General features: G+C 33.7%; 6 protein-coding genes, 1 non-coding gene and 1 pseudogene across 12 annotated transcripts in view; 6 read left to right on the forward strand and 2 right to left on the reverse strand.

Moving 5' to 3' along the window:
• Positions 1 to 8808: 8808 nt before the first annotated feature.
• Positions 8809 to 11431, forward strand: LOC132037233 (cytochrome b561 and DOMON domain-containing protein At5g35735-like). The gene is made up of 3 exons (XM_059427726.1): positions 8809 to 9082; positions 9802 to 10059; positions 11077 to 11431. Exons 1-3 carry the CDS (start codon positions 8831 to 8833, stop codon positions 11338 to 11340), a joined length of 774 nt encoding a protein of 257 aa, XP_059283709.1. The 5' UTR covers positions 8809 to 8830; the 3' UTR covers positions 11341 to 11431.
• Positions 11432 to 16034: 4603 nt separating this feature from the next.
• Positions 16035 to 19613, forward strand: LOC132036522 (peroxidase 27-like). Its single transcript, XM_059426875.1, has 4 exons — positions 16035 to 16305; positions 17121 to 17306; positions 18320 to 18485; positions 19077 to 19613. The coding sequence occupies exons 1-4, from the start codon at positions 16075 to 16077 to the stop codon at positions 19484 to 19486; spliced, it is 993 nt and encodes a 330-aa protein (XP_059282858.1). The 5' UTR covers positions 16035 to 16074; the 3' UTR covers positions 19487 to 19613.
• A 624-nt stretch (positions 19614 to 20237) lies between these two features.
• On the forward strand, positions 20238 to 20309 carry TRNAH-GUG (transfer RNA histidin (anticodon GUG)). Its single transcript has one exon. It is a non-coding gene; the product is annotated as a tRNA-His (tRNA).
• A 440-nt stretch (positions 20310 to 20749) lies between these two features.
• On the reverse strand, positions 20750 to 27907 carry LOC132037527 (cysteine-rich receptor-like protein kinase 10; annotated as a pseudogene).
• Positions 27908 to 48224: 20317 nt separating this feature from the next.
• Positions 48225 to 49253, forward strand: LOC132038200 (putative serine/threonine-protein kinase-like protein CCR3). The gene has a single exon (XM_059428910.1). It carries the CDS (start codon positions 48225 to 48227, stop codon positions 49251 to 49253), a length of 1029 nt encoding a protein of 342 aa, XP_059284893.1.
• A 4915-nt stretch (positions 49254 to 54168) lies between these two features.
• Positions 54169 to 54690, forward strand: LOC132038201 (uncharacterized mitochondrial protein AtMg00810-like). Its single transcript, XM_059428911.1, has one exon. It carries the CDS (start codon positions 54169 to 54171, stop codon positions 54688 to 54690), a length of 522 nt encoding a protein of 173 aa, XP_059284894.1.
• A 9065-nt stretch (positions 54691 to 63755) lies between these two features.
• The window catches only part of LOC132037348 (probable UDP-3-O-acylglucosamine N-acyltransferase 2, mitochondrial), a 10460-nt gene continuing 2126 nt past the window's right edge, over positions 63756 to 72089 (reverse strand). Inside the window, exons 2-11 of one of the 6 annotated variants that reach the window (XM_059427848.1) lie at positions 71775 to 72024; positions 70982 to 71058; positions 70763 to 70812; positions 69571 to 69635; positions 69397 to 69448; positions 69248 to 69318; positions 69017 to 69083; positions 67950 to 68021; positions 67798 to 67850; positions 63756 to 64038 (exon numbers count right to left, since the gene is read on the reverse strand). In XM_059427848.1, the coding sequence (XP_059283831.1) occupies positions 64017 to 64038; positions 67798 to 67850; positions 67950 to 68021; positions 69017 to 69083; positions 69248 to 69318; positions 69397 to 69448; positions 69571 to 69635; positions 70763 to 70812; positions 70982 to 71058; positions 71775 to 72024 (779 nt within the window). In that variant the 3' untranslated portion in view covers positions 63756 to 64016. Of the gene's footprint in view, positions 64039 to 67513; positions 67851 to 67949; positions 68022 to 68767; positions 68902 to 69016; positions 69084 to 69206; positions 69319 to 69396; positions 69449 to 69570; positions 69636 to 70762; positions 70813 to 70981; positions 71069 to 71706; positions 72025 to 72089 lie in introns of those variants that run through there. The other 5 variants (XR_009409850.1, XR_009409853.1, XM_059427846.1 and 2 more) reach the window with 5 other exon arrangements.
• Positions 63765 to 64490, forward strand: LOC132037349 (NDR1/HIN1-like protein 26). The gene has a single exon (XM_059427849.1). The coding sequence runs from the start codon at positions 63765 to 63767 to the stop codon at positions 64446 to 64448; it is 684 nt and encodes a 227-aa protein (XP_059283832.1). The 3' UTR covers positions 64449 to 64490.

Genomic DNA, 72089 nt, shown 5'->3' on the forward strand with positions numbered 1-72089 from the left:
GAGAAATTGCATTCGAAACTAACTCATTAATGGAGATATAACCCATGCTTGCATCTTTCTAGAATGTTTAAAAAATCTTATTTTCAAACTCAACCTAATACCTACTTTTTTCTTTACGGTAGTACCATATAGCATATCACTTTTTTTTTTTTTGTGGTTATTGAAAATTAAAATGAGATTCTCTTTTCCATTTTTAAGTAGTGTCACACGTGTATTATGTAAATAAGCTATTAACGTGATTTTATTTACATGACAATAATCCTTATTATAAATGGAAGAGAAAAGACATCATTTAACTCCTGAACTTGCCACGAAAACTCACTTTAGCAACTAAACTTAAGTAATATTTATATAGCCCCCTTAACAACTTTCATCTTAATTAAATACAACCACAAATGCTGACGTGGCAAAAAAAAACAAAAAAAATAATTAAGAGAGTGAAAAACAAAAAAGGTGGACCCGCTCATATATATATATATATATATATATATATATTAAAAAATAAATAAAAATTATACAATGAAAAAATAAAATAAAAATAAAAGCCATCTTCTTCACAATTCCCCTCCCACTCCACAGCCCCACCCACCATCTTCTTCCCACTCCCCAGCCCCGCCCACCATCTTCTTCACAACCCCCCCCCCCCCCTCACGCGCCCCCGCCCCTTCTTCTTCTTTTTCTTCTTCACCCCACACCCCGCCCCCACCACCTTCGTATATCTATATATTATAAATTCTTCTTCTTCACCCCACCCCCCCGCTCCCACCACCTTCTTCTTCTTCACAACCCCCAACCCCACCCCGCCCCCACCACATTCCTCCTTCTTCTTCTTCTTCTTCACAAATCCCTCTTTCTCTCTATATTCTCATCATTCTTTTCTTTTCATTTTCACCATTTTTTGGTTTCTTGATTTTGATTTTTGTTTTCTTTCAAAAATAAAGTTATGGAATAATGGTTATGGAAGAAATGGGTTTGCTAATAATAATACTAATAATGGCCAACAATAACAACCAAAACAACCAATTTGGACGAATTTAAGTGTAAGTGGGACTAATTTGAGAAGGAGTTGGATGAAATTTGTTGGGTGAGATGATGGTGGTGGTTGTGGGTGTGGGTTAAAGATGGTGGTGGTGATTTTTTTTTTCTTTTAAGGGCAGTTCGTCCAAACTAATAATGGCCAACAATAACAACCAAAACAATCAATTTGGACGAATTTGAGTGTAAGTGGGACTAATTTGAGAAGGAATTGGATGAAATTTGGTGGGGAGATGATGGTAGTGGTGGTGGGTGTGGGTTAAAGATGATGGTGATGATTTTTTTTTTTTTGAAGGGCAGTTCGTCCAATTTGGACTGATAATAATAATGATTTTTTTTTTGCGGTGGTGGCAGTTGCGGCGGCGGTGGCGGTAGCAGCGGTGTAGTGGTTGCTAAAAGTATAGTGAGGATGAGGAGAAAGAAGAAGAAAGACAAAAGGGAGAAGAAGAAGAAAGAGAAAGAGAAAAAATAATAAAAGAAAAGAAAAATGAAGTGTTGGTAATTTTTGACATGGCAATGACGTGGCAATGATGTGGCATTGACGTGGCAATGACGTGGCGCGAGTGTAATACACCTCACATTGTGAGAGTGGTATTATTTTTTTAGGGTGGAAAATAATTGAAATGAAAGTTGTTAAGGGGGTATATAAATACAACTTAAGTTTAGTTGCTAAAGTGAGTTTTTGTGCCAAGTTCAGGGGTTAAATGATGTCTTTTCTCTAAATGGAAGCCTGCATACACTTTTTCGAGAGCAGACGATTTTGCATTGTCCGTAGTGTAGTGTGTGATGATTGTTTTTCATGGACCAAGCACGTGCATTATTATTTTTAATTGGATGGTGGCGAGACTCGAATCTATGACTACTTTTGTCTGCTCTGATATCATGTTGAAGTATATAATCATCTCATCTAAAAGCTTAAGTTGTTCAAGAGTGCACATTTTTTTTTTTCTTAAACATGTGTTCAACAGTTCGCTCTTTCTTATTTAGCCGTATTAGGGACTTTTAATTTTGCATGATTGTTGCGATATAACTAAAATTGTGTCTCCTCCAAATTATGACAAAGTGAATACCGGGGGAAACGAATATGGGTTTAAAACATAATAACAAAATAAAATATTGAGAAATCGATTTACAACCAATATATAAATTTCTAAGTTAACATATGTACTGTCCAAAACAGTGTTAATTACTTAAGAATTTTCATTTTAGGTATGACGTGTTTAATTTGGACTTTATAAAAATAGGTGCCGAAGCACTGAAGGTCTATCGTACTTCTACGCCTTTGACTTGCAACATAATTAGTACAGTAGTTGACCAGTTGTCTATATGTTTTGCTTTTTAAAATTTTTATTATAGGAGAAGAAAAATGGTAAATGAAGAATTATAAGCCGAGGAATCGAACTCCCACCAATAAAGTGAAAGTTCAAATAACTAACCAATTGAATTACTAAGTAGGCGTTTGGCCATGAAAACCAAGTATTTTCACTTTATTTGGAATTTTGAAGTTGGAACTGAAGATGGAGTTGTGTTTGGTTATAGGTTTTGCAAAGAATATTTGGTTGTTTGAATGTACTGAAAGTGAAAAAAGTGAAAACAGGGTTTTAGGTGTTTGCAAAATTCCAAATACGACTTCAAATCGTATTTGAAATTTTATGACCAAACGCTGATTTTCAAATAAAGTGAAAAAAAATTCTGAAAAAAAGTGAAAAATTCTCATCGCCAAACGGGTCCTAAGATTCTCCATTGCCTATACAGTCAAACCTCTCTATAATGGCAGCGTTTGTTCGGAAATTTCATGGCTGCTATAGTAAGGTGTTGTTATGTATGTATATTGGCATTTGATATTTAGATCTCATTTAGCTGTTATAAACAAATGAACACAAACAATTATTTTTTTGTACTTTTTATGTTATAAACGAAATACTCGTTAATTTTAAAATCTCAACTAGTATTCATAGCTCATTAATTAAAAATTAAAAAGATTAATAAATTACTAATAAATTCATAATTAGTTGTACCATACTGATAAATAATTAAAATTCTAAGGAACATATGCATTTAAAATTAATTGATAATTTAAATATTTCAAGTTTGACGTAAGAATTCTACAATTGTAGGTGTTCGTAAAGTCTCTTAGAGATAATATAACACTTGAATTGAAACTTTCGGCAAAAGGGAATTCAATAGCTTTCTCTTGAGGGCTATCTAAGAGCTTAACAATTGACTCTTCTATCTCACCAATAGCAGTAGGTTGAGCTCTTCATCCACTTTCGTTGTCGCTTGAAATTTACTATGTGCATGACATTAATGATGATTACCATAAATATTTTAATATTTTATTTTTATACATAATATATCTCTTACAAAATATTATTACATAATATTTGAGTAGGGTTGTTATAGAAAGGTAATTTTACAAAGAGTGTACTGCTATAATGAATGTCACTGCTGTTATAGGTAGAATGTTGTTATAGAGAAGTAAAATATAATATGAAAAATTGATAACGGAGAAAATCAGACCGTTATAGTGAAATGTTGTTATAATGAATGGAAATTATAGATAGGTTTGACTGTATGTCTTGTTTTGGACTTTATAGAAAATTTTCATCAAGAAAAAAGCATGTCATGACCCAAAATCGCTTAGTCGTGCGGGCACCTACCATTTCCCACCTTGGTAGGCGAACCCTTCCCTTACCCAACATGCAATCTATCAATGCAGAAGAATAATGTAATAATAATAAATCTCAATATAAATTAAAAGAGAATAAGTGCGGAATACATCTTCTACCCAAGGCATCTGGTCTAAGTCAGCACAAGAGCTACTAATAAACACATAGGTCTGAACATATAACAAGAACGATCTAAATGTACAAGGCTCATAAGATCAAAAGGAATACTGTCTAGAAATAGATGACAAGTATACGAAGAATGGAATCTCGGGCTGCAGATCTGCAGTAGCTCACCCTAAGTCTCCAACAACACCGTCTCGGGAAACACTCTCGAGGATCAGAAATAGAACCTGTAACAGAAAATCAACAAGATAAACAGATAGACACATAACACCCAAATCAAGGTCACAGAATATCCCATAACCGAATCACAACCTAAGATCACAAGCCTGTCGAGTTTCAATAATCTCAAACGATAATCACAAAATCAAGTTCTGAACCTAGGCACTCCGCAATCTGACCCAGTCCATAATATAATCTATGCCACCACAATGATATGAACAGACCATACCAAATCAGACGTGAAGAACCATATGATGATGCAGAATAAAATACAATGTTGTGCAATGTTATGCAATGCACTGACCAAATACCTCAAACCTGTACACACATGCTAAAGGCATTGTTCGCTCAATAGTCATGACCCATGGGGGATCCGCGAAGTCCATGTACCCCTCGCTCCCGAATATACCTCGGATCACGAGTCCACTCGCTCGGAACAGACCTCGGATCACGAGTTCACAAATAGGCCACGTCCCCACCCCCCGTCAAATGTGCCATATATATATATATATATATATATATATATATATATATATATATATATATCACAAGACAGGCCACATTCTCACCCCCCCCCCGTCGTATGTGCCTTATATACATATATTATATGCAAGATGAGTATTCAAAATAAGGTTCAAGCCTAGAACCCCAATATAAACACCAACTCAAAAGTAAGCATGATAAATCAATGAAATCAAATGGCAATAAAAGTACAAGTCACAATGCCATAAGCCACATCAGGACTTAGATAAATCAACTCAGCTATAGAATGAATCATACAAACCATCTCAATCAACATAAAGAGCCTATGACGCCCTTTACTTCCAAATTAATATAGCAAGTACACCTCACAACTAAGTCTTGTGTCACCAAGTGCTCCATTTTCTCATGTATCATCATCAGTATCGAGTCATAATTCCATATCGATATACATGTGAAATGAGAATGTATGCCATGCATGATATCATCATAATTATACAACATGATTCAGGTCTAATCTCATCATCCTTACTTTCTCCGATAATAAATGACACAACAAGAGAGAAATGAGTGCAACACGTATCACAACACAACAATTAAGGCAACAAGCCTAATTACAATAACGGGACAACAAGCCACAATCAACCAACCTAATAGAATACCATCCCAAATCACCACAATACGAATACAAATATACCATCACAATGCGTAAATAACGACGACAAGCCCACATAGTCAGAAGTCATACCAACCTAGGTAATATCCAACCAGACATCATGTCCGAAGACCTAATCATGCTTTCTCCCGTCAATTCTACACATTATAGATGTTTCGCTAATTAAAGTCTAACTAAGGTAAGCCTTAACCTACCTCGAATGTAGAATAGGAGCCACGAACTACTCCACACGAGTCTCTTATTTCCGAAGCACCTCAGAATGATGTTAGTCTAGTAAATAACATCGCAAGTAAGTAAATGACCACGACAACCAACTAATCGAACGAGAAATCAATTCGGGAAAGGTTACTCAAAATACCCAAAATACTCCTAACGAGTCACGAGGGAAAAGAGGAATTTAAGGGTGAAAATTACCTTACCCATAGTCCTAGCAATCATAATCCTTAAATTCATGAGTTTCTAATCACATTAGACCCTTTAATTTCATCAATTAGTCAAACCCCCAAATTTAGGTGAAACCCTAAGTCTCATAATTAGATTCTTGAACTATCAAGTAATTCAATCTTAGAATGTGTTAATCTAAACTTCTAGATGATATAAACTGTAAGTTAATCAATAATAATCAATTTATACTAAGGGTTTCATGATTAGGAGCCTAGATCTCATCAACCACCACTCTAGGACCTTAAACCACCATGGAAACTCAAATAAGAAAGGTAAATAAGCAAGATAATGAGTTGGAACTTACCCCCAAAGATGATACCACCAAGTTTCTTTAATATTCGTCTCCCCAAGCTCATAGAATTAGATTTTAGAAGTGTTGGACTAATAGTTCGAACTTAGTAATATAAAATGAGTTTCTGGTCTCGTCAATCCGCTACAGCGGTCACCAGGATCGCCATGACAATCCTGCCGTAGCCGTCAGGCCTTCCGCTATAGCGAAAATTATTAAAGGCCATCCCTCGCTGTGGGGCCCAGGACTAAGCCATAGCGGTCAGACCATCCGCCTTGGCGGAATCAAAGAAAGTCCATGCCACTGTTATGGCGGTCAAAATCCCTCTATATGGCGGTCCCGCTATAGCTGCACCAAGCCCATTGTGGCGGTCACACCAGAACCAGCAAAAATCTAGTTTTTTTTGCAAGTCTTTTCCGAAATCCCGACATCAATTCGAGGCCCCCCGTACACAAACTAGATATGCACACACACATAAAAATACGCTACGAATTCACCAGTGGCCTCAAATTTTCCAACGGAAGTATAATTTACCAAGTCAACCCCCAAACGGATAAAATCAAGTTTCCAACCAAGTAGCCAAAACGCAACCAAATGCCTAGGGAACCAAACCATCCATCCCTCCAAGTCATAATCGGCCTTCCGGACCTCACGAAATCGACGAAAATTCGAAAAAGCTCCGTTTGCCCAAAAGTCAATCATTGGTCAAACGCTTTCTCTTAAGGATTCTAAATCCTTCAGTTTTCACTAGAAACGCTTTATAATCTCGAGAATTGATCAACAGGGGCAAAATGATCAAAAGGCACATAACAACCTAATGGGTCGTTACAAAACAAATCTACCCGCCAGCCATTTGACTGCCTCCATTTGTTTTACAATGTTTAAATTCGTTCATGTAATACTACTCAAAATTGTTTGATTTTTTCCGTAGTTGCATTTTTGGTACATGAATATGATTACCTTTAGCAAATTGTCTTGTATTTAACTTGCCATTAATATAGTTCCAACATGAATTGAGTGGACTTTACGTGTCCAAAATTCTTCTAAAAAGATGTTCAAGTTTACCCCTCAATTTCTTACTATGGTTTAAAATTATCCTATGGTAGGAGTTTTTAGGAGTGTCAATGTTATGGTTCGGGCAGTTATTTCAAAAAGTTTATACCATACCGATTTTTTTGTTATGTTGTTTTGTATATCCAACATTAAACTTTTCGAAACCGTCCCATCATTTCAGTTTCCCTTCCATATCGGTACGGTTTGGTTAATTTTTGGTATTAAAAAAATGTTATGTAAAAGCCACAAATAGAAGTTAGAACACGATACCATGCATACTTCTATAGGACTTTGACAAAAACTCTCTAGACATTTTATTGTTTAAAAGGTGATGAATCAGGAAACCATGACACCCGACAAGAATATTAGAGATCCATCCCACTATTTTATAGTAGTGTAAAACAATATTAAATAAAGACAAAAAATTTAGATCACATGAGCGAAAAGTAATCAATTAAGATCAGACACAAGAACCGAGTCTGTTAAAATTAGGTATCCAATAAAAGAAATTCAAATCGTACAAGAGGAAAGATATTTAATATCTTGTAGCTTGCTACTCAAGATCATTGGAATATCTTGTAATAACTTAGCAGTCACTTTTCGAGGTGCTAGAACTAATTTAGTTTTAATAGGAATAGTATAATAGGTTGCGGAATTGGGACTTTGGATGTTAATAACCTGTTGCCGAGTCATTTCCATCACCCTAGGCCTAAGACAAAATTTTTAATGTTTCATTATTTTTAAATTTAATATATATATATATTTTACACATATAAATTTATTCGGTACGGTTCGGTATATTTTCGATTTATTTTTATAAAATTAAAAACCTGCCCAATTATTCGGTATGATTAGAAATTTATATAAAAATCATCGATTTTATTAAAATAAACTTAATAATTGGTTCGATACGATTCGATTCGATCGGTTAAGTACGTTTTTATAAAATCATTGACACCTCTGGGAGTTTCATTGGGGGCCAAGGATAATAAAACCAGACTAATGAAGGATAAAGTTGCTTAGTTATTTTGAAATTACAAGCACAAATGTAGGGTTGACAGCTCTTAAAAGTGGGGTAGAAAAGGACAGAAAAGATGCTGAAGATTGGAATAAAATCTGGTCTAAAGTTTTTGGACAGGTTTAACTATACTGTCACAAGTAAAGCATATATTCTGACAAAAAAAGAGCCGTCCAGTGGTAAACAAATTCCAAAGACCATAATTTTAACGCGCATTCTTAAACTAAAATCACGAAAATATGAAGCTACCCAAAGTCAATTAGATTTGTGGAAGTTATAAACAGAAATTCTTTGTTGTCATGTCCTCGACTTCACTTTCTTTTTTTTTTTTAATTTTTTTAACAATTCCATCAGTACAATAATACTAAAGTCACTAAATTATGTGTTAATTGCCTAAAAAATATAAATCATCGGAAAATCAAATCACTGGCATCGAAAAATGACAGGTCATCATCACATCATCATTAATTCAAGAAAGAATGATATATGTTGATATTTAGAAACAATTTAATTTTAAAACTTCTCATTTGACCCTAATTAATAAGATTTATAGTTACACAAATGTTTATGACTTGTTTTAATCACAACTTTCAGAAGTCTTTCTTTCTTTCCTAAATTCTGTAATGCTAATTAAATAGTGTCAAATAAAATGCGACAAAGAAAGTACCAATTTCCACAATTTTAACCTGCATTATATATTTAAACGAAAATCATAAAGTATGAAGATACCAAAAATTAGATGTGTCTAAGGTATAAATAGAAGTTGTTGTTTTCATGTCCTGGACTCTACTTTTTGTACAATTCCATCTGCAATAATAATTAGCATGACTTCAATAATTGGTCCCACAATTCTTGGTATGATTTTTTTGTTAGACTTAACAAATGCCAATTCTAATTCTTCTTCATGCAAAGAGGATTTGTATGTTGCCAATATGAGAAGAAAGGCTATTATTGTTCAAGAAGAACTTCAGTCACACCATAGGCATCACAAATCTCATAATACAGGAGTGACTACAGATTTCAAGTCATGGAACTTTAGACGTGCACATGACCGCCATCATCGCCGCCTTCGAGTTGTAAGAACCTTTTTTTTTTCTTTTTTCTTTTACCCCATTTTTCCATTATAAAGAAATACTTCTTCACAAATGAATTCAGGATTTTAAGTTGGTGGATTCAATCGGTATAATTTTACCACAAAACCAATTGCACTTCCAAAATTATACAATTCTTTTTCTTAGTTATGCCACCTTTGGGTGGCGGGGAGTAGAACCTTAAAATGGCAGTCTGGCGTACAAAACATCCCGCGTTAGTAAGGTTTAGAAAAAGCCGCACCCCAGGGGGTGCATGATGTAGATAGTCTACCCTAATGCAAGCATTAATGACTGCTTTACCGGTCGAACCCCTGGCCTATAGATCACACGGAGACAACTTTACCGTTGTTCCAAGGCTCCCTTCAATGGGAGATAGAACCCTACCTCCACAAAATCTCAGACTGAATTGGGCATTCCCAAGCCAATACAAAATTGATGCAAATGCTTATAATTGTGTTGTTTGTACTACAATTGTGCTTCAATCATATGGTAGGGAGGACTCCTCTCTAAAACATGTGATCACAGGTATAAAACAAAAAATATATTATGAATTCAAATTTCAAAATATAAGATGGATAGTAAAATTTTGGTGATATTTTTTAGACAACCTTCATTTTCTTTCAGAAAGTCCCATTTCTTGCAGTTTAATTAGCTAAAACGTCTTTTGTGTCACCAAAAATCTCATTTCTTATATTCCATGGCAGGTTCATGGGGTTGTAAGCATTTTTGGATGGGGAATCCTCTTGCCTATAGGGGTATTAATTGCAAGATATTACAAAAGATCCCCTTTGAAATGTGACGAATGGTACCCTCTTCATGTTCGTTCTAAAGTAGCAGGGTTCATTTTGGGCTCAGTTGGATGGGGTATTGGCATTTCAATCAGAAATTCAGCCAAAGAACACACCATGATGAGCAGCCATGGAATTCTTGGCACTATAATCTTCACTTTCACTACTATCCAAGTAAGATCTAATTTTTCTTGAATTATGTGTGTGACTATTTCATCTAAAAGTTTAAACTGTTAGAGGGGACACACTTTATTTAATTAATTATAGTCTCAAATTCTTTTTTCATGGGCCAAGCACGTGAAAATTTCTTTTGATAGTGAGTGGCGGTGAGATTCAATCCCAGAACCTCTGCCTGTTTTGATACCATGTTGAAGTGTGTGGATAGCTCATTTAAAAGCTTAAGCTGTTAGAACGAACAAACTTTATGTAGTTAATTATATTCTCAACAAATTCGTTCTAGAGAGGTGGAGGCGGATCCAAGACATAAAACTAGTTCATGCATCTGTTATAATGGATTCGGTTTAATATATATTTTTTTCTTAAAAAATTAGGTGTCATGTTATGAAAAGTAGTCGGAAATAGCATTTTCCGACTTGAGTGACCATTTGAGCGAAATAGTCAAAGGTCAGTGACTTTTCTAATGAAAAAGAAAGAAAAGTGATTCTTTCACCTATTTTCAATAGTTCAGTGACCACTTAAGCAATGAACTCTATAGTTTAAAAAATAAAGAAAGACTTTTAAAATTTATGATCTTAAATATGTCATAATATTCATGTGGTTATAAGAGTACTTTCGAAGCTTGTGGTTTCAAAGTTCAAACATATCATAATATTTGCGTGGCTATAGAAGCATCTCATTAAGGAAATATAAAAATGTGTCATTGTTTGGCATAGACTAATAAAGAAATAATATCCACTAAAATGAAACATAGGGAGCGTAAGTTTTGAGTTTAAGATAGCATGGCATGACATTCGCCTTTCTTGAATGATAAAATGATCATCATGGTCATTAAGCAACTCTAGCCTATGTCGTTGTCTCAAATTCAAGTCTTTTTACTTAAAAATGTACTAAAAACTTTGCGATAAATGTGGATGCACCTGCACCCATTGCTTATATAATTGATCCCCATCTGCTTTCACAATTGATTTAGCTTTTGATTAACACAACTAATTAATGATCAATCATTTTTAGGTTTTGGCGATATGCTTGCAGCCGGATGAAGAAAATGTATACAGGAAATATTGGGTGATATACCATAATTGTTTTGGTTATGCATTGATAATCCTAACCATTGTAAATATATTCCAAGGAATTGAGAAGGAAGAAGCAAGCAATATATGGAAATGGTCTTATGCTGTACTTGTGGGTGTTATGGGATTGACTGCTCTTTTTCTTGAGCTTATTCCATGTTTTACTTTAATTAAATACAAATTATCTTCGAATGGTATTGAGTAGCACCAAATTAGTTTGTTATTTATGTATCTTCTGCAATAATCCTCTTAATATATAGTCATGTCCTTCAGAAAAACTCAATATAATGTGATATGCAAGTTATATGCAGACAGAGTCAGAGCAAGCATGAGAAGTATGAGTTCGACATAGTCCGGTAATTTTGGTCCAAACTTGTATATTTGTTGAGAAACTTACCGAATATGTACATATAATAAATTTAAAACTAATAAACTTCAAATCCAGAACAATAAATTTTAAATCCTGAACTTGACTTTTGGTATAGATGCACATATTTGAGTCTATCAGCACACATGCTACTTGATTTCCAATTTAGTACTCCCTCCGTCACATTTTATATGAGGGTGTTTGACTTGACACGAAGTTTAAGAAATAAAGGAAGACTTTTGAAATTTGTGGCCTAAAACAAACCGTAGAAATTTGCGTGGCTAGAAATCATTTCATTAAGGGTAAAAAGGTAAATTTAAAGTTGAATTGTTACTAAATATAAAAATGTGTTATTCTTTTTGGGACTGACTAAAAAAGAAAGAGTGTCATATAAATTGGGACGGATGGAGTAATAATTTATAAACCCAAATACGAAGCATATTAGCTGAAAGAGTTGCTAAAAAAAAAAGATATTTACACAATCATGTTAGGAGATTTGAAAGGTAATTTCAGATAATTCACTAATGAACATTAATTGATGGTAAGTAGCTAGCTATAACATACAGAGGCGAATCCAAGATTTCAAGAGGATGAGTTCATCTTGAAATTTTTTTTTGAAAAAAAAAAAAAGACGCAAAAGTGCATTTAGTAGGGTTCAATCCCACAACTTTAAGGGATTAAACCCAACACTTAACCGATGCTCCACTCGGTCTAGTTTAACCATATGTTCCTTCAGTTAATATTAGATATATTTTAAGAATTATATACATAATATAACGAGTTTAGTCGGATGACCATGTGTTCACGTGACCGATTTTTAATGGGTAGATTTGCCCCTGATAACATATGGTAAATAACCTAAAACAAAACAGCTCTCATCGTTGTGTATATATATAAATAACTTTAATCCTAAATGAAAACCTTTAATCTCTCAACAATCTTTCGAACAAAAATGGTTCGGGAGAATGACTTATATATACATAAGAATAGAATATATTTACAAAATATGACGATATTTTTCAGTTTACAAAATATAGCGATGAATTTCATACAAAACATATACAAAATTTTGTGTATGAAATGTGTATATCTCGCTCAAGGCTTAAAACTTTTGCTCAAATTTTTGTGCATAAAAACTGTATGAAATATGTATATCTAGCTAAAGGCTTAAAAATTTCGCTCAAAATTTTATGTATGAAATATGTATATCTCGCTCAAGGCTTAAAATTCTCATGGTTTTCGTGTCCAAAAAGTGTATAAAAATGGTATGAAGTACGTATACATAATTGTATAAAATTTGTATAAAGTTCATGCTAGTTTTTTGTTAGTTTAATACAACAACATTGTATACAACATTCATATAATATTCATACAACTATCATAATTCATGATTCTACTATTATTCATATAATTTTGTGCTTTTACATACGTCACGATTCCACCATTATTCATATGATTTTATGCTTTACATACGTCACGATTCCACCATTATTCATATAATTTTATGCTTTTACATACGTCACGATTCCACCATTATTCATATAATTTTGTGCTTTTACATACGTCACGATTCCACCATTATTCATATAATTTTATGCTTTACATACGTCACGATTCCACCATTATTCATATAATTTTATGCTTTACATACGTCATGATTCTACCATTGTTCATACAATTCACTACCCAATCTCCTAGTTCTAACACCTAAAGAAAAATCATGTTTAGCCTCTGTTTCAACAGCCATTAACGAATCTATTTCAATGTGGCGATTGGAAATTTTGAGCTCACATTGCGACACTCGGATGTTTGGGTTCTAAAACCAAATCAGAAATTATGTGAAGTGAATCAACTGAGTGTTGTCAATAGTAGTTAGAAACACTTCTATGAATCTGTCCTTGAATCGAAAAGAGGCTTGAACCATTTTTTCAGATCTTTTGCGTGAAGGAATGGGAGAACGACTTAGTGCTTAGAACTAGGATCTATAGCAGACCACCGTATTTGTGAAGGGAAGAAATTTTTTCCAGAACTGTTATATTTTGTGAGTCGTTATGTTTTGTAATATAGTGTCTTAAGTAATATTATTAGGTCATTTTCTCATTTTATGTAAATTACGCTAAAAATGCAAATACAGAAGCCCAAAACTTCATTTAGGTAAGACAGTGGGCTTTATGCGTCAGTCTGCAAAAGAAATTGGACCTCCATTCGTTTCGAGGTCCATAGGAGAAGTTCACAAAAAGTCATTTCTAAGATTATTATTTGAAAATAAGTCACAAATTAAATTAATCAGAATTTAACCACTTTTTCATGTGAAAGTAATGTTTGATTAAAATTACCATCAATCCAAAACAACGATAGAGATTTGCTTCTTCGTCTTTTTGTTTTATTTTTTCGACTAGGAATTTAATTTTGTAACAAATTCTGTAGGATGACATTGTTTTTTAGTTCATTCAGGTAACTTAAAATTTCATGACAATGTCATGAGAGTTTGAAGCTCAAGAAGAAATCTGCAAACATGTTTAGAACCCTTAACATCAGAACTCCTGTTATCTCTGACTAATTTTCAGATTTAGTTACACTTCATACACAATGTATACTTAAAAGTTACTTATTGTTATAGATCAAGTTCACCTGATGACATAAAAAAAATTGTATAACGTCAGTACTTAATCTCCTACAAAAATATTGATTGTTGCCTCTCGTTTGACTTGTGGTTTTGATCAAATATGTCTAAATAAACGAAACCCACCCCCTCCCCGAAAATCGAGAAAATGATTCAACATAATTCTTACAATTGGAATGAAGAAAATAACCTTAAAAGGATCTCATAAATATTATTTTTAAATTTCTTACATGTAAAAATAAGATTTTTTTTCTCAAAATTTGACATAAAACTAAAAAGAATTAAAATGGACCATAAAACCAATTAACCCCAGAAAAACCTCAAGACAAAATTTTATGATTGCCTTTTTGTGTATCAAATTGATATTTGCAATTGCCGACCTTTGCTATTTTATCTTTTACGTAAATGTTTGTCCAAATTACTATCGTAGCTCTCCAATAATGGGTTACTTAATATTAGCCGCCTCAATTAACGTGCAAACATATCATTCTTGTAAACCTTCACCTAATCGCGAACTCTATAATAATTGTTTAAACGATCAAAATGTATTTTTGTATGTTCCCAAATTGCTTCTTACTCTCTCGGTCTCAATTTATGTGACACACTATCTTGTTTAATAAGTTTAAAAAGGAATGATAATTTTCTCTATTTAGTTACAATGCAACTTTAAATTTACCTTTTTATCCTTAATGAAATGATTTTTAGCCCCACAAATTTCTTTTGCTAGTTTTAGACCACAAGTTTCAGTCTTCCTTTATTTTTTAAACTTCGTGTACAGTCAAACACTAGACAGAGGGAGTAATTTATAGCAACCATGTATAGTTCTATCGCGGTTAGGTCGTAATTCATGTCATCTTTACCTTGTCTGGAAAAAGCATATCAAGTAGTAATTCTGCTAGTTCCATTATTTTTTAATTTAGCTGTCAGAATATATTAGTTTATGTGATTATTATCTGATAGAGACATGTTACCAACAAAGTCAACTACAAAATTAATCTTTTAATTAACACAATGAGCTGTTCTTAAAGGTCGCTAAAGGATCATATTTTTAGTACCCGTATCACCAATTATATCGTTGAGGGATCGCTTGGTTTATGAGCAAGTTATAATACTGAAATTATAGTATTAAATTATAATACGGTAAATAAATTATAACAAGATTATTTAGTGTATATATACTAAGATGTTTAGACTTTACAGGGGTGTTTTAGGCGAAATAAATTTAGATAAATTTTTATTCCCAATTTTTGGTTTGGTCTTCTTAAAGGATTTTGAGAAGCGTATTGTTGTCATTTGATTTATTTTAGCCCAAGATTGTTATTTTTTTTAATTTTCTTCTCGGTGTTTGATACCCGCTTTGAGACATTAATTCAGATTAACACAATATAAGATCTAAAGGAAAATACGCTTAATTCCTATCAAGATAGGCTTGAACTGCAACCTCTCGTTAAGGATGGAGAGATCCTATCTATTGCACCATAACTTTTTGTCTCAGAAATGTTATCTCAGATTGAATATGTTATAAAATTTATACAGAAATTGTGATATAAGTAATCGTGAGATTACTTATGCCACACACAATAAATAATCTCATATTTGATAACGGAAAAATTATATTTAATAGCAAAAGACCCCTCAAGGGATGTCCTCAACACCTCCTCTTAAACATTAATAAAACACAATTTGATGAGTTGGTTCATTGAGGCAATAGAAAAATATTTTTTATAATTCAATTAGGACTATAATTCCACTTGAAGCATAAGCAAATGAGAGAAGCCACGTTCTTACATCTATTCACGACTGTTTCAAATCATCTCAATTATGTAATGAAAATGTTTTTTTATTAAAATTCTTCTTAGTTCTGCTAAGTATAAAAGGAGAGGATTCTCTTCGCATTTGCTTCAAATTAACCACACACTGTTTCTACTTTGAGCTTAATTAGCCACGATATGGCAATTACTAATTCACAATTTGCAAATTGTTTCTTGATTTCACTTATTTTTCTAATTGCATTTGCTTCAAACCATGCAAATGGACAAGAACTCAAAGTAAGGTTTTATCACAAAACATGCCCTAATGTTGAGTGGATAGTGAAGGAAGTTGTTGATGATGTTATATCAAGAGTTCCTAGTCTTGCTGCTCCTTTGTTGAGAATGCACTATCATGATTGTTTTGTTAGGGTATGTATGCAAAATAAATTATTTTATTACTACCATTTTATTAGTGTGTTTTGTATGAACTCTTTTTAAATGTTGCGCAAAAAGGTTATGGTGGTGTGGCAAGTGGGTTTTAATCCTTAAGGAGAATTCTCACTTTCGAACTCTAGAAATATAATCGCTTTTGATAGAAGCGTTTTAACTCTAAAATGGGATCCGGCTAAAATCCTGACTAGACGGGTCCAAAACGGGTATTGAGTGAAAAAATTAAGAAAAGAAAATAAATTTTTTATAAAAATATTTCCACGAAGAAGTCATTTTTTTTGGTGTTTCGGTTATCAAAAAATGTTTTCCTTTCTCCACCAATATAAGCAAAATGACTTCCCACACAGCCATGCACACTGGTGCACGGAAGTCTTTTTCCTTATATAGTATATTGTCTTCTGAATTTTATATTTCTTGTTTTAACTACACTTTAGACATTATTATTGATCTTCAGTACTCAATACTTCTCCAGACCTCACTTGTGAGATTACACTAGGTATGTTGTTGTTGTTGTTGTTGTTTTACTCAGTAATTCTATTGAAACACGCTTAGATATGTTTTTTTATTATCATTCTTTACTATATAGTCGTTTCAAAAAGTATTTTCACTCACTAACTAAACATGGAAAACTTACTTTAGGAAAACTGAAAGTGTTAAAATATTTCATATCGCGGTTAATTAATATTTTTCCACGTATAGAATTTTTAGTAAAAAATTGACTTTCGTCGGACCAAATACACATCAGTCTAGCTAACTATAGATCTTTACTTATGTATTCCTCTATATTTTGGCAGGGTTGTGATGCATCACTTCTGTTGGATTCCCCAACAAAACAAGCTGAGAAGGATTCAATCCCAAATTTAAGCCTTAGAGGATTTCAAATTATTGATAGAGTGAAGACTGCTCTTGAAAAATCTTGCCCTGGAATAGTTTCTTGTGCTGATATTGTTGCTCTAGTAGCTAGAGATGTCACTGCTGCGGTAAATATTACAAACTACATGTTAAATTTTAGGTTAAATTTTATATACCGCCGGTGTAAATATTTTTTACGTTATCAAGTCATTCAAAATATATTTATATTTAAGCGTCTTTGAAATGTGGGATTTGAAATCTTAAAAAGAAAATATGTTATTTGCTATATCAGCTAAAGATAACTTGGATGGTGTAAAAATTGATTATTAATACGGACGTTACATAGGTAAAAACTTATCCACACCCGGTGTTTACACCAAGCTAATAGATAGATGACATGTTTTTGTATATAGTCTTTTAGCATCTAACTATGGTTAGTTAACATGCATCCTCACCTTATTAATGTATGCATGCACGATTAGTATAAAATAATGTTTACCCTATCACGTCATTTAAAAGATATTTATAGGTGTATCTCTTCGAAATATGAAATTGGTAATCTTAAAATACACGACAAGTTACTGCTACCACAATTAAAAGTGATTTCGTGCTGTAAAAATTCATTCTACTAAGGTATGTATTGAAGTACTTAAAATCCTTAAATTTACCGCCTATTGTCGGCTGGGTAACAAGAAATTACATTTTGCCACTTTATATGTCTTGTCACTTGAGTTTAACTTTAATTCTATACATTTGACAAAATAAAAATATTTTATAATATCAGGTCATTTAAAAAGTAATGGGTATACATAGCTATTCATTACAAATGGCGTTAGTAATCTAAAAAAAAAAAAAATACATAGTATATAATTTTACGTAACTGTTAATAACAAAAGGCATTAGTAATCTGAAAAATAAGAAAGTAACATTCTCATTAATGTACTGATGGTGATAAACTTCTTTTATACTATCAGTGATTATAAATTAAATCTATCTCACGCATGAGCTTACATGTGCAATTAATGTGATATGACAATGTCTGGAGAGGATAAAATTAGCCTTTAATTCCCTATTCTCATCACTATATAGCACATGATCAGTCTCTTATTACTGAACTATTTTTGTAATTTTTAAATCTCAGGTGAAGGGACCATTCTGGGAAGTTGAAACAGGGAGAAGAGATGGAAGGGTGTCAAACATAACAGAAGCCTTATTTAATTTGCCTCCACCTTTTGCAAACATAACAGCTTTGAAACAAGATTTCTTGCAGAGGGGATTAAGTGTCAAGGACCTAGTTGTATTATCAGGTAATTGATTTATTCTTCTAGAAATTATTATCAAGGAATTTTACATTACCAGGTCAGACAAAAGAATTTCTACCATTGAGCCTTCTTGAAACGTGGAATGATAATCTTGAAAATAAATAAGATACATTACCTACTATAACATGTAAAGATGACTTCAGAAAAAAATTTCTTACACTAACAGTAGTATGCCCACTGGCCACTTTTTGGCCGTGTAATTCAGAATATCACTGTTGTGGAGTTTCAAATTTCACAAGTGAAACTCATTGAGATTTCAATGGTTATTTTTCAATTACAGAGGCTGAAAGATGGCTATTTGTGAAACTTAAACTCACACTTATTTAAAAATTGTTAGGCTAGCCACTTTTAGACGGGATTTTGAAAAGATAACCAATTATTGAGATGCTGAAACATACCGTCATGGATTTCAAAAATTGACTATTTTTCAATGACGTTTGAATCTCTAACTATTTTCCAATTACATTTGAAATTTACTCCATTCTTCTAGCTTAATTAGTAATATGGCATGCATGCAAACTACTAGCTAATATACGAATTTTGTGCTTCTTTCTTTGTATTTTTTTTTTCTTATAGGTTCTCACACAATTGGAATATCACATTGCTCATCATTCAACAACCGTCTATACAACTTCACTGGAAAAGGAGATGCAGATCCCTCTTTGGACCCAAACTACATAAAAATATTGAAACTCAAATGTTCACCAAATGACCAAAAAACCATAGTGGAAATGGACCCTGGAAGTGTTAGGACATTTGATAATTCTTATTACTCACTTGTGGCTAAAAGAAGAGGACTATTTACTTCTGATTCTGCTTTACTTAATGATGATGAAACTAAAGATTATCTCAAAAAACAAGCATTTAATCCATATGGTTCTACATTTTTTAAGGACTTTGGTGAGTCTATGGTGAAAATGGGAAGGATTCAAGTGCTCACTGGAAATCAAGGTGAAATTAGAAAAGTTTGCACAAGGGTCAACTAGCTAGAAAAGCATCGTTTATATTTATTTTTGAAGTGATTATGGCACGTCTAGTGGTCAACCATATAATTTGTTTTCTTTTGATTCTTTGAATAATGTGTTTGTCATTTAGAATTGATGTAAGTTTGTTGTGTTTCTTTTATGGAAGATTAATAAGTTGTCCAATTCGGAAGTCTTTGTAACAAGTGTGACAAATAGTGGAAAGTTTGATATTTAATTACTTCATGTCATACTTCATTTATGGATTTAATTTTCTCCTTGCATTTCTAGCCCTCCCCCTACCGGTGGTGAAGCTTTGCATGGTGAAGGATCGGAGTATATAATTTGTTGAGTTCCCTTAATATATATAAAGAAAATTTTAATATTTTTTAAAAATTTTGGCTTTGCCACTACACCCTGCCGCAATACCCTGTAATAATAGATAAAGGATTATTCAAAAAATAACTGTTCTTTACTTTCATGACTATTAAGTACTCCCTCCATCCCAATTTATATGAGGGTTGATCTATTTTGGAAGTCGAATAACTCTTTCTTTGACTCAATTTCAAACATAGATTCTTTGAGTATTTTATATTAAGTTTACATATTTGAAAACAAAATAAAAAGTACTATAAGTCTGCATAATTAATAATTCACAATATGTGGAAAGAGTTGGAAAAAATTGAGTTAAAGAAAAAGTTGTTTAACTTTCGAAATAGGTCATTTAAATTGGGACAGTATAGTTCTATTCTATTTAGCTAAATAGAACAACAAAGTGGCTGTAGTTTAGTGGTGAGAATTCCACGTTGTGGCCGTGGAGACCTGGGCTCGAATCCCAGCAGCCACAATACTCCTTTTTTTTTTCTTACCTTTTGTTTTTCTCTTGCAAGCGCATGGGTTATTATTTTCTTTTACAATCTTTTCATAATAATAAGAATATTACTTAAACATTTAAGTTTGAGACAAAATCACTATGTCTTTGAACAATTAACATCAGTCTAAGTTTTTGCATTTCCATACTGGTATGTCGTTAAGTTGAAAGAACAAATATCCAGATATCATACCTTGCAAAGATTCAATTTTATTTTACTAAGATCCAAGCAGCCACCAACTTTTCATTCAGATTTAGCTGAATTGAACTGAAATCTAAAATTTGCATGTTCTTATAAAGTCAGGGGGGGAAATGGTACCATGTTTTAGTCTTTTAGACATACTACTATGAATTATTCACAAAATTCTATAAGAATAGGGACCAAAATTTAAGTTGATCCTATATTAATATGGTGCACCTAAAATAATGAAATACACACAGCTAAATAGGATTATAGGAATACAATTCATTGTAGTCTCATTCAATCACCTAATATCTCCATATTACACATAGAATTTTAAGACAGTACATAAATTTTTTTACACCATCAAGTTAAATGACCTGAAACAACACGTGTTTGTTCATAGAAAACGGTGAACTTAAACTACATTGTTGTATCCATCTATCTTGGTTGCAGTTTTGTAATGGATACTTCATTCATAGACAATGGCATTGACTTGCTCGTAGATTGATCCGACTCGAGCCCTTTTGGTAGCATCTTTGTTCGACTACGAAAAAAGAATGCAGGTTGTTGAGGCGTCGGCATAGTGACAGAGTAACTACTAAGCATGAGCACCACAGATGCCATTGTAGGTCTTTCATTAACATCTTCTTGAACACATAACAATCCAATATGTATACATTGTATCACTTCATTTCTCGAGTATGACTCTCTAAATATTGGATCCATTATGTTCAATGGTGTGGCATCTCTCCATTGCTTCCAAACCTACAAGATTTATCCATGAATCATTCAAAAGTTAGCATCAATAAGAACTTATATAGTTGCACCTATAACAAAGAAAATGCCCAAATATACCCCTGACATTTCCGATTTGTAATATATATTCCCTCATGTTACCTTTTGATTCATAGGAGGCCACATCTTAACATTTTTGTCTCAAATATGCCCCTTTCACTAACAATATGCTATTATGGAAAATTGACCTGATACGGTGAAGTCCATCTAGATGTATATTTGGATCTTTTTCAATTGTTTAGGTGTATATTTGAACCTTGTCAATTATTCAAAAGTATGCTCCAAATTATTGCAGACGTTCTTAGGAGTAAACTTGAATCATTTGTTTGTCAACGTGGTCCACCGTGGCAAAATGTCAGAGCCAAGCTGGATAGCCATTAGAGGGAAGGGCTAATCTGGGACTAAATTAACAATGTGGGGCTTTCTTGGGTGGAAAGGTAGATAGAGGACAAATGTACGACAAATTTAATACTTCAGGAATAAATTTGAACTTTTTCCCTTTATAATGTACGACAAACTGAATACCTTACATAGCTAAGAAGGTCTTCATGGGTGGAATGGTAGATATAATATTTATGAATGTAATCTTACATAGCTAAGAAGGTCTTCAGCACCATTTGATTGATAAAATGAACTATTCTTTTTCCCACTTATGATCTCCAAAAGAAACACCAAAGCTGAAAACATCAGATTTAACAGAGTATTGTCCGTGCATAGCATACTCTAGTGACATATAACTGCTATAAAGAAACAAACAAGCAGGAAGGTCAGCGAGAAAAAATGTATTCTTAAGAGAAAAAGGTCTTTACAGCTTTCATATTCTATGTAGGAAGTGTGCATATATTGAATGATTCGTTGGCGAACATAAGATAATAGTATATATCAACATAGTTTAAAACTTACTATGCCAACTCACCAACCTTTGCGGTCCCATTACCCCTTGACAAATTTTTTCAAGAAATAGCAAAATGGCCCTTTTTTGTTATCTATTAAATTTGTCCACACGCGCCTGGCCCACGTGCCACGTGTTTAATTTTGCCCCATTTTTTATTAATTTCCCCCCTCCATCCATCTACTAAAAAAAAAAAAAATCTCTCAATTTTCCATACTCCATTTTTATTAAGGATCCATACCCAATTCTCCTTCATCTTCATCAACATTATCATCATCATCATTTCATCTTCACTAGAGTTGAAAAAAAAAAATCACACCAACTTGCATTTAATCCAAACAAACCCAAATATGAAAGGAAGCTTCTAACACCAAATAGAACAAAGTTCATCCATTAATTTGATTAAACAATCAAGAATTTAGAGAAACCCATTTGGTGTTCTTCATAGCTTTCTCCAAATTCTTAGCAATGGAGTTTAATTTTCTCCCCAAATCAACTCAAAGAATTAGTGCTTAAATAACTCCAACCAAGCAACAAGTAGCAACTCCAAACAAGCAACTTCCAATCGATTTTCTTTAACAAGATTAGATTTTTTATCCTTATTTTTTCCGCATTTTTCCTTTTTCTTTCTTCAGATTTTTTCATTTTTTTTCTTGATTTTCGTTTATGATGGAAAGTTGTTCTTTAACAAGTTGTTCGAATCATATGTGGATTTTCTTCAGTTTTTTCGTTTATAATGGATATTATTTTGACAACAAAAAATGGGGATGGATATTAAATAGGGTTTGAAGATGAAGATGAAGTAGCCTAAAAATGGAGGAGTTCAAATTTTATCTACTTGGCATCAATCCAACTTTGGCGTCCAAAACAGGGAATTTTTTAAAGGCCGTCACGCGCCATGTATTCAATGATAACATCAGAACCATTTTGCTACGAAAAAATTTGTCCGGGGGTAATGGGACCCCGCAAGGTTCGGTGTGTAGTTGGCATTTTGGCCAAACGTTGGGGGGTATTTTGACTATTATCCCACATAGTTTTAAAACTTACTATGTCCTAACAATCCTGTTTTTTATTTCTTCACTTTGATCAATCCCAAATATTCTTGCCATTTCAAAATCTGATATTTTGAGGTTCATTTCTGCATCCAAGAAAGATATTGATTGCTTTGAGATCATATACACTAAACTCCCCTGAAGGTAAAGTAGTCCACGTGGTCCCTCCAATAATCTTGTAACGTCTCGACCAATCTAGTAGCTGTTGCTTTTCAGGATCTAGAAGTTTGTATAAAACATAGTTTTATTTAGGCAAAAAGGATGTGAAATCCAACTTTGTAAATATGGGAATTAAGAAAATATACAATGATAACATGAACCGCCTCATAATAAAAATCCCTCTATGTAAACTGTAATATGTAAGTTTTAGAAGCTAGGTTTTCAGTAGATTAAGAAAATGCATGCATCTTTGTATAGGACCAAGAAACGGAAATTTAAGCGGGGACAAAGCTACTTTGAATCCCCTTGACATTGTGCATATATACTTATTTATTGTATGACCCCCCTTAGGGAAAATTGTGGCTCCGCCATTAGTCTAAGGAAGGGTCGGACCACATTGGGTCTATTATACGCAGCCTTACCTTGTATTCTGCAATTGCTATTTCCACATAGGCAATTATAGAAACAAGAAGAATATATAAAAATGAATGTTATCATATTGGAAAAAACCAAATAAGAAATAGTTGAGGCTTTTGTTGGGGACAAATTCATAGACAAGTATCTTTTCCTCTCCTCCAAAGTAGTATCCCAATAGTCTCACTAAATTTCTGTGTTGAAGCTTCGCGATCAATACAATCTCATTCTTAAATTCTTCTATACCTTGCCGTGAGCTTCTTGATAGCCTCTTCACGACTATCTCTTGTCCATTAGGAAGTTTACCCTGAGTGTGTAATAAAATATCAATATAAGTTAAGAATACACTGGAAGATGGACTGAGTTCTTGGATGTGTTTGGTACGACCGAAGTCATTTTCCATGGAAAATGTTTCCTGAAAAAACAGAAAATATTTTCCTCAAAAATGTTTCCAATCCCTGGTGAGTAAGAAATATTTTTGAGAGTGTTTTGATTAATTGTTTAAGTCCTAAAGACTAATAATAACGTCTAAGTGTTAGTAGGACAAGAAGATGAAACTATAAGTTGAATATAGTAGTTGCAAGAAAAATAACACCTGCCGATTAAGTGTGGGAACTCATTTTCCCCATTTTGACTTGATAACCAAATACTAAAAAATGACTTTCTCGTAAAAAACGCTTTCTTGAAAAACAACTTTAGCATATCAAACACACCCCTTGTGTCTAAAAAACTGACTTCGCCTTGTAGACAACACCAAATTCGCCTTCATCAATTCTGTTGTTAGTTGAGAAGTTAATCGTGGCAGCTCGAATAGTGTTCAATTGATATTGCAAGACTCAGCAGTTGAAATTTCATCTGCATTTAGACAATAAAGAAACTCCGAAAGTTTCAGTAGATGCTACGCTAATACTTTTGGTGATAATAACTTCGAAGTAATTAAATGAAAAATGCTTGCTCCTGTTGTTCTAGTTATGACACTTTACCTGTTATCTCTTCTATAACATTGAGTTCTCGTGAAGCTCTACTTCTTAGCCAATAGCAATTGAAAAGAAGAGCAGAATTGAAACAACTATGGTAGCGATTACGCCTAATGCAAATACCCCTTTTCCTGCATCAGTTAAACAAAATTTTATTCAAAACATTAAACTGAAATCGCGAATCTGTTTGTTTATATACTGAATAGAGTGGAAGAAATATAAGGTTCCAAACACAATCAAACAAATAAATAACTAGAAATGATGGATGTTGTCAAACATTTTATTTTGTTGCCATTTTATATGGAGAGAAACAATATATAGAATGAACATGATTATCAAGTTTAATTTCACGGATGGTCATCCAACTAAAGGTCATAATACTGAATTTGGTAACAGAAAGGTAGAACACATGATTACCCTTTAACTTGTCTCATTTTTTCGGCTACACATCTTAAGTTTGCGCGATCCTATGACACCCCACCCAAACTTGTTCAAATGTATGGATCTTGCTGATTTGGGTCCTTTCCTGCGAAGTTTGTGTTTGGCCAGAAAATATGGCTTTTTTAGGCAATAACATGCAAATTTTTGTCTTGCTTTTACTTCTGATGCTCCTCGTGTTGATCAAATTCACTCTCTGTGTCACATCAACAAATAAGTGGGTAACAGTTCCACTTTGAGCAAGTCTAGAAGGATCATAGGAGTCTCACAAACTTAAGATCATGTATACTTGAAAAAGAGAAAGTTACACATTTGGCTGCTCACCAAAATTAATTACACCTACTAGCAATATATAAAAAAGCTATACACTAGTTATGTATAACATATGCACACTATATGTATATATACAATAAATATACATTTACCGACTATTATTTTGGTGAGCAGCTATGCAATGTAAAAATCCCTTAATAAAGTGAAAATTGAGTTCAACCAAGTGATTTAACCACTAAATTAGAGAGCAACACGTGCAAAGAAATTACCACTATTGTTTTTTGTAGAACTGGGCGAAGAAGGTGGAGGAGAACCGCAAATTGGTAGTGCAGGTGGTGTCGCGAATGCAGTAACGTTGTAAAAAGGGTACAACTCGTACCTAAGGGTACAACTCGGAAGCAGAACTCTACCACCTCTCATGCCATCACTTAAGTTTCCGATAGCAGCTCTCAGGCAATTTTCACAAGAAGAATTAGAGAGATCAGGTATGCATTGTGCGAATGTATAAGCTCTCTAGAAATGGAACGGCGAAAAATTGGCTTCTTTAGTAGCAAATTTTTTTCCCCGAACAATTGTTTTGATTTGCAGCCACAATTGCTAATCCAAACATCACATTTCCAAGCAGTGACAAGAGCTTGTTTGGTTTATTAAAACTCCGTGTAGTAGACCAAGCATATCTTGTTGACGTACCAAAGATAGGTCCATTTGAGTAATGTACTAGGCATTCGTCAACCTAAAAGACAACAATTCTTTCATTTGGACAGTAATCTTCTGAAATTATTTCTTTAACAGCTGTTGACACACAATTTTGACAATCGTCAAGGGAAAAGTCTCCCCTACATAAAAACATGCCATAAGCTATATCGTACCCCGTGTGACCAGCTGTGGAGTTGTAAAATCTGTTAGGCCTCGAAGCATTAGAGCAGGGGTGGCTCAATGGAATTTGTGGCCTAAAGTCAAATCTTAATACGAGATCTAAAGTATATTGAATAAAACTAGCTTCTGCGTCCGTCACACGTGCATTTCGTGCGTCGCATGTGCATCCCATGCGCCTCACGTGCATCCCGTGTGCCGCATTTGCATCCCGACGCATGTATGACCAGCCACTAATTCAGGACCTTAATTAAGACTAGAATTTACTCACTTGGAATTATAATGCTGGACCTGGCCTGCCCATATCTTCTTGGATCAGTATTTGTTGTGCATGAAATAAACTTCTTCAGCGCAGTGTCCAAACAAGTAGTCACGCAGATTATTGTTTTTATTTGTTGCAATCATCTTGTCATTTATCCGTATCACTGTGTCGAAGTAAGCACTATGTGGGAGAGCCGCACTTGAACAAAGTCCATATTTCCTGCACTCATAATTCCAGAATTCTCGGTCATCTTTGTTAGCTTTCAAGTTGAGCCATATAACTTTCAGATATGTGTCAAACTTTTTGTCCTGTGCAACTATGCAAAACAAATATGTAAAAAGTTATAATCATAATCATATACTCCACTTTATAAAAAAAAAAGTTATACTTTTTACTTTAAAATATTTAATTTTTTCAAAAATTAATCTATAAACCTATAATAGTGAAAAATGAGGCCCCAAAAATTTGGAGGCCTAAGGCCTTTGCTTTATTAACTTCACTCTAGAGCCAAAGACTGCATTAGAGGACAACGATGATAAAAGGGCTTTGAGATTAGAGCTATAAGTGTTGTTGGGAGCGTAAGAAGTTGTGTTTGAGCAAAAAAAAAAAAAAATGCAGGATGAGAAGAATTATCTTAGCCATTAATCAAGCTGATAAGAAAATTCGACAACATAACAAAATATTGAAGTACTTAAACGTCATGGTACGTTATAATCTTTGTTTAGATTTCGAATAAAGTGACATCCTCATATTATTTTTATAATTTAACTTAGTCATGTGAGAATATAGTACTGACAAAGTTGATAGTGTAAAGAAGACTTGGTTGTTACAAGTCAAAAGATAGTCTCTAATATGAGAAGTAATAGCGGATAGCCCCATATGGTAAAGCTTCCAAAATTTTGCATTTGTCGAAAAACAACTTTATAAAGTAGTAGTTTGTATTTGGTTAATCAATTTAAAAAATATTTTTGCAACATTAGAGCAGTAATTTATGTTTGGCCAAGGTTCTGAAAGTGCTTATGGGAAAAACTATTTTTTGCTGCGACGGAAACTCACTTACTTTTTTCATAAAAGTTTGGTCAAACCTGGGCTGATGGCGCTTCGTAACGGCTTACATGGAGTCCACATGGACAGAGACTAGGCTGCACATATATAGAATATAGAATATAGAATTTAGACGAGGATTAATTCTATTGAATCCATATCTTAAAAGCATTAAATTCTCGTGTTATAAAATAAAATTGTGTACTAAAATTAAAAAGCAACAAAAGGCACATAGAAAGAAAGAGAAAGCAAGAGAGAAAGCAAGAGAGAAAGCAATGAGTAGTACTTTTCTATTTTCTCTTTCTGGATGATTTTCATCTACACCACATATGACTATTTATAAGCAAAAGTAAAACTTGGGCAAAAGAGCATGCTACAGTGATGGCCACATGGCATCCACATTGATTCATAATACTCCCTCTTGTATGTCCATGTAAACTAAACAATCTAGTGAAAGAAAAGTACTACACATAGTTATTTGTAATACGCATTGCTTGCTGCCTCATTAAAAACCTTACCAGGAAAACCCAGTGGGACAAAACCTTAGTTAAGGGAAAAAGAGTGCAAAGACGTATTTACTCCCCTTGTTAGAAACATCACTTAATGTCTCGAAGACGATGCATTCCAATTTTGTATATTAGCTTCTCAAATGTTGAAGTTGGTAATGCCTTAGTGAACAAATCTGCTAAGTTATCACTTGAGTGAACTTGTTGAACATCTATTTCACCCTTCTTTTGAAGATCATGAGTAAAAAAGAATTTTGGTGAAATATGTTTTGTTCTATCTCCTTTAATGTAACCTCCTCTTAGTTGAGCTATGCATGCAGCATTATCTTCGTATAATGTTGTTGGAATATTCCTCTCAAAAGGAAGGCCACATGTTTCCTGAACATGTTGAGTTATTGATCTCAACCAAACGCATTCTCGACTTGCTTCATGAATGGCTATTATTTTTGCATGATTTGAAGAAGTAGCAACCATAGTTTGTTTTGTTGAACGCCATGATATAGTTGTACCTCCACATGTAAATAAATAACTTGTCTGGGATCGACCTTTATGTGGATCGGATAAATATGCTGCATCTGCATAACTAATTAGTTGTGACTTGGATTCATTTGAATAAAACAGTCCCGTATCAATGGTCCCTCGAAGGTATTTGAATATATGCTTAATACCATTCTAGTGTCTTTTTGTTGGGGAAGAATTAAATCTTGCTAATAAGCTTACAGAGAAAGCTATATCTGGTCGAGAATTATTGGCAAGATACATTAATGACCCAATTGCACTCAGATTTGGTATTTCAAAGACCAACAAGTTCTTCATCATTTTCATAAGGTCGAAATGGATCTTTATTAATATCAAGTGATCTCACAACCATTGGGGTACTCAATGGATGCTTTATCCATGTAAAATCTCTTTAAAATATTTTCAGTATATGTTGATTGATAGACAAATATTCCATTTGTAAAATGCTCAATTTGTAGACCAAGACATAATTTTGTTTTTCCAAGGTCTTTCATTTCAAATTCCTTTTTCAAACATTCTAATGCCTTTGGAAGCTCTTCAGGAGTTCTAACAATATTCAAGTCATCAACATATGCAGCTATTATGACAAATTCTGATCCATACCTTTTCATAAAGACACAAGGACAAACTGGGTCATTTTTTTGCCCTTCGTTCAATAGGTATTCGCTAAGGCGATTATACCACATGCGCTTTGATTGTTTTAATCCGTATAAAGATTTTTGAAGCTTTATTGAATAATTTTCCGGGGAATCTTTATATGCTTCAGGCATTTTGAATCCTTCAGGAATTTTCATAAAAATATCATTGTCCAAAGGAGCCATATAAATAGGTTGTGACAACATCCATCAAATGCATATCAAGTTGTTCATGAACTGCCAGATTTATAAGATATCTGAATGTGATTGCATCCACCACAGGAGAATATGTCTCCGTATAATCAATGCCAGGTCTTTGCGAAAATCCTTGTGCCACAAGTCGTGCTTTATAGTTTAGAACTTCATTTATCTCATTTTGTTTTCGCACAAAAATCCATTTGTACCCCACTGGCTTTACACCTTCAAGTGTTCGAACTATAGGTCTGAAAACTTTGCGTTTTTCAAGCGAAGCTAATTCAACTTGAATTGCATCTTTCCATTTTGGCCAATCATTTCTCTATCTACATTCCTCGATAGATTTTGGTTCAAGATCCTCACTTTGTTGCATTATTTTAGAAACAACATTATAGGCAAAAACATTGTCGACAATTATATCATTTCGGTTCCATATTTTTCGTGGGGAGACATAACTTATTGAGATCTCTTCATTTTCATTATTTTCAGGTACCTGAACCTCTTTTGAGGTTTTATCAGTTGTTATGTCTCATTGCTCTTCTTGAGCATCTACCTCCATATTATTATCATTTTGATTATTTGCTCATTTTCTTTTTTGAGGATTTTTATCTTTGGAACCGATTGGTCTACCACATTTTAAATGTGGTTTAGACTCATTTGCCTTAATTGATTGTCCTATCGGGACATCAACTCGAATTGGAGCATTAGCAAACTGAATATGAGATTTAGTAATCCTTGATAGGTCGGTGAATCCATGCTGCGCTTTGATTTGCAATATTTTGCAAATAGATTATCTTTTGAACTTCAAGTTCACATTCATTTGTACGAGGATCTAAATGAGATAATGATATTGCATTCCAATCTATCTCTTTTTTTGGCTGCTTATTTTCTCCCCCTAATGCTGGGTATATTGATTCTTCAAAATGGCAATCAGCAAATCTTGTTGTAAATAAATCTTCAGTCATAGGTTCCAAATATTTTATAATAGAAGAAGATTCATACCTAACATATATCCCCAACCTTCTTTGGGGACCCATCTTTGTGCGTTGTGGTGGAGCTATTAGAACATATACCGCACATCCAAATATTTCGAGATGGGAAATATTCGGCTCCTGACCAAAAGCCAATTGTATTGGGGGAGACTTTATGATAACTTGTGGGCCTAATCCTCACAAGAGTTGCTGCATGCAAAATAGCATGATCCCATACCGAAATGAGAAGTTTTGTTCTCATAAGCATTGGTCTAGCAATTAATTGGAGGCGTTTAATTAATGATTCCGCTAGACCATTTTGAGTATGAACATGAGCAACCGGATGCTCAACTGTTATCCCAGTTGATATACAATAATCATTAAAAGCTTAGGATGTAAACTCACCAGCATTATCGAGGCGAATTGTCTTAATTGCATAATATGGAAATTGTGCTCTTAATCTTATTATTTGAGCAAGTAATCTCGCAAATGCCAAATTGCGAGTTGATAACAAACACACATATGACCATCTTGTAGATGCATCTATTAAAGTCATATAATATGTAAATGGTCCACATGGTGGGTGAATGGGCCCATATATATCGCCTTGTATACATTCTAGAAATGCAGGGGAGTCAACCTTAACTTTAATTGTTGATGGTCTAGTAATTAATTTGCCTTGGGAACATGCAGCACAAGAGAATTCCTTGAATTGAAGAATCTTTTGGTTCTTCAAAGAGTGCCCATATGAATTCTCAATTATTTTGCGCATCATATTAGAACCGGAATGGCCCAACCGGTCATTCCAAATAATAAAATCATTTGAGTTTGTAAACTTCTGGTTTACTATGGCATGTGTTTCAACCATGCTAATACTTGTGTAGTATAAGCCGGAAGAAAGAGCGGGTAATTTTTCGAGCACATATTTCTTACCCAACATCATTGTAGTAATATAAAGATATTCAATTTTTTCATCATTTGTAGTCTCAATATGATAGCCATTTTGGCGAATGCCTTTGAAACTCAGTAGGTTTCTTTGAGACTTACTACAATATAATGCTTCGTTAACTGCCAAATTTGTTCCTCCGGATAATAAATAAATTAGCTTTTCTGGAGCCTTCAATTAATCTTGTACTTCCAGATATTGTATTAACATTGGCTTCTTTCATCACCAAATAAGAGAAGTATTTCTTATCTCTTAAAATAGTGTGTGTTATAGCACTATATATAAGACATATATCATCGTGGTTGATCTTGGGTCCAGCTGATGACTTGGGAATTTCCATATTTTCGCGAGAAATGGCGTTCAACTTGTTCCAAAGGGAAAACACAATTTATAGAGTCTCGTGCTGATAACGTAATATAAAATAAAATTGTGTATTAAAATTAAAAAGCAACAAAAGGCACATAGAGAGAAAGAGAAAGCAAGAGAGAAAGCAATGAGTAGTACTTTTCTATTTTCTCTTTCCGGATGATTTTCATCTACACCACATATGACTATTTATAAGCAAAAGTAAAACTTGGGCAAAAGAGCATGCTACAGTCAGTGGCGTATGCAAGATTTTTCATAAGCGGTATCACATTTTATATTGAGAATAAATAAATAAAGAACTGTGAAATCATATTAAAAAAAGAGAGTACAATATAAATAAAACACAACTCACATATATTACTATAACTCTTCTCATGAGTATTTATTTTTTGAAATATATTTAAAATAACCTCATTAAAAATAATATTTTAACGTTTTTTTATATGTATACAATGCACCAAACTATCACTAAAAAACTCATCATTCATTTGATTCCGCAATCGTTTTAATCAATTTCGTTGGCAAAAAAAAAAGATGAAAGGAAAAGAAGAAAGAAAAAAATAGCACAACAACTAGGAAACAGCAGCATCATTTGTGAAAAATATATAATTATCGCCAAAGAATACAAAAATATCTGTAGACTTATTGGTATAGTGCTTTTTTAAGTTCTCAGAGGTTGGTGGTTCGAACCTCTCCTATCTAGATGAGGTGCAAATATTTTAAGACAGCAAAATGAAGCTGTGAGGTTTTGAACTCAAGACCTCCAATCCAAACTAGAGGTGCCAGACCAGCTGAGCTACAACGCTATCTATGTCCAACAATGTCATTTTATTGAATATATCCTGATTTCGTTTCTGCTTTGTACACATTTAGTGAATTTCTGTCGAAGCAGTGTCACGTGACACCCCTCGGGAAAGGGTAAATCCGCCCCTGGCTACAGTGATGGCCACATGACATGCACATATGCTATCCACATTTATTCATAACATCTTTTACTTTTCTCTACCTAGTCCATTTTCGGCTTTAATTTTCTTACGCAATGGCCCACCTTCACCTTGCTGACTTTTACCCTATAGAAGAAAGGGGATGAAAGAAAATAAAAAAAATAAAAAAATAAAAAAAATCTTTTTCGGTTAATGATCTAGTATTCAAAATTTAATCATCAGATTAATTTTGATTCATGATGTGTATGTTTTATTAAGAGGGAAGCATTTCTTATCAAGGATTATTTTAGTCTCTAATTTGAATCCTAAACTTCTGATTGAGAATGGAGGAATCCCATGCATGCTTCACATTCTTTTGTGGTCTTTTTGTTTTTATTTACGTAACTACTGAAGTAAATTAAGTAGAGTTGTTTCTGGTTTGTATGTACATATCATCCTTGGTAATAAAATACTTATTTAACCAAAAAAAATTAAGTACAGTTCAATTTCTCATATTGACGGTGTAGATCTAATTAAACACTCATATACAAATAATTATAAGTAATTTTTATGAAAACGGTAATTAATCTATCACTGGTAAACTATACTCAGAAAAAAATGGGTGAGTGGGTGTGTGCGCGGGGGGGGGGGGGGGGGTGGTTGTTGAAAATCGTCAAGGTAAAAACATTAATATTTCAATTTGTTCATAGAAATCAAAATATGCAAATTACTTGCACAAAATTTATACTCGTAACTAACTAAAATCGAAGCTTTAATAAAATTTTCAAAATAACTTGTATCATTCCCTTCTCAAGTTCTAGTAAACTTGTTCCCGTTTCTTTTTGTGTGTTGAATATCTCTTCAAAAATACTTACAGATAGGACCACTAGAATGCAGTATTAGCGATTGCATGAGACAACTTATCCGTATTTGGTGTTTATATCAAGCTAATAGATGCATGACACGTATTTGCACATAGACTTTTCACACTTAATGGTTAGTTAATATGTATTCTTCACCTCATTAAATCACTTAATTATAGTAAATTTACATATAAACTTTTGGGGCGAATAAGTTTTTACTCCTGTATATCTACATTCTGTGTGAATAAGTATTTGCCCCTGTAAAGCTAAATTTCGATGCACTAAAGGTATAGAGTCGTTTAAAAAGTAATTGCAGACGGGGGCAGATTTATGTGTAGGATAAATTTTCTGTGTTTATGTACATATATTAACTTTTGAATACCTTAAACAAATGCAAAAGGTTAGGTTAAGCGGTTCAGGTGTACAAATTTTTTTCTAATTAACGTCCTAGGTTCGATTCCGATCGACAACATTATTTTTTATATTTAGCTTCTTCTTTTTTTTCTTTTTCGAATCCCCTGAATGAAAATCTTGGATCGTCACTTATTGCAAATAGTTTTATTTAACAAAAATTAAATATTGTGATCTAAAATAAACAATAAATAACCCACTATAAAAGGTTAAAGTTACACTAATAATATAATCCTTTTTTTTAACCGTATGTCTGAATCATTTCCAAATTCCAAGTCAGCAATCAAATTAATCCACTAAATTGCCAAGTAAAGGACATCAAATTATTGTTTTACATTTAATAATCAAACAAGAAAAATACTCTGACAACGCGTATTTCCTCTTTGATCAAATATTAGCTTCCTTTCTAAAATATGAAGTATAGACTTTATGGTGTCTTCCAACTGTCATTACCAATTTTATTGTATTATACTTCAGTTTTCTTACTATTGATCCGAACCAGAGGTTTTAAAAGGCGAGAGCGTAAGGCGGGGCGTTTTACGTCTACCTCAGTGAGGCGTAAGCCTCGAGGCACGGGGCGTAAGCCCCATGGGGTTTTAATTTTTAGTATTTTATAAAATGATATAATTATAATAAATACTTATAAATAGGTGAAATAGCGTAAAAAATTGAAGAAAACTATAAATAAGTGATATATATATATATATATATATATATATATATATATATATATATATATATATATATATATATCCACCCCCACAAAAAAACTAATTAGAACAATCTATTATACGCTACTTACAAGCACAAGTGACCGCTCGTTACTTTTTTGAGATAGTAGAAGATAAGATAAATAATTGGAAAAGAATATATATTAGGCATTCTAGCAATAAAAAAAGGTCTTGACTTTTAAATTTAATGTTTCAGTTCCTTTTTAAAACATTTGAGTAATTACATGTTGACTTTTGAGAATTTGGGCATTATATTAAGGACTTATTTAACAAATTTCGTTTTAGTTTGAAGAAGTTTTCTGAGCTTACGCCCCAACACGCCCTAACAAAAAAAACTCGCCCCAAACGCCCGGGCGTACGCCCCCAATTGCTAGGCGTATGCCTTTGGAGACTTTCGCCCCAGGGCATTTTTGATACGCCCCGCCCCAGGGCTAGCCCCGAAAACGCCTTTTAAAACACTGATCTGAACAAATGAATCACAAAATTTGCATGCCCCCCCCCCCCCCCACCCCCAACATCTTATAGTCAATATATAGGGAAATTTACGTAAAATATACTCTTCGACCATCTAATTTATCAAACTTGGCAGAAGTATACGCTACATATATACTTGTGTTAAGGAGCCGTTTGGACATGGTTTGAAACCATGGTTTCAAACCACGTTTGGACATGCAATTTGGACATCTTAAGTTGTATCTTCTCTTATAGACATAAAAACCCTATAAGTTGTGAAAACTATCAAAACATTCCCAACTCTTATACAATCTTACCAAATGAGCAAGTCATAGTTCATAACGAAATTAATACGTTACTAGAAGACCTTTCTAAAATATACAACATCAATTGATCAAATTTTAGTTCAATAAAAAAAAAATTTACATGAATAGTAATGAGGTTGGTAGACATAAATAAAGATTGGTGGAAGTTAATGAGGTTGGTAAATGGTTGGTGGGAGTAATTATTAAAAATATCTACCAACTTTGGGTCTCCTTTTACAAAATATAAACTTATGAGTCAAATTTTATATTTAAAATTTTTGAAATCATGGTTTGAAACCCCAAATTATGCCTTTTTGGATGATTTTAGGCTTCAAACCATGGTTTGAAACCATGAGATGAAATGCATGTCCAAACGCTGGTTTCATCTCATGGTTTCAAACCATGGTTTCAAACCGCATGTCCAAATGCCTACTAAATACACTTTTATTAGTATGAAATACATGGTAAACTGCAGTCAGATAGTGTATTCACAAATCTCAAAAGTAATTCCAACTGTTTCGATTGAACTTCTAAACACCGGCATGTAGAATAAAAATTACATTTGTTTTTTCTTTACCAAAATGCATCTAAAAAATTGATAGAAAAACAGTGATAATTTGGTGGTCAATTCAAAATTACAATCAGTACTAATTATACATCAATTGCTTCAACTGTGTCATAATCTATGGCTAGCCTAACTAGTTCTGGTGGCTCCTTGTTATCGCTATACGAATTGTCATCTACCTTCCGTGCCGTGTAGTCCCATCGGAGTGCACCATATCTTATACGGAGCAACGTTGCATCAATTTCTGTTGGAACCCTTGACCCGAGCTCAAATACTCAGCAAATGTTGCCACGTAAACACCACAAACCCTGAAAAAAATGGAAGAAATATATGAATAATTCAAAAGGTATGAAAAAAAAAGGAAATGTAATCAAGAAATATACATGCTCCGATCCCAGGATATTACTGCGGCATATTCTCAACATACAATACATCAAGGCTATCAATCTGTCTCTTGTCCTTGTAAGCTGGGTGTTTTGTCAAATCGATGTCTTGTTAGTCTAGCAGACATGTAGCAAGCTTGTGTATTTCAGCCTTAACAATTGCGTTATGGCATGCGGCTTGATATGAGTTGTAGACATAAAGTCGTCAGCTGTCCGAGTAAAGTTGTCAAATGTCCGATTTTTGAACCAGTAAATATAACAAATATACCTCTGTTGAATCTACATGACCTGTATCAGTCTTCATTTGTATTCCAGCATCATGGTGTATGTAGTCGTCAGCTGTCCGATGTATGTCACTGTCGTGTACATGAACCGGAGCCTCACCGTCAAAGATCTTAAAAAAAGAGTGTATTTGTTAAATCCATGTATGCATATTGAAAACATTTGTATCTTGAGTTATTGATCGTAATTGTATTTCGGTTCATGTATATACTTGTATTTTGGATATTTGTTTCATGTATTTGTATGTATGCATATGTATTTGAAGTAGGTGTAGTTGATTCTCAGTTCATCACTGGTTCAGATACACAAATATATTCAAATACATATATAGATATGTATACATGTACTTGCCTTTCTTTCGCAAGTAGTAGAAAATGACGTCAATGTGCTGAAATAATTAAATACATATAGTTAGAACAAAAAAAAAATACATAATGTACTTCAATAAATGTAAACATAAGTCGGGGATTGCACCTTATCATTCCACAGTTGCCCAGTTAGTGATAAAAGGTAGAACCGCTTTTTATCATCAACAATTGTGATGCCAAAATTGTACTTACTTCCATGCCAAAAAACGGCCATCTTCTTTTTGTAATAGTCTTCCTTGTTCTGTCTATAGAATGAAATTAAAAAAAATACATACGATTATTTGTTATAGTATGTTTTTCACCCGACAAGTAGTCTCTTACGAAGCCACACACGATATTTATCAAAAAGCTCTGTATCTAGGGGACCGTGATGGGATCTTACTCAAATGGCTATTTTTTGGTCAAAAATACGCACCCGGATCATACCTGAACTACTTCATGTATAATACATATTCAAAAATTAACGGTTGAATACACAATACAATCAACATACATTAAAATGTAGATAAATACACACCTGAAGCTGAGTCGAAATCCGTCGTGTAAGGGGAAATCTATTATTTACTAGCACGCTTGTTTCAAGCAACTGATAGATGCAAAATGATTCGTGTTTCCTCAATTTGGCTTGGAAGCAGCTCATCAGCCAAGTAAAACTGAGATATAGGTTGCACATCCTCAACGACTTTGTGTGGCGTCTCTAAAACTGAATGATTCACGTATTTCCCGACATTTTTTCATGATCTGGTTTTCCAGTTCATCACTGGTTCAAATACACAAATTTATTCGAATACATTTATACATATGTTCAAATACATGATTCATCATTTGTTCAAACTCCTATATATTTAACAAAAATTGAACACCCAGAATAAAAATACATATAACTCAAACAAAAAACTGAGAATCAACTCCACATACATTCAAATACATGTATACATATGTTTAAATACCTGCTGTTGACACCCAATTTTGATCCTCCATATTTTAAATTAACTAGTCAAGCTTCTTGAATTCAAACAAAGTGAAATTCATATTCATAAAAGTCAAAACAAATATTCTTCTTAACTAGATTTGATGTTATTTTGCCATTTTGTTTGGCGAAATATCTTAATATACATCATATATATGTTACATAAATTTTAAGTATTAATTTTGTTAAAAAAAATAAGTGTTTAATTGATATTTATTTCAAATTGTCCAAATATTATTTATTCCGCATTTGCAAAGATATATATATTTTACTTTGTTAAGTCAAGAAGCTTAATTAATTAATTGAATAAATAATTTATCTGCAATTTACATGAAAATGGTCATGTATTAAAGACAAGCAAAAGGATTGCCAGACAAGCCATATTCTCCAATTAGGCCCAAATAACTCAAAAAATTCCCAGCCCAACTACACCAATACACGGCCCATGTTTCTTTTTCATTTACTCTCTTAGTTTTGTTCTCTGTGTTTAATATATGTAGTGTTGTTTTCTCTTCTTTCGTTTAAATCTCGAAATATTTAGCTAAGGTTTAATTGTTTGATTTCAGCATGAGTTCATTTTATTCTAACTGCCCTTTGGTTCGTAAAGCACAATTTGTTTATATCTTCTCTCAGTGTCCTTTGTATGTTAAAACGAGTTTAGTTTAAATGGATGAATGTGTTTCTAGTGTTTTTTGGGCTGCTAAGATTATATATAACGCTCATGTCCAGCATTATGGTGTCTTCCTTTATTAAATGGGTGTTTAGATTCAACTAAAATGAAAATTGTTGTTCCAAGTAGTTGCGACTTGTAGTTTTAGTAAAACTTACTCAATTTGAGAGAACTAAGTTTGGTTTGAGTTCGTGATCTGTTTGGTGTTGGAATCCTTTAACTTCCTCTTGTCCGAGAGGATGATTGAATAGTCGAATGTTGTTTTCAACTCATGACTTTAAAATCTGAATTTTCTTTAAACTAAATTGATTTTCGAAGATATATGAGTCAATTACTTTTCCCTCAACTTAAAAATTAACTTCTGTCCAATTTTATTTGTCAAGATATGATTTGAGTTAACACCAAGTTTTTTAATGAGAATTAGTGCGGAGTTACATTAAATATGGCTAGATGCATCCCGGTAACTTGCTGATAATTTAAAAGAATAGAAGCTCATAGCAGCCGCCTAAACACCTCTCATATGATTCATGTACCTTAAAGGGATTAAGGCACTGTTTTGTTTCAAGTTCACTGTTAAACTCGTTAAACTTTTGGATAAGGCACTAGTACCCCCTCAACTATGACCGAAGTTGCTACGACACACCTTTTCTTTCTCTCGCTCTATTACCAAACCCCCCCCCCCCCCCGCCCCCGCCCTTAAACTTTTTAAAAATAAAATAATTATCCCCCTAAACATTGATGTGGCAAGAAAGAGCGATGACGTGTCAAGGAGAGTGTGTTTCACTCTCTTTGGGAGAGTGAGAAGCATAAAAATGTGGAAAACTTATTTTTTTCTTAAAAATATGTATTTTCTTAAAATATTGAAAACTGAATTGTTTTTAAAAAAATATGAAAAATCCTTTTTTTAGAAATCTAGTTTTCCAAATTTAGTTTAAAAAACAGGTTTTCCACATTTTAAAAAATAATTAATTTTTCCAAATTTTTATAAAATTCAATTTTTTCACATTTTGACAAGAAAAACACTTTTTCTGTTTTTTTTTTTTTTAATAATCCAAATTTATTTGAAAAATAAAAGGTGTCCTAAAAAAATGAAATCATGAAAATCAAGATTTTTTAAGACATTTTAAAAAAATATTCAAGTTTTCCATATTTTAAAAAAATCCATGTTTTCAGTTTTGTTTTTTTTTTCTTTTAAAAAAAAACAGGTTTTAAAAAAAAATCAATTTTTCAGATCTTTTAAATATCCATTTTTCATTATTTTTTTTGAAGAAAATTCAGTTTTTCATGTTTGTTTTTTTAAAAAAAAAAAAAAAATTGACACGTAAGTGAAAGAAAATTACAAAATATATATATATATATACGTGGGGCAAGGAGAGTGTATGTCACTCTCCCATATAAGAGTGGACATCAGCGTTTGGGGGGGGGGGGGGGGGGGTAATTATTTCGTTTTAAAAAAGTTTAGGGGGATAATAGGACCCAAGAAAAGGTAAGGTGTGTCGTAGCAACTTTGGCTATAGTTCAGGGGGGTAATGATGCCTTATCCCTTACCCTCTGTTTGGATGGTTGCTTCCCGTGGTTCATTAATGTACAGTATGGTATGGTACAGTATAGTGTTGTATTGTATTGTCATGTATTAATGAACACAATGTTTGGATAGATCGATCATTTGTTGTGGTTTAACAACATTTGTATTATTTGGTTTGATCAGTATAGTATTGTATAACAACTTATAAGTTTACTAAAATAATCTTAACTCTTATATATATATATATATATATATATATTAATAAAACTCGTAAAGAATAAAATAGGAACTTTAAAAAATAAGTAGGTAGTGGGTGGGGGTGGTGGAGGGGTGGGTGGGGGTGGTGGAGGGGGTGGTCGTGGTATGAGAGTGGGGGTAGTGGGTGGTAGGGTGGGGGGTGAGTGGTTGTGGGGGTGGGGGTGGGGTTGGGCGGTGGTGAGGGGTAGTGGGTGGGGGTGGTGTCGGATGGGGTACGGGTGAGTTGTTGTGGGGTGGGGTTGGATGGTGGTGAGGCGTAGTGGTTGGTGGTTGGTGGTTGGGGTGGCAGAGGAGTGGGGTAGTTGGGGATTGGGATGGGTGGTACGGCAGGGTGGGGTGGGGTGAGTGGCGGGGATGGGTTGGGGTGGGGTTAGGGGTGGTAGGGTGGGGTGGATGGTGGAGGGTGGGGTATAATGGAGAAATGAAATACGTAAATAAGGAAAAACCACCAAATTCGTGATTTTAAAAATTGGGTCTGTTCATGGTTATATAACCATGGAATGAACCACGGGTTTACAACACCATACCACATAATTTTAAAAATAATGAAAACAAACATGGTTTCATAGAAAATCATACATTAATGAACCACGGGAAATCACCATCCAAACAGGGGGTTAAACTTTCAAAAAGCTCAGATGCAATTTCAATCTAAGTGATCATGCCTATACGAAACTCTGTTTGCCTATTTCTTAAGAGTAAAAACAGTCCATGTTTAATATTTTGGAAGTTTTCTCTTTGCGTTAAGAATGGTATAGGATAACTCAATGTTGTTTGTTAGGCAAAAAATGTCGAGTATTTAACTATTAGACGACCCTCTGGTTGTATAAGTTTATTTTAAGCAAGAGTAAGAGGTCACTATTTGTGTGTGATTTGTGACATAGTGTGACTATTTCTCGGGGTATCATTAGCTGATAAGACGAAGCTTTTCTTCCTGTCAAGGACTTCAAGTATGGTGCAAAGTGTGTGTTGAAATTGTCCTCTTAGTTGTCGAGTTTAAAAAATGATGAACAACTCAACGTGATGAGTATGAGTCGAGTTTTAGTTCGTTTGGCAGTGGCTTTAAGTCATTAAATTCCCAGAAGTCGACTTAAACCTTTGGTTTTGTAACTGAAAGAACTGATAATGCATTTTAGCCTCTATTTAGCCCCACTAGATCTCTGTTGTGGAAACATATTTTTAAGTGTTTAATTTTCAACTTAGTTGGGTGTCTTAATTACACGAGACGTGTGTTTTTTGGTTAAATTGATATGTTTAAGTTTCACAAATGTCTGTTAAGTACTGATTGGCTAGTAATCATTTCTGTCTCGTTTCACATGCTAATCTTTCTTCTTTCTTTTCTTTTGTATAAACGAGTCCCATGGACTCCTTTCCACATTCTGAGTTGGGCCGGAAAGCCCAACATAATAACCATCATCGAGTCAGCCTGCTCGCATGGGCCAGCAGCCCAATAACATTAAGGAAAATTTACAACCCATAACTACCTCTAAGACTTATTTATTAGTAATAGCTATCTTTTTTTTATAATTATATTTGGTAGCTTAATTATTTATCAAATTACCATCTATAACTTGTTTTTGTAACTGCAGTGTATTTCCCTAAAAATAAGGTACCTCTCTCCCACTTACCCACAATCTTTTTTTTTTTCAAATATTTTTCTCTCACCTATCAAATCTATTTTCTCCCTCACCTCTCTTTCTCTCTCCATTCCATCTCCTAATCTTTTAAATTGATTTTCTCTCACCTGCCAAATTTATTTTCAACCTCACACCTCTTTCTCTCTTTGTTCCATCACCTACGTAGATCTCATTTTCTCTTACAAATCAGAAGAATCCTACAGTAGTAGTAGCAGCCATGGTCGACGACGAAGTGAAGCCATGGTCAACGACGGAGTGAAGCCATGGTCGACGACGGAGTGAAAAAAAGAGCTCTAACAACGGTGAAGGACGACGGAGTAAAGCTTTATTAACTAGTCCAATTGAAAGTCTTTATCTCCGGATAACGTCCTTTTTGTAGCAATCTGAGATGACTCCACTTTCCCACGAAACACCATTGATGAGAGTTGTGGAGCTTAATGCCCACCAAGTGTTTGATAAAATGTTTCAGTATATTTCAGTGTATTTCTATGTATTAACAAACAGTATATTTAATTTTCAGTATATTTCAGTGTATTTCAGTATATTATTTCGTTGTATTTCAATATATTTATCTTTTTTTGGTGTAAATATAGTGAATGTTTCAAATATAGAGCCTATTTTTACTACACTTTGTTTTCACGACTTTTGTATTTCGCTGTATTTCAATGTATTTCTGCATTTTGTATTTCTAATTTATGAAACAGTTTCTGATATATTTCATTATATTGTATATACGCATAATACAACTTTATATTTCTTAAAAAATTAACCATATTTCATTATATTTCAGTGTATATTTTTTTGTATTTGGAAGTTTTTAGATCTTTAGTGGTTTTTGAATTCAAAAAGTTTTGATTGTGATAAAAGTTGAGAGAGATTTGTAAGCTTTTATGGAAGAACAACCGTTTTGCGTGATTTATGAGAAGTTTTAAATTGAAGCCCATAATTTTTTTTTTTAAAAAAAACTGTTCCATAAATAGGGCCTGATTTTACTCTTCAAAGGATTTGTGTGAAATATGGTTGATTTAATTTGACTTACTATTTAAAAGGAAAAGAATATTATGTTCCAAAAATATAGGCTATTTTTTCTCTCAGAATTTTTTTAACAAAATATGTTCCAAAAATAGAGCCTAAATTTACTCTAACGTGTTTTAGATTTCTCTGTATTTCGCTATATTTCACTGTATTTCAAAAATATGAGATACAACTGAAATACAACCAAAAGCAGCTACGAATTGTAAATCTTCAACTTATAACTATAACTAGTAGAAGCTATTAAAAGGTAACTATTTGTGTAAGTTTTCCAACAACCCAGGAGAATGGGGCAAAGCCCTGATTAGTTAACTCTATCCTTACCTTTATTTCATTTCTTTATGTGTTTGTGCTTGTAAAAAATTACTAAACATTTTTACTTTCTTAAGCTAGATGAATCCTAGCGGAATACGTGAGAATCATAGTCGGTGAAATGATTGAATGTTGTTCTTATGATATTTTCCATCGTTCAAAAATCAAAATGAGCTAGAGATTTTCAAAGAGTGAAAATGGATCAACATTTCAGTTTTCTTCTTTTCAGAATAAGCTCAAGGCAAAAAGTAGCATTTTTTCCAGATTTTACAAAGAGACAAGTTTAATTAACGGAAAAGGGCCAAATATGCCCCTGTACTATCGAAAAAGGGCTAAATATACCCTTCATTATATTTTGGGTCTAAATATAGCCCAACCGTTATATAGTTATACTTAACCCAATCTTTATTATTTTAATAAAATAATTATTATGTGATATGTCACCTCACTTACAAACTCAATTTTGCCCCTCTCACTCTCTATTTACTTCCACCCCACCTCCCCTTACTACTACCTTCCTTATGCCCTGGTTAATTAAATACTAAAGAATGACAATCAGATTAATCAAATCAAAAGTCCATATCACTGTTAAAAATAGTGCTATAATAAAAGGAAGTCGTAAATATACTAATATTAAGATCTTTTTTATAATCATGTCAAGCTTTGTCCTTAATAAAATCAATTTTGGCTCTCTATGAATAGATTGGGATAAAACATTTACTGTGGGTTAAAATTTAATCAGTTTTTGAGATCTGAGTACCATTTTTTTGTAATTATTGGCAGTTAAGTGAAAATTTGGATGTGGGTTCTAAGTTTTCACACATACGTATTCACATGTGCTTTTGGCTATTCAAGAACCGAAAAAGATTGCATCTTGCCCTCTGTAGATGGGTAGGTTTACATTACGTTGAATTTTTACTTTTTTGAGGTGTTTCGTTTCGAAAAAGATTGAATCTTTTCCCCTGTACACATCATTCATCATGCCGAAAAAATAATAAACAATCGCAATGAAAGAGATGTCAAATGCATTATAAATTGATAGAGGGTCAACAAGTCAAAATCCAATTGATTCAAAGCCAAGACTTTAGCATTAATGTTGTGCATTTGAATTTTCCATGACTTAAGAATGGAAGGTCTTCTTCAGTCCTTGGTGTATTTAATCAATGGTGGTGGGCATAAGGATGGTAGTAGTAGAGGGGAGGTGGGGTTGAAATATAGGGAGGAGGAGAAAATTGGGTTTGTAAATTAGCATAATATTTATTTTATTAAAATAATAATGCCATCAACTTTAATTGTAAAGGGGTATAATGTTCAGGTAGGGGATATTTGACCTTCAGTTATTTGTAACTATATTTGACTCTTTTTCGATAGCTTATATTTGGCCCTTTCCCGTTTAATTAATGTCTTTTTTTTCTTGAAAAATTGATCCTGGCATATGTGCCATACGAAACATACCGAAAAGTGAGATCTTCTCAAGGTCTCTAGGCCTAATAGCTAATTTTCAGGATCATCCAAAGGGTTTTGAAGCCCGAACTTTGCACCTCCAAAACAGCCCTAGAGATACATTCTTAAAAAGGGAGATCTTTTTTAAAAAAAGGGAAAAAGTTCTTATTTTACAAAGTTAAAGCACTTGTTGCCCAATAACTTAAAGATCACGCATGTCTTCGAGTTAAAAGCAAACGAGTTCATTAGCGGGTTAAGAAGTTGAGTTATATTTATAATTCAAAGTTTTAGTAAACCGTACACATTTTGAAGAGATTCATTCCTTCATAATTAGCCCAGTTATAAAATTAATTCATTAATTGAATTAAGGACATAATTAAATTTCATGATTTTTAAAAGTGAAACACCCCCGAAAGCTCATTTTCCAAATAAGATATACTTTCTTTTCCAATTAATTAACCATGGATATGCCTCTTTCAAACTTTATACATATAAATCCTAGACGCATTTTACAAACAAGTTATACAAGTTTTTAGCCATAAAATGTTAGATCAAACCATTCTTTCGGTGCTTAAAACCTTCCCGAATCACCGTAACCCTTACTCCGTTCTCTGATTTTTTTAAAGGTTTTCAAAAAATTAACAAATCAATTCCCATTCAATAAATTAGGTGGCGCACGACTCTGCTTGTTCACGACAAAGCAGCCAAATTATGAGAACCTTTTATGCGTCCGCGTAAAAGTGGACCGTAACACCTGCTTCATCAATGGTTCAAGCTCGTTGTCTGCTTCTGCTTTTGGTTCTACAACTTTTTTTTGCCTTGCTACCCGAAGCTCCAGCACGAATTTTTCTCCTTTTTATAACTTTTATGGCATCTAATTTTTTTTTATTTTTTTTTGTAGATTTTGCAATCTTCGGCTTTTTTAATCCTTATTGAAGATCATGGATTTGCTTCGTACACCTCTCAGCAACCATTCTTTCGATAGAGCCTGCAACAACATCATCTTGTTGTTGAGAAATTCCTAAGTCAAAAGAAGGACAATCGAAATTTTGTATAGTAGAGGGTGAAGAAATTAATGGAGAAATAGAGAATTATTCTTTAAAACCCTAACAATTTGATACTTCAATTCGCTTGAAAGTAGTGAAAAGGAAGAATTTAATATGAAAAAAATACACTAATAGAAAAAGGAAAACCTACCCAAATATACTTTTCCCAAATTTTGCAACAATGATTTACAGATATGGAATCGTGCGAGGAAGATGGGATATGTAAATGGAGAAAAAAAGGTGATGATTAATGAAGAAATTGAGTGGGATAGAGGAGGTAACCTTTGAAAGTGGGATATGAGCGTGAGATACGGATAATAAAAACTTACCCGCACCGAGTGTTTACACCAGTGTAGTTAACTATAGGAGATAAACTAAAGTCTTCTAGGAGTTTTTATTTTTTTTAAATAAATAAAAAGTTAAAAAAGAGATTAGTAACTGACTCTATGATGCTAATCCACTGGATACTGGACATTGCTTCTACCCCTTGGCCACTTCAAAACATCATTTTGGGTATCAAGACTCAACTGAATTTTTTTGAAGACAAGACCATTAATCACTGTTTTAGGAATGCAATAAGGTTTCGTTTGGCAAATTTTTTTTGAACTGCAATGGTATTAATAAAAAGGTCAAAGGTGAGAAACATGGATAAATTGCAACTTCCCTCCTTCAGCATGAAACACCTCAAGAATTCCTTCTATCTGGACAAACAAATTCTCCAAATGTACAACTTTGATGTTCCTTAATGTTGTTTCTTTTGTTGAAGAGTGCTTTCTGTTAACGTCACTAACTGTTTGGGTTGCCTTCATCTGCTTTGTTTTATTTTCCCGAAATCATCCTCAGCATTCTTGCTGCATCCTTATCACCTCTCCCTAACATTTTCTAAGTTCTAATAATGTTTCTTTGTCGAATACTTGCGCAAAATCTTATCTTCTTCTACAATAATTATATGAATAAACACAAGACTACAGAAACCATAAACTTGAAAAATTTTACTCCTTGGAAATAGTTTTCTTACCAATATTGACTAAGAGGCCACGGTGTTAGGAGTATATTTGTTTAGCTTAATTTGCCTTTAGCTAATTGTTTAAGTTCGATGGGAAGAAGAAGTGGAAAAAATATGGATTGACAACAACAAATTTTTACGTGGTCTGCTGGGGACCAGGTTGGACTAGTAATATGTATCCTTTAACTTATACCAATATACAAATTATATTTACAGTATATACTTAATTACAATATTATATATTTCATGTACACTATTGTTAAAAATTTAAATTTTCAAACAGTACAAAAATATAAATAAAAAAATTATTCTAAATTGTGTATGTAACATGTTGAAATATGTGCATTATCCAAATTTGAATGCAAAAGAAAAGAAAATAAATATGGCCCAAATGGAATCTTTTCTTTTGAAATCAAACAAATTAAATTAGCCCTCAAAATTAGCAGGAATTCAATTACTACTTTTTAGGCATAGAAAATGGGATTTGTTTTGGGTTGTTACCGTGATAGTTTTAGGGGGAATCTTTCGGATGGTTTATGCTATTTAGGTCAGTTAGATAATTATGCTAAAAGATTGTAATGTTTTTTTAAGATAGTATAGTCACAAAACTTTGTCTACATTTTTCTGCAGATTTTTAGACAAACAAAGGAATTCTTTTTATAAATTTGAGAAAAAATATAACTTGTAATCTTTGCCAAAGAGAAGTACCACATCACCTTTCTTAGTTCTAGCTTTATTATAAATTGATTGATGATTGATGCTTGATTAATTGATGATTGATAATTAGAAATCTCACATCTTACGGAAACTTATACCAATAATATAATGGTGTAATATGAACTAATTATTCACTTTGATTGGACATTAAAATGAGCAAAAAACAGCTGAACCTGGAATAGGCATTAACACGTATTAATTGTCCATTTAATTGGATGACGTCAATAGTTGTGGTCTTTCCAAATATACTCCTATTTGTTCAAAATCATAAACTAAACAAATCTGAAAACAATGAAGAAAATGCCAAAAAAAAGAAAAGAAAATAAATAAATATATTGTTTTGGCCTTAGAGAGTGTCACCTCGCCGTTTTCATTCCTAGCTTTAGTATATATAGAGAGATAGATATATAGATTTGATAGTGTAAAAAATTTCTTGTGTATTTTTCTCTTTTTCTTTACCAATTACGGAAGAATTGTCAAAAACACATAGATGAGGACGCCTTCAGCCACCGTCGTCGTCACCCTTGTAAACATCTTGATTTATGTGCAAGCCCTGGGTGGCTCCTCCACCACTCTTGCCATCGTCTACGACGATGATCCCACTATCTGCGGCATAGTCGCTTACCAAAAAACCCAAAGTATCCAATGTTGGAGAGACGGCCAATCGATGGCCACACCTATTTCACCAAACGTTTCCTTCGAATTCATCGCTGGTGGCCTCGACGGCTTCACTGCTGTCCTCTCCGGTGGATCTTCGCTCCTCTTCTGGGATAGCAGTTTCGTCCCCAAACGGCTGTATTTCAGTTACTCAAACTTGTTAACAAACGTTACTATGGGTGATGCTCAAATTTGCGCCATAACGAACAGTACCCATAATGCTACCTGCTGGAGAGGCGATACGAGTCAACAACCGAATGGGTCATCACAATTCATATCAATCTCATCTGGTTCTAAATTTTCTTGCGGGGTTTTGGAAAGTTCATACAAGGTTGTCTGTTGGGGAAACAGTGATATCGCTTCAACTATCCAATCAGGATTTGGTAATGAAAAGATGGTGAACATATATGCAGGCGGAAGGCATGCTTGTGGGGTGAACACTAACGGGTTCTTAATTTGCAAAGGTGATAACAACGACGGTCAATTGAATGTTCCTTCTAATTTGTTTAACGAGTATATTGGAATAGCTATGGGAATGAATCATACTTGTGGAATTCATAGAATGGATCATACAGTTGTTTGCTGGGGTGGAAATGGTGCATTTTCAAGTAATGTTATAGAAAGTATAGCTTTTGAAACAGTCGCAGCTGGGTCAAATTTTACGTGTGGATTGACGACAAGAAATTTTTCAGTGGTCTGTTGGGGACCAGGTTGGACTAGTAATATGTATCCTCAAGGGGCTGCCCTTCCTTTACCAACCATTCTTCCAGGTTCATGTGGACAAAGTAATTGTCCTTGTGGTATATATCCGCATTCTCAATATCTCTGTTCTGGCAATGGTGAAATTTGTACGCCTTGTTGATTAATCCATTTTACCACCACCTACGAAGAAAATGGTGGCTGGACTATAAAGTAATGTTAAGAAATTTTTACGAAAGAAAAGAATAACGAAGAACTGGTTATGCATGTGATCTTGGTATAAAATTAATATAGTATACTTATTTGAGAAGTACTTAGTGTTTTTGGATTCTTGAAGTTAAGGGTAAAAAGAACTTGGTGTTATTGGATTCTTGAAGTTAAGGGCAAGTCTACTTTCTTAATAGTCTATACACAATACACACGATTTTATTCCTTCTAAAAAAGTATCCGCCTTGTAACTACATAATTTTTCTTACGAGACTAAAATGCTTCATATATTTCGTTTCAGAGTTCAAACACGATACATCTTATTAAAGGTAGAATATACACTTAATTGACTTAATTTGTGATCTCCTAAGAGTATCCATATCTGAAGCTGTTGCACGTTATTTTTCTTTGGGATTGAATTAGTCATACAAGGTTGAAGACCATGAACTAATTGGAGTGTGGAACTTAAATGACCCAAAAAAAGAGAGAACCAACCAAAGACCAAAGTACCCCAGAAAAAAAAAAAAAAAAAGGTTACCAAAATACCTTTTTATTGCGCAAAATGACTTAAATGACTGACGGTTGTTGGCTGCTTTTGCGCACTAAGTCCTTGCGTAATATAAGTCACAACAAATTTAAATGCACATGGCCTAAAATTTAGCCAAGTGGGAACATATTAGATAAAGTTTAGTGACTATACAATCTTAAAAAAAAATTACATTTTTTTAGCATAACTAGTGTACGTACCAGCACGATGCGCGGATTGTTTCAAAGAAAAAAGAGCGAAGAGAGATAATTGTAACAAATTAAGAAATTATACTAAGACAACATCGTAATAACATGAAAGAAGTTGAAGCGCAAAAAAATTGAATTCAATTTCAAATGGTTTAGTTTTCTATAAATAGAAATAGAAATTGTTCTACACCAGAATATGTTATTCATGACAAGAGATAATTGCAAGAAATGAATATAAGATTGGCTTTTAACTTAATATACTTCTTCAGAATCACTAAGGACCAGAATTTTATAATACATCTGACTGATCATTGAAATTACCGGGGTCTAACTTTTCCAAAGATCAACTCCACCCATATAGCTACCTATATTTTAAATCAAGCCCTCATCCTAACCAAATTTATATAATAAAAATTTAACTTAGGTATACAGACGGTAGCACTTCCCAGGTCCAGTTCGTCCAGCACGCCCTGCTCGTCGTTTTGCTAATGCTTGTGAAATTGGGATAAAATCCAGTGAATCAAGCCCCTGTTTTGGATCTAGACATTCCTCTTTGCAAATCCAAGATCGATAAAATAATATATACCATCAATTGTCAAAGAAGCTTCAACAATATTTGTAGCAACACCAACTTTTCTCTTTCCTGGCGGGGCAGGATCATAAATTATGGACTGTATTTCACTGGGCAAGGCACTATAGACAGGTAGTATGATCAGTTCAGGAACATTTTTACCTAGTCCTTTCATCAGAAGACACTGGCAAGCATAATCAATCTCCTCTTGACCAGTCAAGCAGAGAAGGATATCACCTTCAGGTTCTATCAAGTGGATATGCATAACAGTGATTAAAACCGCATCAAAATACTCACTTTCTGCCTGCTTTTTGTAGAGTATCTCTACTTGAAAAGTTCTTCCCGAGATTGTAAAGATGTTGCAGTCAAAGAAATAATTAGAAAATTTCAGTGATTTTATTTTGCAGATGTGACAATTAGATGAAGGTCAGGTCTTCTCTTCAAAAGTTGCTTAAGCAAACCAAAGAGAACATCAGTGTGAATTGTTCTTTCGTGTGTTTCATCAAGCATTATGACCGAATACTGGGACAAATTATCATCAATCGGATCTCCTCAAAAGCATACCATCGGTCATATATTTGATAACGGTTTACGCCCAAGACAATCTTCAAAACGAATACCGTAACCAACCTCTTTACCTAATCGACAACCAAACTCTTCAACAACTCTCTTAGCCAGTTACAGCTTCTAACAATGTCAACATAAACACATGTAGTTCAAATGTGACTAGTTCAAATGCCAATTCCTTCATAATTGCTAATAACTCAAATGGTAGACAATTTCCAGTTGCTAATAATCCAAGTGTTAGACCTAGATGGAATGATGACTTGTATTGTGATTACTGTCACAAGAGGGGACACACTAGAGACCTATGCTACAAACTAAAAGGATATCCACCTGGTTTTGGGTTTACCAATAAGAAGAGAGGGAACTACACTGCACCAAGGGCACACAATGCTAAAGTTACAGAAGAAGGGAAATGCAACGGTTATGGAAGTTCAGACCTGTAGAATAACTAGAACACCGCATATGGGGTTGGATCTATACAAGCTAGCCCAATATTCACTCAGGAACAATACCATCAGATTCTCAAAATATTGAATGATGAGAGAGCAACAATTGAGAGAGCCAACATAGCAGGTGAGTCTTCTAATAACTAATGTGTTTCGATTATTGACTCTGTTGCAAAAAATCACATGATTGCTGCTTTGAACTTATTGAATGTCCTACTACTGTGCCTGATTCCACTCCTAAATATGTACACCTTCCAAATGGTAACACCACTAGGGTCACACACATAGGAGGTCATACTCTTACAAACTCTCAAACCATCACTAATGTTCTTTATGTCCCTAACTTCAAGTCCAACTTACTGTCAGTTGCCAGATACACTAAAGAATTAAAATGTTCTATTAGTTTCTTTCCTGATTTCTGCATCTTTCAAGACCTTTTCAGTGGCAAGGTGAGGGGGATTGGTAGCATTAAGGATGGACTCTACATCCTCAATCCTGCAACACCTGCTGCTTCTCAGAATTCCAAGTGTTTGTCTACTTCTGTTCATACACCTCTTAGCATATTATGGCGTCAAAGGCTGGGTCATGCCTCTTATCCAGTACTACAACAAATCTCCCCAATAAGACAGTACATTAGTCATTTTAATTCTTGTAATTGTCATGTTTGTCCAATAGCTAAGCAAACCAGAAATGTTTTTCCCTTAAGTACTACTAAGTCCAGTCATTCCTTTCAACTTGTTCATATAGATGTATGGGACCCTGATAAAATTTGCACTTATGATGGCTTCAAGTATTTTCTTACTCATGTGGATGACTATTTTAGAATGACTTGGACATTCTTGTTAAGACTGAAAAGTGATGCGTTTGTTGTTCTCAAAAATTTCATTCAAATGATTGAAAATCAATTCTCAGTCACTACTAAAGTCTTTAGATCAGACAATGGTTCTGAGTTTTTCAATTCTCTCTGTGCTATTTTCTTTACCTCCAAGGGCATTGTTTACCAAAGTAGTTGTGTTCATACACCACAACAGAATGGTGTTGTAGAAAGAAAACATAGACACCTATTAGATGTTGCTAGGGCATTAAAATTCCAAGTTGCTGTCCCTATGAAATTTTGGGGTGATTGCATCCTCACTGCAACTTATATCATAAATAGATTGCCAAGTCCTTTTCTTCAGGGCAAGTCACCTTATCACATGTTCCATGGAATTGCACCCTCTCATACTCATATGAAGGTGTTTGGCTGCTTATGTTTTGCTACTAAAACTGACTACTCAAATAAGTTTACACCCAAGTCTGTTCCTGCCATATTCATGGGTTACTCCAATGTTCAAAAAGGATATAGGTTATATGATATAGAACATAATAAGTTCTTTGTTATTAGGGATGTCCTCTTTAAAGAGCACATATTTCCTTTTAGATATACCAAAAGCAGTTTTTTATCTTTTCATCCTTCATTCATTCCATTATTTGATCAAGATCCACCTACTGCTTCTTATCCTACTACTTCTTCTCCTTGCTTACCTACTTCCTCTATTCCTGAACCTCTACCTGATGCTCCTTCATCCCCAGCCTCCTCTCCTCCTTTATTCTCTCCTCCTTCATCCTCTCTCACTCCTCCTTTAGACACTCCAGTTTCTGCTGCTGATTCTAGTAGTGCATCCTCTAGTCCATCTCTTTCCCCTGCTACTTCTATTCCTCCTAGCTTACCACCCTCTGTTCCTTCCAGGAAATCTAGTAAAACCACAAAACCTCCCATATGGTTAACTGACTATGTCCATCCTCCTTTGCCTACCACTTCTTCTACTTCTCATCCCATTCATCACTCAGTTGCTTACTCTCATCTTTCCCTATCCTATTAGGCCTTTCTTTCTTCCTTTTCTTCTGATACTGAACCATTTTCCTTTGCTCAGGCTAGTAAGGACACAAGATGGGTACAACCTATGCAACTTGAGATAGAAGCACTAAAACTTAATAACACTTGGGAGTTAGTTAATCTATCTATTGGTAAGACTCTCATTGGCTGTAAATGGATCTATAAAATTAAGTACAATTCAGATGGCACTGTAGAAAGGTTTAAAGCTAGGTTAGTGTCAAAAGGGTACACTCAAAGAGAAAGGCTTGATTTCCATGATACCTTCTCTCTTGTTGCAAAATTGACTACTGTTAGGTCTATTATAGCTGTTGCTGCCCTCAAACATTGGCCCATTTATCAACTAGATATTCATAATGCCTTTTTGAATGGGGATCTCACTGAGGAGGTGTGTATGAGCTTACCTCAGGGATTTGGCAGTCAGGGGGAGCATAGGGTGTGTAGACTGCTCAAATCCCTATATGGACTCAAGCAGGCATCTAGGCAATGGAATTTGAAGTTGTCTCAGGCACTTCTTAATTCTGGATTTACTTAGAGAAAACATGATTATTCATTACACACTAGATCATCTCATGGTAAATTTGTGCTCATACTTGTCTATGTAGATGATTTGTTGGTGACAGGTAATGATCCAAATGAGATACAGCAGTCTAAAGCAATACTACATCAAAACTTCAAAATGAAAGAGTTGGGAGAACTGAGATATTTTTTAGGAATAGAATTTTCTAGATCAAAAGATGGGATTCCCATGGCACAGAGAAAATATGCCTTAGAGTTGATTGCTGAGTCTGGATTAGCAGGATCCAGACCCAAAGAAACACCCATGGAACAAAATCTCAAACTAACAAGTGTAGAGTTTGACAAAACTTTAAATGTTGAAAATTCGGAGGATGACAAAAACTTGAATGATTCTCCAGTAGATGAAGTAATGGAGGACAGAGGGAGATATCAAAGGCTAATTGGAAAGTTGTTGTACCTAACCATTACTAGACCTGATATTTCATATGCAGTTCAGAGTCTAAGTCAATTTATGCAATCTCCAAAAAATTCACATTATGAGGCTGCCTTGAATGTTGTTAAGTATATCAAGAAACAACCTGGTTTGGGATTGTTGATGTCAAGTGGAAGTGCAGAACAAGTTGCCTCATTTTGTGATTCAGATTGGGCATCTTGCCCCATGTCTAGAAAGTCTGTAACATGATACTGTGTCAAGCTAGGAGAATCTTTAATCTCATGGAAGGCTAAGAAGCAAAACACTATATACAGGAGTTCTCACCGGGCAGAATATAAAAGCATGGCACATATAGTTGTTGAATTGGTTTGGTTGGGTGGATTATTGAAGGAGTTGACTCTAAATTTGAAGCTGCCTATGGTACTATACTGTGACAACAAAGCAGCATTGCAGATTGCTGCTAATCCAATATACCATGAAAGAACGAAACACATAGAAATAGACTGTCACTTTGTAAAGAAAAAGATACAAGATGGATTGGTGAAGACATTACATATATCCAGTCAAGAACAACCAGCTGATGTGTTGACCAAAGCATTAGGACATCAACAACATAGCTATATGATTTCCAAGTTGGGAATGAAAGACATATTCCTTCATTCTCAACTTGAGGGAGAGTGTAGAAATATAAAGACTAGTAGTATATAGATTGATTCTTATGCAGTTTGATAGTTGTACACAAGTGTAGTTATGGTGTACACTTCTAGAAGGAAGTTAGTTTTAGTGAATTAGTTAGTCAAAATCTGTTCCCTATATAATTAGATTGTACAACACATTATTGCACATGTTGAATAGAAAAGAAATCATTTCCACATCTCTCTTCTCTCAATTATTCTCTCTCTATAACTACCTTACCTACCCTAGGCTGCAATAGGTTGTAATCTGGTCATTGCAAGGGATAGGGGTTAAGAGTTTAATTCCTAGGTTGCAATAGGTTATAATCTGAACATTGCTCAATTTAGTGAAGCTGGAAATCCTACTCAGGTAGGTCGTGGTTTTTAATCCATTGAGCAAGGAGTTTTCCATGTAAATATCTTGCCTTATTTACTTCCCATTATTATCTATGAAAACAATTTAGGGACCCTGTCCCTTAGACTATTTCAATGAACTCTCAGGTTGTGAACTAGCTAAGTGTGAACCCCATAGGTTCCATCAAGAAAGTTACACTGTATTTTACGTCTTGACTTATAATGGAATTAACAGGCAATAGGAAAATTTAACATACCTGGTAAGTATTCAGCTATGTTCTTTTATTTCATCAAATGGTGAGAATCATTTATAGGAGATGTTTAATGAGCAGAATTTAATATAAATTCATCCATTAGTACTAATTGATAACTGAGGTAAAGCAAAAGGTTTGCAACGTATGAAATAAAAACCCTTAAGCTGCTATAAGTTCTTTCCTAGTAATTAATTACTATAGCAATTATTTAGCATTTAGTAGGATTTCATTAAATCACCTGCCTTTTATTAATGTTTTAACTATCTATATAGACCGTAAGTAATTTGTAAAATTTTGCAAAGTTGAAGAGCCCTTAAGATGTCATTTAATAGGATATCATTAGTAAGACACCCCCTTTTAATATTCCTTTGTATCTAATAATTATGCCGAGAAGTTGTATTTTTATTATAAAAAAGTTGTAGTAATATTATTCTAATAGCTGCCAATAATCCAATATTTGGCGAAAATTGAATTTCTCTTTTTTGGTAACTAACTGATTTTATTAATCACCAAGTGTCTAAACATTACAAAACCACAGCAGTGTAACTCATTCTGCTGTCTCAACTTAACCTCTTAACTAGACTATGTACACATCACTCAACAGAAAAAACTCTTATCTATCTATCAGGGCATTTAGCCCAGTTACATCATATAACCATCAGTTAACACCTGAGCTACTCAAAACTGAAGCCTTTGCAGCATAGGTCTTGTGCCTTTTAGAGCTCTGAAATTTCAAATACAAGCAATCTGCCAAGCAGTGTCTTCCATGCTCCTGTTTCTCTTCTCAAATATTCTCTGATTTCTCTCGGTCCATATGCCATGAATAGTCTCAGCAAATACCATTTTAAACATAGCTGAATTCTGTGGTTTTCCTTTGGCATTGTTGATAGTCCATTGAAAGTATTGTGCCCAGTTTGTAGCTTTGTATGGTTCTCTGTTCATCCACTTCAACAATCTGTCCCATAGTCCCTTAGTGAATATGCATTCAGCAAACAAATGATTTCTGTCTTCTTGATGTGCCTGACATAGTATACACACTGGATCCACATTGATACCCCATTTGGCCAATCTATCACTGGTAAGCATCCTCCTATGAAAGTGAAGCCACATAGTGAATTTAGCTTTAGCACTAGCTTCATTTTTTAACATAAGGCATTTCCATGGAATTCTTGTATGTTGTCCCATCAGACGTAAGTACAGTTGCCTAATCACACTTTTCCATTCTGTAACACTACTTGACTCTGATTAAGAACCTGTCTTGCTTCTATGATCTTCTTGACCATCCATGAGGCTTGCTTTGGTATGGTCATGTTGGACAGTTGAGTACCGTTGATATAGTATGAATGTATCCACTTTATCCATAGTTTATCAGTTTTATGTGCCAAGTCCCAATGGTTCTTGGCAATTGCTGCCTTGTTCCACAAACTAATATTATCAGGTTCATACCTACAACACTCTTTGGTGTACGTAGCTTCTCCCAAGCAAAAAAGCACTTTTTGTAATGAAAAAATTGAATTTCTCTTATAGTATTTAGTGCACCCACTTGTGGATTAATGTTTCATGAATACATTACGTTGATACATATAGGAAGTTCAAAAGGTTTAATATTGAAAAGTGAAAAGGTTTTGGATATGGGATCATAATAACTAGTTAACTTAGCCGCGCTTCGGGCGGTCAAGACAACAGATTTTCAAGATATAAGAAAAAAACTTCATATATATATATATATATCTATATATATATATATAACCCGATTAGCTCCAAAACTCCTCATATCATTGATTTTTAAATTTATTTTCCTAAAAAATATATGGATCATTATTGTCTTAAACTAAAAAATATATGGATCATTATTGTCTATTAATTCACATGCAATTGACTAATCTCTCCAAACATAACCGTAAAATGGGAAAACACCGTGTAACAAAATAAGAAGGAATATCTTTTTTTTTTTTTTTGGTTTTCCACCACATGTTCGGTATTTATATTGGTGCCGATTGAATTTGGATGCACAGCGGAACAACTTACATTAGGGGGTAAAACGTTCCCTAACAAGACGGTTCCATACCCCAAAGCCCGAATCCAAGACCTCGGGTTAAGGATGAAAGAGTACTTATCACTCCACCAAAACTTTGTCGGTGATTATCTATTCTACAACTTATCGGAAAAGGTTAAAGCCATGAAAAGTTTTATTTTCAGAAAGACATGGGTGGTAATTAATAATATATCCCTTCCCAGTGGTTGTCAAGTTAAGAAAAACTTTAAAAGTTGAAAAAGAACAGTGAAAGTCAAAAAACTTATAGTGCGATGGAATTAACTCACTTAAAATAAAATTAAATGCTTAACTATCCACTTTTCATATTTCACTTATGATAGAAATTATTAACGGGTTAATAATTGAGTAATTACTTCTCCTCCTGTAACTCCTACCCTAAATATTGTATTGTTTAATTTTAGAATGAATTTCTATCTTATCAAGAACTTCATATATTAAGAACTTCAAACAAATCCGCTGGAAATAGTGGGGAAGAGATCGATGGTGGAGGTGAAAAAGATAAGAGAAAGGCCGGTGGTTCAGTCCACACCTCAAACTCATTAGATTGTCTTAAGATTTAAGAATACTTGCAAGAGAAGTTAGAGAGAAAATTACTCACCATTGTTCTTATTACAACCGGATCCCTAGGACCACATCTCCAAATGATTTTCATGTATATACATTTTCTATTAGAGAAAATTAAGTAGAAAAAATATAAAAAATTGAGGACAATTAAAAGAAAAGAAAATATTAAATATTATATTCATTATGTTTCTTTTGAGCCGAGGGTCTATCAGAAATAATTTTTCTACCCCACAAAGGTAGAGGTAAAGTCTGCCTGCATCCTACCCCCAGACCCACTTGTGAGATTACACTATCTATATTGTTGTTGTTGTTATTATTAAATATGTGTAGTAAAAGCATTAACCAAAATTCACGAAAATTTTCTATAAATGTATCTTTTTTTTTTTCCTTTTAACATGCAAATATAATTTGCCTGACTTACCCAAAATTGAAAAGATTCTGCATAAATATCGAGAGAAACATAAGTAATAAGAAAACGTTTTCTCATTTGGCATAAAGGAACTTGTTACTGGCAGATCATTTCTTCTTGGCATCTCCTGCCTTAGTCTTCTTGACACCCACCGGGCACTTTTTTGGCTCTATTCTTCCGCTCCTTCATCTGCTTCCTGAACTTCTAAAAAATCCAAAATTAATGCATAATTTTTCAAGCTCTTGCCGATATCCACTCTTGTAAGTCAAATCACATTCAAGAGCTTTCCTTTTCAAGCCAAACTAAAACATGAATATAACACCACAGTAAATATAAGTCGATGTATATATAAAGGTTTACAATGATTAAATCTTGTAATCGACAATGATAAAAAGATGACTTTCACTTGACAAGTAACTGTATAAATACATTGAAATCCCAAACAAACCACATTCTTGTACAATGATATTCCAAATTAAATTTAATCTATCAAATCCATTTTAACAAAAAAACATCAAGATAAAAAAGTAGAATTACTTGGCAAACTATTTGTATAGACACACGAGAATGCCAAACAAATGTATCTAACTGGCAACTCATTGTATAAACACACGAAAATATCAAACAAAATCTGATCTGTACATGCTTCCAAATGAATTTTTTGGAATGAATAAATAGCATCACTCATGAGAGTTTAATTGGACTTCAAAGATTATAATAAAGATAAGGAAACTCAAGAGACTCTAAGTCATTATGCGTATAGAATTTAGTGTTATTTAAATCCTATAATAAAGGATTTATAACTGCAAATTCATGGGGAATTGATATTTAGTCAATTGTATTTAGTGGAATAAGGAAGAAATGTATTTAGTGGGATAAGGAAGAAAAATATCAAAAAAAGGAAGTAAAAATAATAATTTGGCCATAGAGAGGTGCTACATCACATTGTTTATGTATATATATATACACCCCATTGCAGTATGCGTTTTCTGTTTTCTATTTTCTATTTGTCTTCTATTTATGATTGGAATACAAAGAGGTATATAACAATAAAACTTAAGTAATAATACCAAATTAAGGGCATGTTTGGAAAACCACCCAGGTAATTGGAATTGAGTGTAATTGGTGGTAATTACACAATTTGGCCTGTTTGTTTGATCAAGTAATTACACAGTTATGTGGGAATTGAATGTAATTGGGAGGGTGTAATTACACTCTTCAATTCTCAAGGGGGAGGGGGGCTGAGAATTTGTTGTAATTACACCCTGTAATTACAAAGTTACTTTTTAGTTTCTTTCTTTTTAGTTTTATTTTAATTTCTTTTCTCATTAAATTTATTTTTTATTTCTATTATTTTAATTTCTTTTTTATTTCTACTTTTTAATTATTTTTATATTTTAAAATATATTTTTCTTTTTATATTATTTATCTTTCATTTTCTTCTTCTCATTCCCAACCTTACCTCTTGTGGTTCCATGTAATTGCCCCTATTTTTTATTTATTTATTCATTTAGCATAACCGTATTATTATTCTAATTTTTTAAACTACACCTCTTAATATTAGAAAGAATGATTCATTAACAAACTTAACATTTAATAAATGACGTTATTAAAATAAAATTTGGTTGTGAATGTGGTTATAAACTTATATTTTCCCTTTCTTTTGAATTATATCTACTTAAGTTACATTAGAACTTATTTATGTAATGTTGGAATTTGACATAAGAGTATTATGTTAAACTTTTTCTTTTGGATTTTGAATTTAGGTTATATTTTCGATTTTAATTTATTTGCTTTAGTACTCTTAACATCTTTATTTCACATTGCATGCCGTTTATTTTTCACTTACAGTTGATAGGTTTTTTTTTTGTCAAACATTTGAATAATGTTATAGCATTATATATAAATATTATTTTTTTTTGTCAAACATCCAATCCATGATGTTCTACAAAAAAAAAAGTTTTTCTTTTAAGTTTTATAATTAATTAAAATTAAAATATTATTAATTTGAAAAACATATATCAATTATTTTTTACAATATTAGTCATAAATATATGATTATTAATTAATATATTTTCAAAAAACAATGTGTTATTAAATAACTAATTTAATATCATTATAAAGGCACATATTTTTTAAATATTAATTTTAAATTTTTTATAATTAAATTAAACAAACTGTGTAATTACACTTGTGCAACCAAACAACACGCTTGTAATTGCACAAAGAATTACATTATGACAAACAAACAGGGTGTTGTAATTACAATATTGTGTAATTACTAGTCTGAGTAATTACTACCCTAGTAATTACACCAATTCCAATTACCAGGTGGCTTTCCAAACAGACCTTAAACATTCCATGAACTAATTAGCTTGGAATACAAAAACGTATATAACTGAAAGACTAAGCTAATTAACATCACATTTACTAAGCTAATTAACATCACATTTAACGTAATTAAGAGATCTAATTAAATGATTGACTTTGAATTTTTTTTAACATAGCACATAAATGGGGAAAAAATAGCAAAAAGCCAAAAAAAAAGAGAAAAAAGATAAATGTCAATGGAAGCCATAGAGAGGTGCCACATAGGATTGTCTATGCCTAGCTTTTATAATATATATATATATATATATATATATATTTAGTACACTAGTTTCTGGCACGTGTGTTCCAATTCAATTGGTATAAATTCTCTAGAATATTGATAATATTAAAATATGAGTGAATTAGATAAACTGTTATCCTATACAAAATACAAATGACTTGATTGTTCAACAAAAAATATTATGGATCATCTAAACATGCAAAGTTGAATAATTAAATTTAGTTAGATAGGTGTGATGTATAATCAGATAAACTTTAACGTAATTAGGTGCCAACATGTGAGGTGATTGCATCTAACCTAATACTTCTTTACTTACAACACGCTTGCATAAAAATAATATTGTGCACATTTAGTCAAGACAAACCTATATATAGCAGCAGCATCCTTGACTGGAACTTCTTAATTATAATACCTGCAAAACGTTTATTCCAACTGCAAAAGTTCCAAAAAAAAAAGTTACTATCATATTTGCCTATATTAAAAAATGACAATATTTGCTAGGACACTGAAGCAGAAGAACAAAGCAAATATCGTATATCAAATTCCAAAAAGAACTTGCACCAGATTATGAGGTTTATTTATTGAAGGAAGAATGAAATTCTAAGAAGAGAATGAAAAAAGAAGCGCCACAATATATTGTTTCTGCAAAAAAGGAAAAATTGGACAAAGTTATTGAAGTATTATTTGACACTTTGATGTCAACTTTTATAAAGTAGGAAAAAATGGTGTTAATAGATATAAAACCGTAGAAGCTTAGAGGACACCAAACTAATACAGTTGGAATGTGGAAAGGTTGTATTCTAAAGTACTACTCAGCCTATAATAATTACAGGAAGATAAACCAATCATCCACCATTACCCGGTTCAGTGAATTTGATATTATTTATTTGGTTTATGTGGACAACTAAATGACAATTAATAGACATAAATTGGATCTTTGCAATAACTACAGAAAAATGAAAATAAATTGAAGAAAGTGAATCAACTCCGGTAATAACTTTGCGGCAAGTGCTTTGTAGTTGGTAGATAAAAGAATTTAACTCTAATAACTTCGTGTTTACTTGCTTTATTTATCATTTATTTAAAGGTAAAATTAATATTTAGTACAAAAATATTGTAATAGTAATATTTAGATGAGGGATATAAATGTCGTTTAATTTTTTATGGACATTTTGGGTAATTCAACTTAGGGTATTTCCACTTTTAGAATAGTATGATGATTATACCTAACAACTTTTCTTACTATTCATCTTAACAGACGAAAATTTGCCCCCAACATCTTACAGTCAATATATAGGGAACTTACGTAAATATATCCTTTCGGTCATTTAGTTTATCAAACATGATAGAATTATACACTACATATATACTTCAGAAAGGTGGGTTCAATTCACCACTAAAAAATAAAAGGAAAAATGTATTAAGTGGCCGTACTTGATCCCTAGTCCTCTAGGTAAATAACACAACCTTCAACCAAGTTCACTATTTAGCTTTTTGTAGTTTGTGTTCCAGCAGATAGTATTATACTAATTTTAAAAAATATATACATAAAATATTAGTTTTACGGAGAAACTATATGTTCACATGCCCCAATTTTAGTACCTAAGATCACCCCTGCACACACACACACAAATTGTTGAATCCTCTTGATACAAGCAAAACTTCTAGAATAATGATACAAGTGGTCCAAAAATAATTTAGTTTGTATGCCTATTTGTTAGACGTCCCCAATTAGTTCATGTTCTTCAACCCTTGTATAGTCCAACAGCTTCAGATATGAATGGTATGTTTAACTCTTAGGAGATCACAAATTAAATCAATTAAGTGGATATTCCTCCTTTAATCAAACGTATCGTGTTCGAACTCTAAAAATAAATATAAAGAGCTTTTTAGCCTCGTAGTGAACTTACTCGGTGCTAAACCAGTAAGCTAAAAATTAAAACAGTGTAGTTTTCTAAAAACAACTATCAGACTGTTCCAGCAAATTCAAACTAATCCTTTTGCTTCAAAAAACTTTCAAATGAAGAGACAAGAGAAAAATAAGCTGGTCCAAACAGACGGTTATTAAAAAAAAAAAAGAGAGAGAGAGAGAGAGAAGAAAAATTATGTAGTTACAGCGAGGATAATTTCTGAGTAAGAAGGAATAAATATGTGTATAGATAACAAAGTATACTTGCCCCCAACTTCAAGAATCCAATAACACTACTTCTTGCAAAAAGTATATTAATTTTATACCAAGATCACATAACCGGTTCTTCTTTATTCTTTTCTTTCCTAAAAAGTTCTCAACATTACTTTGTACTCCAGCCACCATTTTCTCCAAAGATTTTGCATATATAAAAATGCACCTAAAAACTGTTCATTATCAACCTCAATTCCATTCTCTTTGAAAAAAAAAAAAATGCAGGACTCTAGGCCAGAATTACCCGTGTATGGGCGTGATCGCGATCAAGATCGTCCTATAAGGCGACACCATAGTGCTAGCTACTATGCACACAGGGTTAAAGAAAGTTTAACCACAAGAGTCTCAAAGTTAATATGTTCAATATTCTTAGGCCTTCTTGCAATTGTTGGACTCATCACATTCATTTTATGGCTAAGTCTTCGCCCTCATCGTCCGCGAATCTTCCTCAATGACTTCTCTGTTCCAGCATTAGGTCAAGGAGGTGGTGGACCTGAAAATGCACAAATAAACTTCAAAGTTACGGCAAGGAATTCTAATCAAGGTATTGGAATTTACTATGATGCAAGTCAAGTGGCGGTGTATTATGGAGAAAAGAGTGTTGGAGGCTACCAAGTGTTGACACCATTCTATCAACAGCCAAAAAATAGCACCATATTTGCTAGTATACTTAGTGGTTCATCATTGACAGTAACAGGGTCGCAGTGGAAGCAAATGCTGAATGATCGATCGAGGGGTCCAGTGATGTTTCGTGTTGAATTATCATCGACTATAAGATTTAAGATTTCGTCATGGAACAGTAAACACCATAGGATGCATGCTAATTGTCCTGTTGGAGTAGGACAAGATGGTATGCTATTGCCTGTTTATAAGGATAAGAGATGTCCAGTTTATTTCAGCTGATTTAGGAAGGGCTACATTTATTTCAGATATTTTCCATTTGTTATCCTACTGTCACGACCCGACTACGGGCCATGACGGGTATCCGGGGCTAACCACCGAACACCGCTCATTCTGTTACTTATCTGCTCTCATTCATAATATATTTATACTTATAATCATAAAAGAACTATCATCATATGAACCATATTTACTTTTATGAACGCAAGCCCTTCGGCTATCAAAATAATATATACATGCATATACATGAAGACTGTGAGACCATACTACCCACACTGTGTATCTACGAGCCTCTACTAGTAGTACTAGACATATGGACGGACAGACCCCGTCGTGCCCAAAATATATATACACAAAAATATCGTCTCAAAATAGCACCTCCTAATAAAGGAGAGCTCCCGTAAATCTGCTGATAGGTACTATGGATCTGCGCCGTCTCCCTGTCTACCTGTGGGCATGAACACAGCGTCCAAGGAAAAGGACGTCAGTACGAATATTGTACTGAGTATGTAAGGCATAAACAATAATAAGACATTAAGGAAATGCATGCTGCGGCTCATGAAAGAATAATGCATGCTGGCTTACTCTCATAATCATCATCATGTCATGTATGCATAAATGTATAAGCTGCCCGACCCTATAGGTACGGTGTGATAATCAATAACATTAGCATTAGCCTGCGTCCAGGCCTCCGTCCGGGGTACCATCTCAAGCCGCCCACTAGTGGTGTCTGCCCATGCCATCTGGCCATGGTGTATAGCTGCCCGCCTTGGCGGTATTTTGCCCGGCCATATAGGCACGGTGTAATATTATCATATGCTCGTCATAATATATTTATCATACTCATCATAATGCATGCATAAAGATTCATAGACAATCACACTTTATGGAGGTGACATAAGGTCGTGAATCCCCCGATTTCATTATGGAGTACTCATAAGCATTCTGCCTCACCTTGAAGGAACAAGCATAAGGTGAGTGTATCTAATGATCAACATCAATGGATTACGGATAGCTCCATTAGCTTTATAGGGACATCATATCATAGACTATAGCATCTCTAGACTTAGGCTTGTCATTATCATTATTATACTCGTAGCATATCTCTTATCTCATAGGGCTATTCATGAACAAGGACTCATAGTTTTCTTGAAGATGGGACATTCATAAGAAAGGAGGAAATTCATGCCATAGAATTCATGCCTTAGAAAGAAAGGACTAGCCTCACATACCTTTGTCGTTTAACTATTCTATTGCTTGCTCGTTGTCCTTTAATGCACACGTTTTACCTTCAAGAGAATTCGTATCGACATTAGCTACACAATTATATGAACGGGCTTACTAAAGCTAGAGAAAATTGGGCAGCATTTCCTTTGTTTATATGACTTCCTCCATATTCCATATCAACTCCCAAACATCCGTAATATCATTCATAATATCATAAATAACAATCATCATTTATCTACATTATCCACATTTCACCATTTCACTTCAATTTCCCCATAATCATGGTCATAATTTACTATTATATTCTTCCATGTATAATGCTCATTCCATGTTCTAAATGTCATTCACAATCTACCTACAATCACAACATATCCATTTTCATGATGCATTCCAAACTACTACTCAACACTAGCACTATTCCCACATTTATGACCCATTTTCTATGTTCTAGTAAAATCCAAGTATTTCAACTTTTCAATACTTCAAATAATATGAAAAGATCATGAAACTCACCTTAGATGGTGTAGGAATAAACCTTGAGTGGTAATACTCTCCTTACACAAAAACCCTGCTCACTTTTCTTGGGATTTCTTGACTTAGATGAACTTTGATGAATTTCTTACACTTGATTCACTTGATTTCTTGGTATTGATCTTTAATTTCCTTTGATTTCTTGTGTGTGAAGAGTGGAGAATATTCTAGAGAGTTCTTGACTTTGTGTGGAATGAGAATGAAATGAAATAATTGAACGTGGGTCTCCTTTTAATGACTTAAAAATCTGATCCCATCGGGCAATTCTACGCCCATTTTGACGGGCCGTATAAATTTCTACGGACCGTCAAAATTATCCGTAGAACTCGCCTGGTCAAAAATGGGTCACTGTGACCATTTGATGCTGGGCTGGGTCCATTTGACGGACCGTAGGATTTCCTACGGGCCGTCAAAAATTCTACGGGGCGTCAAATGGTCCGTAGGATTTCTCTGCTCAGATAGTCTGTCGTAGAATGGCCATAACTTTTTACTCAGACATCACATTGACGAGCGGTTTGTTGCGTTGGAAACTAGACTCGATGAACTTCAATTTGGAAAAAAGAAACACACAAAAACTCCTCATATTCTAGGAGATATGCCCCCACCAATGTGGACCAAAATTTTGTCCGAAAATTTTGCCAAGTTTTACCAAAGTTCCCATAAACTCAATTCCTTTATTTGTTTGTTCTTAAATCCTTATGGAACCTTCTTAACACTTATTTAACACTTCATTAACAATCCAAGGGGCATTACAACTTTTCTCCAAAACTTCATTAAGTCATCATTAATTTGATACTCGTAAATCTTACCCGACACATGACATATACCTTACTTTCCTTACCAACTTTCGTCTCCTACTTCAAATGTCTTTGGAAATCTTAATTAGGGCCATTAAATACTATTTCTTACTTATCAAAACACCGTATACGTCTTACCCTTCGTCAGCCTATTCAATGTACGCTAACGGGAATTTTTCAAGGTGTAACACCTATTCTTATTGATTTTTCTACTTTAGGCTTGTATTTGACTATAAAATTGAAGTGCATTATTTATGAGCTAAAGAAACGCTCAAAATCTTCTAAGCTCGAAGAACAACACAGGAAGCCAGGGCTTAAATAGAAAGCTCAAATTGTGTTTGTGTCGATTTTCTAGTTCATTTCTTTTGATAATCTCAGCAAGGTACTAAACAATCGTTAACTGACATTGAGAATAAATCAGAAGCTCTTGACAAAATCCTAAATAGCTCAGTTAATTAAACATCGGATGTGCAGTATTAACACTAATTTAACATATGAAATTACCCGTCGATAAAGGCATAATAAACTTTTTTAAACATAGTTTTGCTTTCAAAAGAGCATGTAATGTTATAAAAGGCAAGAGGAACAACAATTTCATGTACACAGTCGTGTTTTAAGCTAAGTCCAAGACGACGTAATGCTCAGCATTAAATAGGAGCGAAAGAATACAAGTGATATGTAATCAGCAGTTCCTGAGATGGTCCCCCGGGTGTACGTCAAATTTCATGCATAGTGTTGCATAAATTGTTCAAATCCTGAGTTTCTGTATAGTGTTAGCATTCGAACAGAACTCTTACTTCAAGGTTCGACGATGTGTAGCAATTTGTCTTCGCCAGTCACGTATAGGAATCTGCAGTTAGCCATGGGAATAATCAAACAATTGTCAAAACAAGTTCAGAATTCTTTCGAAGAAATTAGATGACACTATGAACAATGATAGAATACTTACAGCAGGAAAGCCACCATAATCTCCAGGCTCACTAATATCCTTGGTGACACAGCTATTAGCTGCTAACCTGACCTGTAGCATCAAATGTCATTACTTAGTTTGATTATTAATTACATGTAAATTTATATATATGGTCAAAGATAAAATAACAGCCTGGTCAATAGAAGCATAACCACATAGAATGTGTAAGCAATGAGAAATTTAATATCCAGATTCGTAATAAGTTGAATACTTTATGGCTTATCCGCAATGTCTTAGAAAAGCTTTACAATATAATAAAGTACTAATATACTTTTGATAGAATAGAATACACCCTTTGCTACAAAGAGATTATCTTGTTTACTTTTCGATTTCTCCCAAAAATAGTATCTGCTTTCCTTTAACAGGAAATTTTCCCTTTCATATTCATTAATTTTTAATGTTATACCAGTTCAAAAGCATTATGGAGCCCATTGTTATTCCAATATTTCAAATATATTGACAAATATCCTTTGTCCCGAGTGTAGGCACATCAAACTAGGACAGGTAACAGTTAAGAGGGAGTAAGAATAATGGCATTGGAAATATGAACAAAGAGATCTATCGACCTCATGAACAGAGACCATGCTACCAGAATTCCATAATCATCATAGAATGTACAATAACATTGTGGTTTTTTTCCAAAAAGTGTAATAACTTTCTGATCTGATTTATGTTAGGAGAAAGTTAGAGGATAATAAGCAGCATTGTCAAGCAAACTAAAATAAGATGCATGCTATCATTGTCATTTCTGACTTATCAACTTTGTCCATCAAGATTAAGACCAGCCAGTGGATTACCATGACAATGACAAGCTAAAGCAGGGCCAAATAGAACTTATGATGCATATAGTGGTAACATGTGGTCTCTTCTTGCTTGGAAGTAAAGTGTTCTAGCATTTGCATTTTGGTCCGAGCAATATCATATCCAATTACTATAAAATCAACAAAACATAATGATACGTATTTTATGGAGTATTCGTTTAACATGGAATGACACCAAATGGTGCTAGTCAAGGAACAGATCACCAGTTAAATAGAAAATTATACCTTTGAGGCAATGTTTACATGATCACGGATCCCAGCTCTTCCTCCTAAAGTTACGTAGTCACCTATACTGGGAAAACAAAAGGACAAATATGTAGATTAATCCAGAAAAGGACAATATATAATCTTGAAAGCTAATTTACTGAACTAGAAAATTAAGCAAATTGGTGATCAAATCCAAAAGATGTTTTACTTCTATTCTTTACCAAAGTGGGGACAAAAAGGGTAACATACGTCACTGAACCCGCAACACCGACTTGTCCACAAATGAGACAGCTTCTCCCAATCACTACATTGTGACCTATCTGTATTGCAAATCATAAGAATAGTCTCGAAACAAAGATTTTCTCCAAATATTCAGTCATTCAGAAGTAGGAAAGTACCTGAACCAAATTATCTATCTTCGTATGTTCTCCAACTAATGTATCCCTCCAACTGCATGGCCCCAAATGATGTAGCATTTATGTTTAAGCTCATAAACATTAGGGCATGGGATTTAATCTGGAAAGACATGAGACAACCGCAATGAAGAATTCAAAAAAAAGCACGGATCTCACCTGCCCCTATCGATACATATATTTGCACCTATTTCTACATGGTTATCTATTCTCACCTTCAGGGTCTGCATATGAAGGTACAAAAAAAGAAGATTAATAGTCTTGGAAGAACATAAAAAGTTGTAGCTCATAAAACATCTAGTATATGAAGAAGAATTCAGGATAAGCTTATATAATTGATCTGCTATCAATTTCTTTTTTTTTTTTTTAATAAACAAATTATAGGTAGTTGATCTGGTATCAAACAATGAAAGACAACCCTAGGCTTAGACTAACAACTTTTAGCACAAATTCACTCAGGCCTGATTTCATCCAGAGAACAGTCAAGCTTGAGCATAGGTCAAACATTTAAGTTAGGCCCAAGTACTTGTGAGCATCAGGGCAAAAAATGAGGCATTAGCATAAATGACCATGGACCAAACTCAAGGACATTTTTCTGATTAGCGAATCAGGTCCATACAGCACTTTATTATATCTACATCAGCAATCCGTTGGGGCCAGCTTCTAATTCTGATATTTTGAAGGACCAAAAATACTGAAATGAGAAAGTGAATTTACAAGTAATATGAACATATAAATGTTGTGCAGAAGTGAAGTGATGGGCTAGCACAAATGTTGACACTTTGCTTGTCAAACAATATAAGATTAACGAATATTTAAATTGTTTTCATTCAAATTCTAATTTAAATATATATTTCGCACATTTTCACTACCCACTAGCATTACAACAGACTTAATTATAGCACTCTAACTATTACTAGAATTATTCAAATTTTAGCTCACTTCACTGAGGAGCTCATTTGGTAGTTCTGGTCGCTCTTACTTTTTCTTTGCTTATATACTCTTGCTCACTTGCAATGAAGACCCCAGATATTTAGGGGTCCTGACTCCTGAATTGGCCACAACCACAAAGAAATAAAAAACACATTCTGGTGTAAAAGAAATGATTCCAAGGATCATAAGTAACAATCTTATCTCTTGCCCCAGGGCTTGGTACAAGTGGAAAAGGTTGAAGGACTTCTCACTTAGGTCACAGGTTCGAGCCATGCGCCATGCGAACTAAGCCTGGTATTAAGTGGAGAAGGGTAGAGGACAACTGTGTTTGGTACTAGGGGTTGGCCCTAGACGGATTTCTCGATCATAAAAAACAAAAGTAACAATTTTATCTCTTAGATAAATAGTATTGACTAACTTGAGGCTTTTTCACCATATTTCCTTGCTCATCTACGAAAAATCCAAAACCTGTTACAAGAAAAGAACTGCTAATTTAAAATCTGACACTAGCAGTAATATGTAAAGTAAAAAGTATGTCAGTGACGGGTACTCCGAAACATGCACCAGAAACAAGGAATAGTCTTGGTTTTCTTTTTAAGCAACTGAAAAAGAAAATTTCACGTGAGATTCATCCTACCATCTTGACCAATGCAGACCCCGCTGTGGATAACGCAAAAGTTACCAATCATGCAATTAGCCAATGCAGCATTGTAGCTGAAGATAACTTGCAGAAAATTCATAGACCAAAAGTCATTTGTAAGAAATGGTGCAGAATATAATTCAGGCTGCAAAAACAAGTCCATCTGAGACTGCCAACAGCCGAGAAAGTACATAGGTCATCTTGCATTTCAATAGCCTTCTTATACTCCCTCCATTTCAATCTGTTTGTCTTACTTTCCTTTTTAGTCCATTTCAAAAAGAATGCCTCTCTCTAGTACATTATACATATCTTTAGCTAACACCCAAAATATTCAAAAGTTTTTTTTACTTTCTTCAACTCCGTGCCTGATCAAAATAAGACAAACAAATTGAAACGGAGGGAGTACAACTTCTATCCCCCCTCTACTGCATCCGACCCACCCTTTTCAATTCCAAACAGTTGGATTTCTTTCTTTAGGAGAATCCAGCACAAAACTCAAACATCCTAACAAATTGAGAAAAGGCTTAAGCATAGGTAATTGATAAATTTCAGATATTATCATGACAGACAGCCTGATGAGATTTTGCTAGGAAGAATGATGTTATTTTGCCAACTGAAACAAAATAACAATTGTCTTTTTATCTATACCTCTGCTCTTTTGTTAGTCCGATCAAGAGAAGACTTATTTCAACTCAATATTTAGAACAAAGTCTTGTTGGTACCTACTAGAGATATCCCATCAAAATGAAGCCAAATAACAACTGCCTTCAAGATAGACAAAATGATGTACCCTATTTTCGTCGATTGACCTATTGTGACAGTAGGTCCAATGATTGCTCCAGAGCCAATGTGACAGTCTGCACCTACTGCACATTCTGAATGTACTACAGCACCAATTTCTACAAAGGCCGAGCGATCAATGCTAGCCGACTTGTGAAAAGTCCCACCACCATTGCCCCATCTGCGATAATCTTGTTGGTCATCCACACAACCATTCTCAAGTCTTGAATCCAAAGCACATTTGAGGTGCACTGTGGTACCTGATGGAACATAGAAAATGTCATCTTGAATGCAAAATTACACTAAGTGTTAAACCGCAAAAGAG

This window comes from Lycium ferocissimum, chromosome 11 (genome assembly GCF_029784015.1).
Source record: "Lycium ferocissimum isolate CSIRO_LF1 chromosome 11, AGI_CSIRO_Lferr_CH_V1, whole genome shotgun sequence".
Classification (NCBI taxonomy): domain Eukaryota; kingdom Viridiplantae; phylum Streptophyta; class Magnoliopsida; order Solanales; family Solanaceae; genus Lycium; species Lycium ferocissimum.

Bases quoted from the DNA above. Each gene is read 5' to 3' on its own strand.
- LOC132036522 (XM_059426875.1), top strand. From the start codon at position 16,075: ATGGCAATTACTAATTCACAATTTGCAAATTGTTTCTTGATTTCACTT. The intron at 16,306-17,120 runs GTATGTATGCAA...ATATTTTGGCAG, and splicing joins ATCATGATTGTTTTGTTAGG to GGTTGTGATGCATCACTTCT. The intron at 17,307-18,319 runs GTAAATATTACA...TTTAAATCTCAG, and splicing joins CTAGAGATGTCACTGCTGCG to GTGAAGGGACCATTCTGGGA.
- LOC132037349 (XM_059427849.1), top strand. From the start codon at position 63,765: ATGCAGGACTCTAGGCCAGAATTACCCGTGTATGGGCGTGATCGCGAT.
- LOC132038201 (XM_059428911.1), top strand. From the start codon at position 54,169: ATGAAAGAGTTGGGAGAACTGAGATATTTTTTAGGAATAGAATTTTCT.
- LOC132037233 (XM_059427726.1), top strand. From the start codon at position 8,831: ATGACTTCAATAATTGGTCCCACAATTCTTGGTATGATTTTTTTGTTA. The intron at 9,083-9,801 runs GTAAGAACCTTT...ATTCCATGGCAG, and splicing joins ATCATCGCCGCCTTCGAGTT to GTTCATGGGGTTGTAAGCAT. The intron at 10,060-11,076 runs GTAAGATCTAAT...AATCATTTTTAG, and splicing joins TCACTTTCACTACTATCCAA to GTTTTGGCGATATGCTTGCA.
- LOC132038200 (XM_059428910.1), top strand. From the start codon at position 48,225: ATGAGGACGCCTTCAGCCACCGTCGTCGTCACCCTTGTAAACATCTTG.